The 60,948-nt window shown below is 32.6% G+C and overlaps 1 protein-coding gene across 1 annotated transcript; it reads left to right on the forward strand.

Annotated features, from left to right (window-relative positions):
- Positions 1 to 31,055: 31,055 nt before the first annotated feature.
- Positions 31,056 to 55,966, forward strand: LOC114342722 (uncharacterized). The gene is made up of 3 exons (XM_050645095.1): positions 31,056 to 31,202; positions 48,518 to 49,187; positions 52,527 to 55,966. The coding sequence occupies exons 1-3, from the start codon at positions 31,124 to 31,126 to the stop codon at positions 52,987 to 52,989; spliced, it is 1,212 nt and encodes a 403-aa protein (XP_050501052.1). The 5' UTR covers positions 31,056 to 31,123; the 3' UTR covers positions 52,990 to 55,966.
- The last annotated feature ends 4,982 nt before the right edge of the window (positions 55,967 to 60,948 follow it).

Consider the following 60,948-nt stretch of genomic DNA (forward strand, 5'->3'; position numbering starts at 1 on the left):
ATTTCTCAATATTGTGTCATTTAGGCAACCTGCGGCTCTGTTTGCTCTATTCACTTGATCTTCCACTTATGTTTCGAGGCTTCCGTAGCTAGATAGTGTGATGGCTAGGTATTGAAACTCCATCACTTGTACTATTATTCCGGTGGGTGAGTTGCCGAAATTTAATTAAAAATGAATATAATAAAACGAACGGTAATTTTATTGTTGTAACAAAAATGTGTTTCGCTTAAGACACTCGGAAGGAGGGTCGATTGTTAGCGACGGCCAAGGGGTGTGACCCGATACGTATGCCTGCCGAGCTGTTACTGAAATAGAAAAACCACAACGATTACTGTTATCTTTCTTCCCGTTGATCAGATGACTGAACGATAAATAATTTATTAGGTCTGGTGTATACTTTCGCAGTTACAACGAAAAACACTCGGATGCATAGTGAGTTGTTGACACAAGCGTCTGATATGGTAACTAATTTATGTGGGTGAGAAAACAGATGGTGACAGAGTAAAGCCATGTTTTGTATTTGAATGTGCATTTCGAATGACCAACGTTGTTTCGTTTTGAGAAAAAATAATAAAAGAAATAAGATAATAAAATTAGCAGAAATAGTAAGTATAGCGTAATGCTATACTATTATCTGACCTTCCATCTCCAATTTACATCTCATTGGATCTGCTGTTATAACCATGCATTTTTTCTTTTTTGAGGAAATTTAATGTTCAATTTTCTGGCGATTATATTGAATTGGTGCAGCATACGTTGTAAATCATCTTCACTTTGAGAGATTAGTATTGCATCGTCCGCATAGCAGATTATTTTAAGTTGTTTTTCTCCCATTTGGTATCCTTTTTTAGTTCTTCCTTTTTAATTATTTCGTCCATGATGAGGTTGAACAATAAAGGACTCAAGGAGTCCCCCTGTCTTATCCCATTGCCGGCTTCAATTGGGTCAGTTAGTTCATCTTCTACTTTTACTTTTATTGTGTTGTTCTGGTAGATGTTTTCTATCGTTTTAATTATTCCCAGAGGTACCTCTCTCGAGTATAACAAGTGGATAACGTCCTTTAATGTGACCCTGTCAAATGCTTTCTTAAGGTCCACGAAACATAAATATGCCGGTTTGTTGTATTCCAACGATTTCTCTTGAACTTGCCTCATTATAAATATAGCGTCAGTGCATGACCTTCCCGACCTAAAATCTTGTTGTTCTTCAATATGACAATAACTAAATTATATGACATTATTCCGCAATGAAGGCAACGCTTATAGCAACGCGTTAAGCTAAAAACCAAATTTTCCATTTTTTTAGATTTATGGCACTATTAAAATCGGGATGTGACATAATAAATAATATGTAGGATATTGCGATATATTTCACCAAACTTAGTGAAAACCTATATCTTCGACGCAGTGTTGCACGAAAAGTTCAAATATCCGGTTCTTCTACCGGTCACGTTGGGTGAAAACCTAGGACTTACTAATTCAATTCAATTCAATTCAATTTATTTCCAAAGAAGAATTTTGTACATTGTAATTAACAATAATATTATATTTAATATAATGCACCCACTTCAGGGAAAAAGCACACTAGGCAACTTAATACCTGTATTGTAACCTTAATCCCTGAAGATGTACAATCTAATTGTACAATTTTAAACAGTAAGTACTTGTGGCTGGTATAATTTACATACTCTATGATTGACAAAATACAATTGAAAGTGAGAGGAGAGAAGACCTAATCGGCATGGCGCAACTATATTTACTAGAAGACAGTTTGGCTAGAAAATTAATTTTTAGAAAATGTTGAATTCAATTGTTTTAGTTAATATCATATTTTTTATGGTTCTTTTGAACTGTTTATAATTTATTATTGTTTTTATATTTTTTGGCAATAAATTAAATAGAGTTGGACCATAATAAAATAGTGATCGTTTTGTAATTGTCTTGCTGAAAAATGGTACTTTAACCAAAAGTTGTTGAGTTGCCCTTGTATACTTTTGATGTTGATTTATTTTTAACTTACTTGAATTGGAAAATACCCAAATTAATGATTGCTGTATATAAATAGATCGGACACTCATTTGTTTTAGCTCTTTATATAAAAGTGATGTGGAAAAAAGTTTACTTTTTTTAAATATTATTTTAAGAAGTGTATTTTGAGCTATCTGTAAAATATATAAGGTATTACTAAATGTACCACCCCAAACAACAATACAATATCGTATTATAGATTCAATCCAAGAGTTATATAGGATACTCAAGGTTTTTTTTGAGAGAATGTCTCTTAATAAGTAAAATTTAGGCATTAAGGATCTAATTCTTTTTGCAACGTGTGCCACATGCTCACGCCATCTCAGATGCTGATCAATTATAACTCCTAAATATTTAATAGATTTAGTTTTTTCTAAAGAGGGACATGGACATGCCTGCACACTGTTGCAATCTGAACTATGAATTTTTAAACTAATATTAGTTGGCTGATCAGACATAGTGGGAGAAAAAGTAATAAATTTAGTTTTTTTTTATATTCAGACTGAGCAGATTGTGGTTAAGCCATAACTGTATATTACTTATGCCAGATTCAGCTGTTTTACATACGCGGTCCCATGTTGAATCTTTAAATACTAAGACTGTGTCATCAGCATAGCATAAAATTCGCCCTGAAAACCCATGAATTTCGGTTATACTATTAATGTACAGTATAAATAGAATCGGACCTAGTACTGTTCCTTGGGGTATCCCAACAGTAATTTCTTTAGTTGAGCTAATACAATTACCTATTTTAACTTTTTGTGTTCTTTGAGATAAATAATTACTAATAAGATTTAAAGCTATACCTCTTACCCCATTTTTATATAATTTGTTTAGAAGAATCTCATGTGATATAGTATCAAAAGCTTTAGCGAGATCCAGAAAAATTGCTAGACATTTATTTGATTCTTCTAGACATTGTACTGTTTGATCAACAAGATCGATTATAGCTTTCTCTGTGTTAGCTTTTTTCACAAATCCGAATTGCCTTTCGGTTATAATTTTATATTTATCAAAGAATGTAATTAGTCTCTTTTTGAGAGATTGTTCAAAAATTTTCGAAAAACTATTAATGACTGATATAGCACGGTAATTGTCGACTTGTTTTTGATTACCGGCTTTGAAAACAGGTGTTACAAGTGATTCTTTCCATTGTGTTGGGATTTTTCCTGTTGTATAACAGAGATTAATGATATGAACTAATGGAGAAGCAATGTGCACATGAATATTTTTAACTAATTTCGAAGTAATTCCGTCTGGTCCTGGCGCACTATTATTTTTTAAATTAGATATTAGTAAAATAATTTCGTTTATATTTACAGGTTCCAAAAAAATTGATGATTGTAATTCTAAGTCTCTTTCAAAACCCGGTGGTAATGTAGTTTTTGTAATACTATCAGCCATTTTTTGCCCAATACTTGTAAAATAATTGTTAAACATATTTGATTTCTCAATATTATTAGTTATTTGAGTTCCTTGTGTATTAATCAACGGAATATTTTCAAGTTGATTGTTTTGTTTACTTTTGCAACCTGAAATTTCATTTATAATAGACCACATTTTTTTATAGTCACCGTTTGTTCCATTAATTTTAGCTTTATAAAAATCATTTTTTGTCTTTTTAATTAGATTACTTAAGTGATTTCGATAAGTTTTATATTCTTTGTCTAGTTCAATAGAGTAGTTTTTTAATAGTTTTCGCTTTAGATTGTCTCTAGTTTTAATAGACACTATTAAACCAGAACTAATCCAGGGTTTAATTTTTTTACATTGTTCTTTATTTTTTCTTTTTATAGTTTTTGTTGAGTTTATGATGAAATTATTTAACTTATTTATAAACTTATCATAAACAATTTGCGTTGTATTACTTGAATATAAGTCATTCCATGATTCACCGGACAATTTTACGTTTAATTGTTTATAATCTATTATCTGGGCGGTATCGTTTAAATTGAACAGCGGTTTATCATTTTCAGTATTAAAATATACAAACGGTGTATAATGATCTGTCATATCAGTAGTAAAAATTACAGGATCAATTCTAAACGAATTTTGTATTGCGCTATTCTGTCTAATAAATATATGGTCTAACGTAGTACTTGATTTTTTAGTTACTCTTGTAGGTTTATTAATATAAGAAGTATAGCCAAACATATTTAGCATATTTAAATATATAACTGTTTCAGGAGAGTTTTGATTTTGTAAGTCAATATTGATATCACCTAGATGTATTTCAATATCCATCATTTGAATTTGCGAGAAATATGATTCTAAATCATTAATATAAGTATCAATTTTACTAGAAGGTGATCGGTATGAAGCTGTTACACCAAATGAATACTTAGAATAAGTAGAATTTAATAAATATGTAACTCTAAGAAATTTGTTATCATTTATTGATATTACTTTAACGTCTGCATTAATTGAATTTTTTATGTAGATGGCAACACCATCACATATATTTTTTTAGAATCATTATAAAACAGATTATATCCAGGAATATTGTAATTGCTTACCTCAAAAAGATTTCTCGTTTCAGAGAGAACAATTAAATCAAAATATTTTTCCATAGTAGCTACATAATATATGGTTAATTCATCAAGATGTTTTCTGAGCCCACGAATATTAAAATGAACAATACCCATACCTGCTAGATTGTCCGTGTCTCTCTCACCAACAAACTGTTCCATATTACTAATAATATTTGTATCAATTGTTAAATTGTTATCTAGTAGATTAAGGAATTCAATCATAGAATTTGTTTTGATGGCATGCTTAATTACCTCCAGCTCGGCCAACCTATAATGAATTTAGACATGAAGCCTTAATTATTCATAATATATTATATTGTAACTGAAAACCTAAAACAAATATTACTCTTTAACATAAATTAAATAACTTCTAGTGAAACATCATAACAAACTCAACAACAATTACTACGTAAATAACTACTAAGTTCAATTGCTTGTTTTAAATAATCTTAAAATAATTTAGTAAGTATTCGCTCCGTGCTTGACCATGGTGGGGAGCTCTTGTAAGTCGTTTTTTTTACCACAAGGAAAAACAGACAGAAGAAGCTTAGTTTTTGATCCAGATATTACATTATTAAATATTCCAAGTGTTAGTCAGAAAACTGGTTTTAAATTGGATAAGTTAGAAGTATTCAATTCTCCTAATTTTGACACAGTTGGTAAAAATGCTTCAACTTTCAATCAAAAATGTTTTGGCTTACTTCATCAAAATATACAATGTATATCAACAAACATTGAAAAACTAGAGTTCTTCCTGCAGTGCGAAGGTCTACATAATATATGTGTCTGTTTAACTGAGCACTGGAAATCTAATGAACAACTAGAACTACACCATATAAATGGATTTTCTCTGGCTTAATCTATCTGCCGTGACCAAGAGGAACATGGAGGGTCTTCAATCTATGTGAAAGAGGGTGTGATGTGAAAGGAACGTTCTAATATAATATGTTCTCAATCTGAGAAATATAATTTTGAATTGAGTGCTGTTGAAATAGACTATGACATTTTTAATTGTGTTGTGTTGTGTATTTATCTGCCTGGACGTGGCTCTATTGATGTTTTTATGTCAAAACTGGATCTAATACTTGATGTGCTAGTCTCCGAAGGTAAGGTTATAATATTAACAGGTGATTTTAACATAGATTTCAAATCAAATGCACTAAGTAAGCAAAACTTGGTAAATGTTTTAGATTCTTATGGCTTAACCGTAACTGTGAATGATTATACAAGAGTCACTGCAACGAGTAAAACTGAAATTGATTATATTGCTACAATCATAAATCACCAGCAAAAAACAATGGTTGCAGAAGGTTTTATCTCTGATCATCGTGCGCAATTGTTCCAATGTAGCATTAACACAGACAATGATGCCTATATATTCATCCGTTCATCTAGTGAAAGGAACATGCATCGTTTTGTTCAAACCCTTGAGTCAACAAATTGGTCACAGGTATGTAATACAATTTCTGCTAAGGATAAATCATTAGCTTTTTTAAATACTATCCAAAATTACTTTTGGTCCTATTTTCGACTACTTAAATGCAAACCTGGAACTGTACAATTTAAGGGATCAGCTAAAACTTTTAGAAACGATCTGTCAGCAAAATAGTAATCTTAGGCCAGTCCTTCATTTGGCAAAGACAGAATATTCCATTAAATTAAAAGCAGCTAAAAGTAGTCACTTCATGAGACAGTTAAACCAATAATCAAATAATATGAAATGTATTTGGCATTTAGTAAACTTAACAGTCGGGAAACAAAATAACTCAAAAGTACCTAGTGATGATAATAATAATTCAGCAGACAAAGTTAACCACCATTTTGTTGAAATGGCTCCAAAGTTACTTGCCGCTTTTAATCCTACTTAAATAGGTGAGTTTACATCAGCATCAAAAAACCGTAATAGTTGTTCTATGTTTTTATATCCAACTAACCCACAGAAAATAACTAGTATAGTCGGAAATTTTAAATCCAAACACAGTTGTGGTTTTGATCAGATTTTCCCTGAGTTATTAAAACAATGCATTCACGCTCTCGCAGTTCCACTGACGGATATTTGTAATGCCTCTTTTCAACAAGGAATATTTCCTAGTATGTTTAAACTATCTATTGTAATCTCTTTATTCAAAAGTGGTGATAAAGATGACCTTAACAACTACCGTCCCATAAGTTTGTTTTCAAAGAAGATAATTGAAACTCTGGTTTATACTAGAATGAACGCATTCCTAAAAAAGCATAGTGTCTTACATAATTTTCAACATGGTTTTACATCTAAGTCTACAGCTACAGCTCTTGCAAATTTCCTCAGCTTATTGTTGGATGCTTTGGACAGACGAGAGAAGGCATGTGGTTTATTTCTCGATTTGTCCAAGGCTTTTGACACTTTGAATCATAATTTGTTGCTAATAAAACTTGAGGGGATTGGTATTCGTGGTGTAGTTCTAAAATGGTTTACTTCCTACCTAGAGAATAGAAGACAAAAAGTAAAAATAACATCTAGTGGACTTGTAAACGAATCAAACACATTTGATATCCATTATGGTATCCCTCAGGGTAGTGTATTGGGTCCTCTACTTTTTATAGTATTTATTAATGATATAGCTTTGGTAACTAATTCACTGACTGGGGTTAACATCATCAGTTATGCGGATGATACCAACATTCTAGTCACAGGAACATCTGATCGAATTTTGCAAAATAAAACTACACAGATACTATCCACCATCAACAGTTATTTCTTATCCAACAAACTAGTTTTGAATGAAGAGAAATCAAAATATATGATTTTCACGTCAAATAATTTATTAAACTATCAAGCCACTATACAAGCAGCAATAGATAAAACAGACTGCACGAAGCTGCTGGGGGTCCTTTTAGATAGTAATTGTAAATGGTCAAAACACATTTCTAATTTGAAATCCAGATTAAGTAGCGCATGTTATGCATTGAGAATTTTTTCACGTCGCTTTAATACATCAATATTAAAAACAGTATATTTTGCCCACTTTTACTCAATAGCCAAATATGGCATTGAAGTCTGGGGTTGTACCTCTGAATTAGAGCAGATATTCGTTCTTCAGAAAAGAGCTATTAGGATAATGTATAAAATGAAATTTAGAGATACTTGTAGAGGCATCTTTAGACAAAATAATATTCTTACATTTCCTGGTCAGTATATATTTTCGGGTATAATGTATTTACATTGCAAATTTTATGAATTTATTAATTTCAATTTAACCATGTTTATTCAACAAAATTCAGAGACAAACACTTTATGCTTCCACAGTATCGGTCTGTTTTGTTGGAAGGTAGCACACATTATGCAGCCATAAGTTTCAATTTACATCAGCCAAACTTTCTGAGGTGTGTACATCAATATATTTGTGAGCTAGAGCCATATTCTAAAAATAACTTTTAAGTATGTTTTATCGTATTTATTAATTTATATACTTTTAAGATGTTTGTCTGTAACTTTGACTTGTCTCATACATGTACTTTGTATAATGTCGCATGTGATCAATAAATTTGACTTGACTTGATTTGACTTAATACACGAAACTATGCCAGCGCCCATAATGGCGAAATATGACAATTTTGTGGAATTTTTGTAATGTCGGTATCATTATGTTCGTTCGCGTAAATATTATATTTATTTAATGTACCTATTATCGTTTATTGATAAATCCCTTCTTCTTCTTCAGGTGCCATCTTCGCTACGGAGGTTGGAAATCATCACAGCTATTTTAATTTTTGAGGCAGTAGCTCTAAGTAATTATTTTGAGCTGCATCTAAACCATTCTCTTAGGTTCTTCAGCCATGAAATTCGTCTTCTAACGATGCTTCTTCTGCCATCTATATTTCCTTGCATTATGAGTCGCAGGATGCCATACTTCTCGCCCCGCATCACAGGTCCGAGATACTGTAGCTTTCTTTCTTTAATTGTAAAGTCAACTTCCTTCTCTTTACCTATTCTTCTCAGTACTTCATTGTTTGTAACTCTACCTGCCCAGGAAATCCTCATAAGTCTTCTATAGGTCCACATTTCAAAGGCGTTAAGTCATCTCATTGGCTCATTGATAAATATACCAGTATGTTAATAATTAATTAATAATATTAATTAATAGTAACTAAACATTGTATATTTGTCTATCAACGGTATTATTTATATTATTTTAAATTGCGCATGCTCCACTTGTCACGGAGTAGTCCCTGACTCTCTCCGCGAACACACTTATTGTTTGTAAACAAATTTTATCAAAAATGGTCAATAAATATTACATATTAACCTCAAATATGTTATACGTGTATCATATGTTTAACGTCAAATTGTGGTCGCCAAAAATGTCAGGCGACTACGCTAGGTGTCTACGCTTTTTATAGTTTTTCGATTTCTATAATATATAACACAATAAATTCCGAGTCTTTTACGATTTCAGGCGGCGCGGGCATTTAAAGGGGCTACATCATAAATGTACACCACAAACTACAAATAAAACGAATTGTAAATGATTCAACCATAAACGATGTGAATCACGATTTTCACTCTATAAATTCCAATGGAATACATAAACATTTCACGTTTTGTCATTATGCACGAGTTCGGTTCAACAAGAAAATAAAAAGGTTCCGTTCAAGTCGTTTAGAACTATATTAGCGACATTATTGTGGTCTAGTTTATTTTGACATAATACAGCCCTAAGATTATAAATCAGTTATAATTATTATTACCTAAGATCCGAATATAGGTCGATCTGTATCCATCTGCTTGCCGGATGAAACATTGTTTTCATTAAATTTCATACATAGATAAATATTTCTAGCATGGGTTGCCTATCGAAATCGTGTCATAGCTATCCTTAAGGGGGACTGTAGGGGTTGAAATCAATATTTTAAGCACATTTTTTAAAGTATGGTAGAATTATTTTATTTTTAAATTAAATAGGCATATTCAGTATAATCCATAGATTATTCAAGAAAAAATTCAAGGAAAAATATTAAAAAATAAGCCAACGCAACGGTGGCAAATTTTTGAAGACATCAGAACTCATCATTAGCTCATGGTAAACAAAATATGCAACAATATTTTATTAGCTTGATTTTTTCAAGGTAACGCTGAGTATTTTTAGTTTAATCGACTTTTGACTTTTTGATATCTCTCGGAAATCAAAACAACGAATTTTTTTACCAAAAAGGGTAAAAATCAACATATTTATTATTATTACACAAAAAATAAGCATAAAACAAAAATATCTTGAAAGAGTTACCTCAAGGAATGTCTAAAGAAAGTATATACAAAATTCCAGGTGGGTCAGTCAAGTAGTTTTTGAGTTCCAATGTCTACACTACAGCCTTTGAAAAAATCAATTTTGAGAAAAACGCGTTTAAGGTATTGTCAACTTTTATTTTCAATTTCATTTTTGTATGTTAAATCGTAAAATGATGAACACCGAAATATCTTTTTGAATCGCGGAGTAATTTAAGTTAGGGATACTCAACACTATCTCCGTACCTCCCTACCTTCGATTCGCTTTGCAGCAAGTTCGCGCCAGCGCGCTTGAGCGTAGTGAGAAACCGTCAACATCTGTTCTCATTTTCGTTTTTAAATTACTCCGCGATTCAATAAAATATTCCGGTGTGCATCACTTTATGATTTGACAGACAAAAAAAATTGAAAATAAAAGTTGACAATACTTTAAACGGGTTTTTCTCAAAACTGCTTTTTCAAAGGCTGTAGACATTGTAACTCAAATCTACTTGATTAACCTACCTGGAACTTTATATATATGTTCATTCCTTGAGGTAATTTGGTCGAGATATTTCTTGTTTTATGCTTATTTTTTGTTTAATAATACTAAATATTTTAATTTTTACCCTTTTTGCAAAAAAAATTGTTGTCTTGACTTCTGAGTGATATCAAAAATTCAAAATTTGATAAAACTGAAAAAACTTGACAGCGTTACCTCGAAAAACTCATAAGCTAATAAAATATTTTTGAATTTTTTGTTTACCATGATCCAACGATGAGTTCTGATGTCCACCGCAAAATTCATTGGTTTTTGGGGTGTCCTTAAAAATTTGCCACATTGGCTTATTTTTCAATATTATTTCTCCTTGAATTTTTTATTGAATAGTCTATGAATTGTACTGAACAGTCCTATTTAAGTTAAAAATAAAATAATTTTACCGTAGTTTAAAAAATGTGCTTGAAATATTGATTTCAACCCCTACGGCCCCCTTAAGGATAGCTATGACACGATTTTGATAGGCAAGCCATGCTAGAAATATGTGTCTATGTATAAAATTTAATAAAAACAATGTTTCATCCGGCAAGCAGATGGATACAGATCGACTATATTCGGATCCCGTACTATTACTGGTAAATTAAAAAATATTTACAAATGCATATAATTGTTGTAGATATTTTTTTGGTGCAATTATAGTATGCGGTCTAGTGTGCAGAATTAGTCAATTTTATGGCTTATTCCCAATTAAAATAGTGAGCTGATATGACAAAGTATTAGTTTGTAAAATTAAAACATTAATTCCTATGATTTATGCTTTTTATGTATTTTGTAAAGATTTTTTTATGGCACTGTATACCTGTGCCGCCAAAAAAACACGCCAGTCTTTTCTCAGAAAGGTTTGCTCACAATAATGAAAATATTTACCACTTGAATAAAACGAATACATCAGAAGAATTATTATTTTAATTTTACAAATTAATATTTTGTTATATCAATTTATTATTTTAGTTGACAATAAACCACAAACTTGGCTTATTCCCAACTCAAATAGTAAATTGATATGAGAGAGTAATAATTTGTAAAATTAAAATAAGAATTCTTCCAATTTATCCCTTTTGTTCGCTACATAAAGATTTTTTTAGCGGCACTGTAATATAATACAGGTTATAAACAGTATCCTCGGTAGTCCGCAAGCTATACCAGAATCGCGAACGCGAGGGTAGACCGCATACTATAGTAGTACCTATTTTTTTATCTAAGCTAGTGAGTCTAACCTACTAATTGCTTTGACTATTTATTTTCTACTTCTTCTCTTCGTCCTAGTCCTCTTGTACTCTCAGTTTCCATTTGTCCCCATCTTATCACATTGCCGAAGAATTTGGCCATATTTTTAGCTACTATAATCAGTGGTCCTAAAGTTGGAGATTGGGGAACTTCAACTTGGAATTATTGTGCCAGGGTCATAAAATTATAGTGAATTTGAAAAAAATATAGTAAATGTTGAACTTTACGGTTATGGTTATTAACTGTGCATCCATTTCACATGGATGCACATGGCTCAGGATAGAGAAATGTGGAGGAGCGAAGTGGAGGCCTATGTCCAATATTGGATGTCGCAAGGCTGATAAATAGATGGTTATAAAATATTATAAAATTATTAAAAGTATTGAAAATATGATCACTGACTTGTGTTTGGTTTATATCAGGATGCGTGTAAAATTCGCATTTAAAATTTCTGTACTATAAAAACGTGTCAGTTTAGACGTATAAAAGGTTATGTCTGTTTTTGCGTAGACGCAAAATTTTGGGCCAATGCTTTTTAAATGCATTCATTTTATCAAAGAAGGCTGAAATTTTAATAAGTTACAGATGTGAAAAGAGAGAAAATTTAGTGTGATTTTTAATTTCAAATATTATCTCATTCAAAAGAAACTTTTTGTTTATCCTAAGGGACTTTCGACTGTCGGTGATAATGTAATTTTTCATTCCGAGTTCAATTTTCTTAAAAATACTTATTAGTTTTCTCGGAATTTGAAGAAAATGAATGCATTTAAAAAGCATTGGTCCAAAATTTTGCGCCTACGCTTCTAAAGAATAATTATTTTATTATAATTAATTTTTTTTAAAAATATTTCAAATGTTTTTCAAAATAAAAAATTATTAACGTTACAATATTTAATAATATTATTAGGTAGGTACTTAGTTTTCGTTATAGTTCAGTCGTCCAGAGACCGAAAACAAGTTGAATTTGGCTGAGAATGTTAATTTTTGGAATCCCAGACAAAGTGCAAAAAAAAACTATGCCACTCCAGCCCTCGTACTTCCGCTAATACCGCCTTTCGTGTGGGGTTGGGAAGACGGAAACCATCGATTTACCGTAGAAAAAAAATGATGAGTTTTCCTCGATAAGGGCTCTTTTTTTTGGTTATTTCACGTTGAAATATTCGATTTGGAATTTAACGAACAATGACGTACTTTTAGTCTAAGAGCTAGAGCCGAAAAATCATCATCATAAATAATATGGGGTTTGGCATGTGAAATGTGTCCATTGTATATTGATAATTATTACCTCTTTCAGGCTGACACCTCAGTGGGTACAGGAAGTAGCAATAAGGGATGAAAGGGGAAAGTTAGTGTAGTCATTAAAGGATTTCACCTCCTATTTTGTTAAACCTCCATCGATTTGCATGAAAATTGGTAACTAGCTAGAGCATACCTCAAGAAATAAAACTGATTTGCTGCCAACTTGCACTTTTACCCTGGGGGTGGATACCATCCCTTCTCGGGGGTGAAAACTATTTTATTAAAAATAACCCCACAAATCGATTGAGGGACAAATTTTAAGTAAAATTTGTTATATCATGATATTAAAATAAATCAATACTTTTTGAGTTATTAAAGATCAAAAATTTCTCTATTTAAGAGCACATGCGTGAAGTTACGGATGATAAAAAGAACATATGAATTAATTGTATGTTAGTAAAATATTATTTTTATAATATTTCGATATTGTAAATTTAGGAAAAAATGTATTCAAATATATCAAATGTACCTCCATTGGACACCCCCAGTTTCTGGACATATTCAGTTTATATTGATAGAGAAAATTTAATTAAATATCGAAATAATATAAAAATAATATTTTACTAACATACAATTAATTAATATGTTCTTTTTATCATCCGTATCTTCACGCATGTGCTCTTAAGTAGAAAAATCTTTGATCTTTAATAACTCAAAAAGTATTGATTTTTTTTTTAATAACATGATATAACAAATTTTGCTTAAAATTTGTCCCTCTATCGATTTGTGGGGTTATTTTTAATAAAATAGTTTTCACCCCCGAGAAGGGATGGTATCCACCCCCAGGGTAAAAGTGCAAGTTGGCAGAAAATCAGTTTTATTTCTTGAGGTATGCTCTAGCTAGTTAGCAATTTTCATGCAAATCGATGGAGGTTTAACAAAATAGGAGGTGAAATTCTTTAATGACTACACTAACTTTCCCCTTTCATCCCTTATTGCTACTTCCTGTATCCACTGAGGTGTCAGCCTGAAAGGAGTCATAATTGTCAATATACAATGGACACATTTCACAGGAAAATCTCCATATTACTTATGAGATGACGATGATTTTTCGGCTCTAGCTCTTCGTCTATTTTCATTAGTTACAACTCTGCTTCTACTGGATCTACAAGACTTCAGAAATACTCCATTTTTTCATTCCCTTTAGATGATATATTTTTGCTCAGAACACTTTTTAGATAAAATACTTTATGAGATATGTGCTAAAAGCCGTCCTGAATCATGTTTTTTTGTTGAAAAATGAACATATTAACTCGCAAATAATTTGAACAGTATTAACTTAGTGAAGAAACTCTACAGAACAAAAAGTTGCTTAGAATTAGTCAGTTTACCCACTTCCGGATTTATTATGAACGATCGTTTTTTCACCCCTTAGAAGGGGTGGTACTTAACCATAGGGAAAAAGGAACACATCGGCACAAAATCACTTTTTTTCTTTTACATGTTAGCTACGTGTATGCCAAATCTTATGTCAATCCAAGCGGTTCTTCAACATCCGGAGCAAAAACCGTGAGTAAATGGACTCTAACTACAATTAAAGTAACAGTCACTACACCTATGTTGTACATTTTTTCAACTATGCTAGTTCTAATGTACGAAAAGAACCAGAATGAGTCGTGTATTGATACACTCAAGAGCTTGTAGAGATTAATTGATAAATTTGCTTTTAAACGTTTTAGTCGGCCGGTTAAGTGATTTAATTATATGTAAATATATTGATGATAAATTATAGCGATAGTGTTAGACAGTCACGAAGTTGTTTCCTCGTGGGCAAATTTGATTACAATATATTCCATCAATGGACATGCGTGAGACGTAGTATAAGACGAACGATGATAGAAAGCTGATATAGTACGTTCCACACAATTTGGTGGCAAATCTTCCTGTAGTACTGATGGACTATCCATAAAAATGTTCTCAAATCGCCCAGAAAATGTGTTAGAAGTCCTTATCTCACTATATGATTCTTTTGAGAAAGGTAAATTTCCAGAGTGCCTAAAGATAGATCGCAGTAGGTATTCCTCTTCATAAGGGTGGGGGAAAATCTAATGTCTATAATTATAGACCTATTTCATTACTACCGGTACCCTCCAAAATTATTGGGAGACTTATAAAAGCCCGACTTATGTATGTCCTTTCTAGGTCCCAAGACGCTACGTTGAGGAAGGCCAGAATATATTGGATGAAATGCCGTAAGTTCACTTCCTTTTTTCAAGAAGAAATGTCTGTCTGATAGGTAGGAATTTAGTAGTAGATAGTGGGGACATGATAAAAGTTCTTTCAATTTAAATTGTAGGCCGCTATGCCACACTTTGTCAAATGTCTGTGATATATCCAAGAAGGCTGCTGAGCAATATCTTTTACCATTCAGATCCCTGTAGATTTGGTTGGCTAATCTGTGCACCTGTTCAATTGCTCCGTGCTTTTTTCGAAATCTAAATTGATAATCTTGAATCAGTTTTTTTAACTTTATTATTATTTTAGTACATTCTTTGACGGTTTTGGTATAAATTTTAAAGAACCGTTTGGATCGAGATGAAATTTTGCACAAGCAGAGCTAACGTGTCAAAGAAAAATAGTGATATTGTGCCGATGTGTGCTTTTGCCTTGAGGGTGAATTTCACCCCTTCTCGGGGATAAAAATATACGTCCAAAATAAGTCCGGAAATCGATATATTGACTAATTTCAATCAACTTTTGTTCTATAAAGTTTTTTCACCAAGTTAATTTCTAGTTATTTCCGAGTGAATTTGTTCATTTTTCAAACAAAATAACCACGTTTTTAGACGGTTTCTCGCAAATAACTCAAAAAGTAAATATTTCATTGAAAAAAAAAAGTTCTTAGAAAAACTATAGCCTGTAAAAGAGTGAAAAAAAATGGTGTATGCATCAAATCTCTAGATCTAATAGAAGCAGAGTTATATTTAAAGAAAAATATGTTCATATTCGCCAAATTCCAAATAGGATACTTCAACGAGAAATTTCCAAAAAATGAAGCACTTTTTGGAAAAAACTCATTACAACTAAAGTGTTTAAAAAAGCTTTATTTCTGTTTTTATAAAAAAGATTCTAGCATCAAAATTAAGCAAGTTACGCTCAAAATACAATTGGTCCCTTTTGTTTTGCCAAAAAAAATCGGGAAAATCACCCCCTAATTAGCAACTTAAATGAAATTAATCGTTACCGCCTCACAAGTTGCTTCACTTATGTTGTGTTTATATGATCTGTAAGTTTCATCTATTCAACGTGCTTATTTTTGAAAAAAATTGGTTTTAAATTAAAAAATTTTAAATTTTTAACTTAAAAGTTATTAGGAGTTATTTAACTTAAAAGTTATTAGGAGTACCAAAAATCTCAAACAATAAAATAATTAGCTTTGCTTTTCTGCTTATCCTTTATTTTATTGTTTTTCTGTAAGACAAAGATTGGTTAAGATTTGGTGTTTCTAAATTTGCATACGCTCGTGATTGGTGACACCTTCAAGGCATTTCAACTACAGCCCTTTCAAAAATAAGGACTTTGAACCGATGAAACTTACAGATCATATAAAAAATACATACACCACTAAAGTAATTTGTGAACTGGTAACAATTAAGTTCATTTAAGATGCTAATTAGTGGGTGACTTTCCCGAGTTTTTACCAAAAAAAAGGGTACAACTTTATTTTGAGCGTAACTTGTTTACTTTTGATGCTGGAATTTTTTTTATATAACAAAAATAAAGCTAGTTTTAAATATTTTAAAAAATTGTCATGAGTTTTCCCCAAAAAGTGCTTAATTTTTTGGTCATTTCATGTTAAAATATTCGACTTGGAATTTAACGAATATGAACCTATATTTCATTAGCTATAACTCTGCTTCCACTAGGTGTAGAAATCTAACCCGTACACCGTTTTTTCATTTTTTACAGGCTATATTTTTGGTATAAATATTTTTTCGACAAAATATTTACTTTTTGAGTTATTTGCGAAAAACCCCATAAAAACGTGGTTATTTTGTTGAAAAATGAACATATTCGCTCGCAAATAACTCGAAAAGTATTGACTTGGTGAAAAATCTCTATAGAACAAAAGCTGCTTAAAATTAGTCAGTTTATCCATTTACAGAATTATTTTGGACGTATATTTTTCACCCCCAGGGCAAAAGCACACATCGGCACAATATCACTTTTTTTCTGTGAATTGTTAGCTATGTGTATGCCAAATTTCATGTCAATATAAGCGGTTTTTTAAAATATAGAGGTTTTGCAATATTTTACCGTTAAAAAACGTACTATTTAGAGCAGCGATACTCAACCTTTTTCTTTCCTGGGCCACATAGTAGCTATTGCCACAGTTTGCGGGCCGCAATCAAGATGAAGTAGTACACAGGGTGTGTCATTCGGAAACGGAAATACTTGAATGGTGAATAGAGGTAAATGAGGCGGTTCTAGACATACTAAATTTATTGCTCCACCGACTTTATAACCGGGTTACAGGGTGTTTTATCGATTTTGCCCATTTATTTCTGGACACCCATAACTTTAGAACCACGTTGTATATTTTTTTGACATTTGGTACACATATGTCACATTTAGAACCCAAACCACCCAACTACTAATCACAAAAAAATCCAGGTCCGGATTAAACAAAATTATAAATCCATTATGACCTTGACACCATCCTGTCCATTCATATCATCCTGTATATTGAAATTTTCAAAACCCGTTTGCACATTTGAAAAAGCTTTAATGGACCTTCCATTTTTTGCGCAGTGACTTTAATTTTGAAATTATGTCGAAATTTTTAAGAACTCGAACTTTCAAAACAAAAATTTCGATATAATTTCAAAATTAATGTAGCAATTAATGACCAATTAAACTTAGTTTTTTGTGCTCTTTTCAAATGTGCAGACGAATTTTGAAAATTTTAATATACAGGGTGTTGTTTCAAGGTCACAATTATTTTTAATTTTTTTTTTTTGTTAATCCGGACCTGAATTTTCCTTGTGATTACTAAATGGGTCGTTGCAATGTAGTAAATAAAAATTGTTTTTTAATGAGTATTTATTCATTAACTTTAATAATTTATTATTAAAGGTTAATAATACCCTGCTTTTTAATGGGGTTTCTTAAAAATTTCAATATAATTTAAAATTAAAGTCATTAAATTGTCTGCCTCACGCCCAAACACGCCTCAAACACATCGGCACACTATCAAATAATTTGAAAAACACCTGAAATTTGACAAATAATTTGATCACAGGCCCTTTAGTTAGCCTTCGGGCCGCATAAATAACGCTAGAGGGCCGCATGCAGCCCGTGGGCCGCAGGTTGAGTATCACTGATTTAGAGCCTATTAGCGCAGAGCGTTTCGAAAACTTTGGATAACATTGGGAGCAGGCTTATTGGCTTATATGAGGAGACGACCTCCAGTTTTTTCCGGGCTTAGGGATCATGACGATTTGTGCAACCTTTCAGGTGCAGGGGAAGTAACTTGTACGTAGCATTACGTTAAATATGAAGGTTATGAGTTTGTATCATTTTTCAGGTAACTCTTGTAGGATTTTTCCAGAAATTAGATCGAATCCAGGTGGGTTTTTTACGTTGATTTTATACAATGTGTTTGACTTTTTTTACAGTAAATTTATGTAGAGGCAAGTTCATTTGAAATGGGGCATCTACGTAGATAGTCCATTATTCCTTTTTTTTACTGTGTCGGATATCTCAGAAGGAAATGGTTTAGATACATTTTTTAGATGTTCCGCGAAGACTTCAGCTTTTTCTTAATTACTTCTGGCCCATGTATTATTGAAGTTTTTAATAGGTGGATTTGGAAGTTGTTGCGTTTTGAGTTTTCTTGTTGCTTTCCATAATGAGTATTCCGTTGCTTCTGTAGGTGTAAGACTTTCCAGGTAATCTTGAGTGCCTTGGTTTAGCTCTTCTTGAATTAGTTGTTTTAATTCTTTGGTTACTTTATTAAGTTTCTACTTGTTTTCGCCAGTCCTTGCCTGTTGCCATTGTATCTGTAATTGTCTTTTGACAGCTGTAACAATTTTTTCTTTAATTGTGGGAGATATTTCACTTTTGCCTAGAGGTGTTTCATAGTTTGTAGTTGCTAACTAAGCTGCTTCTTAAATATACTTTGTTAGGTTTTAGCAAATTCAAATAAAATGTTTTTCGACGTCATATGTATAAATATGACTGAAACAACTTAGCCACGTATAATAACTTGTTTTATCTCATACTATTTCACAACTTCTATCTCATATTATATTTTCCATTTTTGCGTTATTTTGCCGGTTTTTAGCACACAATTATCACTGTATAATAGGATGGTGCGAAAAAAGTCAAGTAGATAATTCCGTGTCGCTATAGTGCGGAAAAGTTGCGATTGGTAATTACAAGAAAAACAAAAAAGAATTATTCAAATCGGGCTTTATCTTCCGATCCCGCAACGGGCCTAAAAATTATGAAAAAAAAGAAATTTTAGCTTTTTTCAAAAATTTCTATTTAGCCTCCATGTGCATTTTATTTATCGCTATAGTAAAATTTATTTACAGTTTGTATGGTTGAGTAATTAAAAAAATATTTTTACGCATTTAACGAATATCTCCCGATACCGCAAGGTCAATTATAATCTGTAAAAAAATGAAATTTTTGATGATTTTGGTAAATTAAAAAATATATAGTTATCTCATTTTTCTTTTAGATTGTGCAGCTCTTCGCTTGTTTAGATATTGTATGACAATATCTAAACAACCCAGAAATCACAACGAGGAGGTGGTTGCACTTCTAGGTCCACTCACACCCTTCTCTCCAACTAACCAATGAGTGTGTGTTTTTAACATTATTTACAAATGTACATTTCTTTTTGATCTGTTTATTTCCAGCTTTCAAACGCCAACTTTGTATTGTGATTTGGTGGTAAAATCTGGCAGCATGTACTTTGATCTAAGTGTTGCCCTGATGAATCTATCTCTTGATTGGGACCCACGACCTACATGCATTAGACGATGCAACCAACGTGACCAACTTTCGCAAAGCTCGACAGCTTGCGGGTGGCATGGATAGTTTTGTACATTTCAGTCTGGCATGCCGAAACTTATATCTTCATTTGAAACTCTGCGAAGAACTGGTGGGTAAGATAGTTTTGCAACATTCCAGTCTATTATTTCAGTGTAGTCCTGTGCTTCAAAATTTAAAGTAGGACGAATGAAATTTCTAATACTTTAGCCCTTGGCATAAGTCTGTCCGGCTTTTAACACTCTCCTTAGCTCTCTAATGTGTTTCCTTTCTCCCTAGTACTTGAAATTTTGAAGCACAGGACTAAACTAAAATAAAAGACTGGAATGTTGCAAAACTATCTTATCCACCACTTCTTCGAAGAGTTTCAAATGAAGATATAAGTTATTGCATTACAACGGGCGACATGCCAGACTGGAATGTACAAAACTATCCCTGCCACACGCAAGCTGACGAGCGGTGCGTAGAGTTGGTCACGGAAGCATCGTCTAATGTCTAATGTATGTGGGCCCCAATCAAGAGATAAATTAATCAAAGCACCACTTAAATCAAGGTTGATGCTGCCAGATTTTACCACCAAATCACAATACAAAGTTGGCGTTTAAAAGCTGGACACAAACAGATTAAAAAGATATAATATAACATTTATTTATTTATTTACCATAACAGTATATTACACTGTTATGCTCTATTTTTATCTATTTATTTAGATTGATTAGCAAATTCTTAATTTAATTGATTATTCAATTATTTTATTTACTGCCTAGGTAAAAACACAACTAAATTTAAATTAAATTTTAGTTAGATGCATAGTTTTTAAGGTATTCGCAAAAAACCGTTCGAAAAGGTATTATGTTTCAATGAAAATGGCCAATTTTCAACCACGAATATCTCAAAAAGTATTGAGTTTGCACTAGTAATACCACTAGAGGTCAAATTATTTCCGGAAATTTTTTTGAGATCATGAATATTTTGAAAATTTCCCGAGTCGCAGACGAGGGAAATTTTCTAAAAATATTCATGATCAAAAAAAAATTTCCGGATATTAATTTGACTTCGCGTGGTATTCGGTAAGAAAATTCCACACCAAATTTGCATTTGAAAATCCAAAGCTGCATGAACAGATTAATAGCGCGCCATAGCTTTGTCAGCAATTATTTAGGCTTTCAAATTCGTAATTTCTACTCATTGTAGTTGCATGGGAATACCATTTCAAGATAGAAAATAGTATATTCTTCAATTTTACATAAGTTTTGAGTAACTACAAGTGATAGAAAATTATTTTTTGGCGTTTTATTTTAAATTATGTAAACAAATAAAAACCAGTCTGTCAAAAATGTTCTGTTATTGTAAACGTCAAAAAATTTCCACTATAATTCGCTGTTGGGTACCCCACGAGCAAAAAATTTCCGATAAAATACCTCCGTTGCCATGGTGATCTGTCAAAATAACGTATTTTGATTGGTTCAAAATTACAGGTGTGGAATTTTCCAATAAATTTTATTTTCAGGGCTAATTTTGTATTTGATACAATACCTGTGATTTGTGGCTTCTAATATTTCTAGTTGCTTACTTCTTCCAGGGTAGAAACAGGGAAATTGAAAACACTCAAAATCATATAAATGTAATCTATTGTTCTTATCAAATAAGCCGTGTACATGTGATTCAAAAAATACTAAAATTAACTTTGCTGCAACAATCTCTAACTTAATAAACTAAACTCTAACTCTGATATCTCCTTGTTTTGACAAAAATATTTATTTAATTAATTTCTTATTTACTCATACTAAATTGAATGAATTTTACTTTTCTTCTTTTGAATTGATTTCTCAAATTTGAAATGACTAACTGCGTTAAAAAAAATTGTTCAATAAACATATAAACAACTATGGTTTTGATATAAATACATTTTCTCCATTCCGACAAATGATTTGACCAACCTTTTGATTCTTCACTCCCTCGTTTTATAGCCTCATTCGTTCTCATGCCACATTTTAACGATTTTTTATATTTATTTAAATGGGCCCTGTAGTATCCCATAAGTGTGCCTTTTTTTTTCAAATCTTCTACCGTCGCCGTCGCTGGAAAATATAATGATTGCACAATTTTACGCCAAGCGTCACCATGAACAGCACGATTTTTATGTGTTTTTTGTCGGGGATCCCATAAGCAAATTTCTGTTTAAAACACTGTTAAAAATTCAAGTATTTTCTTGTTACTCCACTCCACTTTCGTAGAATACATAGTGTCTATGTAACCTATTTCACAAAACAAATTACTCTGCTGCGCTGCAAGCTAGAACTTGTTGAAACAGTGCAAGTGTAGCCACAACAACGCGATAAGTAACGGAGTAACTCCTTTGTAGTCTCGAAAGAAGCCGACACCCGGTCTATCGCCTAAATTAGCGCGCTAAGTCATGGCTACATCTAACGCGTTAGTCAAATAACGCGTTAATTAACGGCATTAGACGTTACTGTGACCCCAGCGGAGACAGCTTAACGTCTGGAATATCTTCGAAATTAGGAAATTTTTCTTTGCATTCTCTTATGTGATTTCTTGAAAAATGTGTGTTTATTGTTCCGTATTTCATACCAACTCTATATAAACCGTCAATTGTTTTATCTTGTATGCTACTCAAAATATTTCGAGCATCCTCTTTGGCTCTATCAAAACTGGGGATAAGTATTGTAACAGTTTTCCAATCGAAATTGGAGGGCATTTTTTTCACTTAATTATTGTTTCATAGCATTAGCCTGGGCATGAAGACCTTCAATCGCATTTCTTTATTTATTTTAATCTTTTCTGTCTGTATACAACGCTTGCTCGAATGCGTGCCAAGGAGATGTTCGAAATATTTTGGGTATCATACAAGATAAAACAATAAATTGACGGTTTATATAGAGTTGGTACGAAATACGGAACAATCAACACACTTATTTCAAGAAATCAAATAAAAGAATGCAAAGAGAATTTTCCTAATTTCGAAGACATTCCAGACGTTAAGCTGTCTCTAAGAGAAATTAGTACAAAAGATTCGAAATTTGGAGAACAAGGATTTATAAAATACCACTGCAATAAGAAGTGCTCTTCAAAACCATGTAAATGTAAAAGGTCTAACGTATTGTGCAACTCTAAATGCCATAATGCCTCAACCTACGAGAATAAATACTATTTGTTTTATTTTAATTACGACAATATAAAAATAATAAACATTACAATTAAAAAATGACGTTCTATTAAACCTAATCTAACAAATTACGAGATTTTAATAGCTGATCTGGGTTTGACTAGTCAAACCCAGATTTCATAAAATTAAATTTCGACCTTTGCCTGACCAACGTAGCCTCTCCTAGGTTTGACTAGTCAAAGGCCGAAACTGTAATTTATTGCGGGCTTTGACTAAGGCCGTCAGTCAGACCTGAGGATTGCCTAGTCAAACCTAGGAGTGCCTGAAATTCGGGCTTTGACTATAACTATATACCAATCGCAACTTTTCCGCGCTATAGCAACACGGAATTATCAACTTGACTTTTTTCGCACCACCCTACTGTATAAAACTACTACTGTACTTTTAGTATTACCACTACACATTATGATGACGATAAAAATAAACGACGAAAATTTGATTTTCTTCATTTATTTCAATATTACTAAATTCTACTAATATTTAGATAAAAATTAAAGCAACACAATTCAATAAACTTGTATAATTAGTGTTAGTATGTATAATTAATATTTAATGGTTGGTGAATATTATTTGAATTTAATACTGGGATTTTCTTTAAACCAATCAGTATTAAAAGTAAAGGTGTAGTGACCACACAAGGTACGTAATGCGGGTTTTCCGATATTCTGTAGGTTATTTTATACAGTGTGGAAGGCACTTATGGAATAAAATTATTTCTGTTCTTGTTTCAAAAGATTATGAAAAACGCCGGGCCCGTCGATTTTTAAACAAAAATGAGCACTTTTTAAACATAAACATAAATGTACAGGGTGATTCATGCAAGTCTAGCAGAGTCTATAAGCTTTAGTTTTAATGGAACACCATGTATATTTTTATATTTTTAAAAGCTGCTTAAGAACCTGATTTCAACGAACTATATCATGTTGCATGTATTATGAATAATACAGGGTGAAATCTTACAGTTTTAGAGTCCTTATTTTCGAAAATTATATAAAATACTGGGACATGTCAACTTTTAAATTCAAATGGGCGCTTTACAAACATCAATTTAAATATACAGGGTGATTCACGCAAGTACAGCATAGTCCATGATCACTAGTTTTAATTACGTATTTTTTATGGGAAATAAGCCACAATTTTACTAAAAAATGAATTTATTAACGTTTCGAACCCCAAATCGGGTTTCGTTGTCAGAATACAAAATACTATTATATTATATTATATTATATACAATAGTATTTTGTATTTTGACAACGAAACCCGATTTGGGCTTCGAAACGTTAATAAATTCATTTTTTAGTAAAATTGTGGCTTATTTCCCATAAAAAATACGTAATTATAAAAATGCCACAAGGAAATAGCTTCAGAACAAAACTAGTTTTAATGGATCACACTGTAAAGTTTTATGTTCTTAGAAGCTACTTTACAAACTTATCTCAAAAAAGTGTATTGTGTATGGTCCATTATGAATAATACAAGGTGAAATTTTGAAATTATTGATAAGGACCTCGCAGAAACCTTATGGGAAATGGCTCTGTGTCAAATGCTCTGAAACTTTGGGTACTTGTAGTCCTTCATGTATAGAACAAAAGACTCAATGGGCGCGTAGCTCCAAAAAATCATGGTTTTAAGATATAAGCCTCTAACGTTATTACAGTGAAGACGTTTGAGTTGAAATAAATTCATTTTCTCGAGAATGGGCGACTCTGGAGATAAATTACGAATCAGTACGTAACTGTAAGTTGTATCCATATGGAAAACTTTTTTATTATTAATTTTACGAAAAAAAGTTATTCTTTATAAAAAGCTCTGCATGGTCCAAAACCTAAGATTTAATCATAAAATATCACATTTTTTGAATATTATACGAGGTATGTCAAAAAGTTTGAATTTCACTCAAGAGTAAAGTAGCTTTATGTTTCGTAATATTGGAAATTGCTATTATGAAAAGTTGTTTGGAATTAAAAACTATATTCTAATAGGCAATTACATCCTTCTAATTGAAAAATTTTTTTTGAGAAATTATGGATAACTATCACTATTTTTTCAGTTGTTTCAATTCTGATAACTCTTTTAATTTTAATTTTACGAAAAAAAGTGATTCTTAATAAAAAGTTCTGGATAGTCTAAAACTTAAAATACAACCATCTTATATTAAATTTTATCAATTTTAAACGAGGTATGTCAAAAAAGATAAATTTAGTTCAAAAGTAAAGTACCTTTATAGTTCAGAATATTTCAATTAGAAGGATGTAATTACATACTGAAACATAGTTTTTAGTTCTAAATAACTTTTCATAATAACAATTTTCGATATTGTGAAAAATAAACGTATTTTACTCTTGAGCGAAATTCATATTTTTTGACATACCTCGTATAAAATTGATAAAATTTGACAAAAGATGGTTGTATTTGAGGTTTTAGACCATGCAGAACTTTTTATTAAGAATTACTTTTTTTCGTAAAATTAATAATAAAAGAGTTATCTGAATTAAAATAACTGAAAATAATGATAGTTATCCATATTTTTCAAAAAAAAAATTCAATTAGAAGGATGTAATTGTATACTAGAATACAGTTTTTAATTCCAAACAACTTTCCATAATAGCAATTTTCAATATTGTGAAAAATAAAGCTACTTTACTCTTGAGTGAAATTCAAACTTTTTGACATACCTCGTATAATATTCAAAAAATTTGATATTTGATGGTTAAATCTTAGGTTTTCGACCATGCAGAGCTTTTTATAAGGAATAACTTTTTTCCGTAAAATTAATAATAAAAAAGTTTTCCATATGGATACAACTTACAGGGACATACTGTATATCATACTAGTGACGTCATCCATCTGGTCGTGTGATAGCTCATTTGAAAGATTATTCAAATTCACTATTCATTAATATAAACATTAACATAATTATTTATACAGGGTACCCAAAATTTTTTTGAATTAAATTAATTGAGACAAAAAGAACGTATATAATTTATTTAATTCGAAATACATTTAACTGCTGTCAGAAAACAGAAAAAATAATAATTTAAAAAATAAACATTGCTTTTCGCTTAAATTAAATGTCCAAACTGCTAAGAGGCAGGTGGGTGGCAGCTTTAATATTGTATATAAGCGAAAAATAATAATTATTTATCAAATAAACATTTTTTCCTGTTTTAGGACAACAGTAGAATGTCTTTCGAATTAAATAATTTACATACATTTTTCTTTTTGTCTCAATTAATTTAATTCAAAAAAAATTTTTGGGCACCCTGTATAAATAATTATGTTAATGTTTATATTATTGAATAGAGAATTGAATAAGCTTTCAAATGAGCTATCACGCGACCCCTATTCTTATTTAAAAAATTTACTGATTACGTCATTACGCCCAGTTGGATGACGTCATTAGTATGGTGTATATGCCAAAAAATTATCATTTAAAAATAAAAATCAACCTGATTCGTAATTTATCTCCAGAGTGGCCCATTCTCAAGAAAATGAATTTATTCCAACTCAAACGTCCTCACTGTACCTATAACTTCAGAGTCTTATATCTTAAAACCATGATTTTTTGGAGCTACGCGCCCCTTGAGTCTTTTGTCCTACACATCAAGGACTACGAGAACCCAAAGTTTCAGAGCATTTGACAGAGAGCCATTTCCCATAAGCCATAATTTACAAAATATAAGCATTATTAAAAGTATGATAAATTACCAATTTCAAAATTTTAAGTAGGTATTTAATATCTTGACGAAAATTGTACATAATTTTAAAATTTCACCTTGTATTATTTATAATAGGCCCTACAGAATACACTTTTTTGATTTGAGGTTGTTTAGCGGAGCCTAAAACCTAAAAATACACAGGGTGTTTCAATTAAATTAAAAATTATGGGCTATACTAGACTTATGTAAATCAACCTGTATATTTAAATTTATGTTTACACAATGACTATTTGAATTTAAAGGTTGACATATCCTAGCGTCTTTTATAATTTCCTGAAATAAGGACACAAACAATTTTATTCCATAAGTGGTTTCCACACACTGTAATTTCAAAATTTCACCTTGTATTATTCCTAATACACCATACATGATATTGTTCATTGAAATCAGGTTGTTAAGCAGCTTATAAAAATCTAAAAATATATAGGGTGTTCCAATAAAAATAAAGCTTATGGACTATACTAGTCTTGCCTGAATCACCCTGTACATTCAAATTTAGGATTAAAAAGCTTATATTTATATTTAAAAATGGACGGGTCTTAGCGTTTTTTAAAATTTGTTAAAACAAGGACAGAAATAATTATATTCCTTAAGTGCCTTCCACCCTATATATTTATTTTGTGGTTTAGGATTGGTAAAAATAATATATTCAATTTACACAATTAGAACATTTTCAACAATTGATTCTTCTTTTTCTCCTTCTTCTTCTTCCTCTTTATAAGTAATTCTGCTTGTTCATTGGCGGATTGATACCTCTACGGAAGGTTGTCACTCCATCTTTTTGCGCGCTCGGCCATTACTTTTTGTATCGATTGGTGATATATCTTTTTGCTATTGTGATCACACTTGTCTCTCCCATTCTGTTTATGTGGTTATTTATTTTTTTTTCTACTTAGTGTCCATTCGTATATAAACTGTGCGTTACATTGTTTTCTAATCTCTTCACTCCTCTATTATCTCAGCGTATTTCGTGTAATTTTTCTCAGTACTCTCATCGCAGCAGTTTCCTGTACCTAGTCTTTGTATTGTGGCTATATTGGGTCTTGCATCTGATGCATAATATGTCATTAGTGGTCTTACACTGGCTTTATAAATTCTTGACTTCATCTCAGTGTTAATATGTTGGTTTCGCCATATAGCCTTAAGTCATCCTGTCGGTCTAGTTTCTTTTTGTACTTAATTTCTCATTTCTTTGTCCAGTTCTCCGTAGCTTGGCAATGTAATTCCAAGGTATTTTATTTCCATTCACTTGTTCAATACTAATACCATCAATTTCTATTTTACATCTGATTGGTTCCTTACTGGTTACTATTGTTTTATAATTAATGGATTCGACCGATACTTGATGGAAGTTCATTTTATCTAACAATAAAACACTGAAAACGTTTGTTTTCTATACTTCCACAAAATTTATTACAACTATTTCACTACAGATGTTTCGGGAGAGTATTTTTCTCAAGTGATTTAGTTTACTATGTGTTTGCCTTTTTAAAGTCTTTAACTGAAGAGGTTGAGGAGTGCGGAGCTGTTTGTCTCGAGTTGGTCATTCATAATTATATCTTTATTTTTCAATTTATTAATTTTCATAGATTCTAATAAAGATAGCTTAAGGCCTTTATTTTGAATATGCAGAATTTGAAACTGTTCATTAAAAGAATGATTATGATCTAGAAGGTGAAGTGCGTATGTAGAAGTGTCTGTTTTTCTATTGTTGAAAGCCCTTTTGTGTTCTGCTATCCGTTTGTCAAAGGTTCTGCCAGTTTGACCGATGTAAGTTTTCGGACAGTCACCACAAGTTAGTTTGTAAACACCCCTCTGTAGTTGTTTTCTCTTTCGGCTCTTATTGTTCTTAATATATTTGCCTAAGTTGTTGTTAGTTCTGAAAGCTGGTGTTATTCTTTTCTTTTTTATGCATTTGGCTATTTTTGTTGTTATCTTGCCAGTATATGTGACAGAGCAGAAGGTACTGGGTTCTTTCTGTGGTGGTGGATACCATAGCATAATACATAGACTGACAGAAATTCTCATGTCAAAAAATAACTTCGAGATAGAACTGAACATCATTAAACAAATAGCAGTAAACAATGGCTATAACTAACAAACAATTAACAAAATTTTAAACCAAAAACTCCATAAGAAACCCTGAAATTAGCCTATCCACCACCACAGACAGAGCCCATAACCTTCTGCTCTATCACATATACTGGCAAGATAACAACAAAAATAGCCAGATACATAAAAAAAGAAAGAAATAACACCAGCTTTCAGAACTAACAACGACTTAAGCAAATATATTAAGAACAATAAGAGCCGAAAGAGACAACAACTACAGAGTGGTGTTTACAAACTAACTTGTGGTGACTGTCTGAAAACTTACATCGGTCAAACTGACAGAACCTTTGACAAACGGATAGCAGAACACAAAAGGGCTTTCAAAAAAAAAGAAAAACAGACACTTCTACATACGCACTTCACCTTCTAGATCATAATCATTCTTTTAATGAACAGTTGCAAATTATGCATATTCAAAATAAAGGCCTTAAGCTATCTTTATTAGAATCTATGGAAATTAATAAATTGAAAAATAAAGATATAATTCTGAATGAACAACTTGAAACACCCCACTCCTCAACCTCTTCAGTTAAAGACTTTAAAAAGATAAACACATAGTAAACTAAATCACTTGAAAAAGGCACTCTGCCGAAACAGCTGTAGTCAGATAGTTGTTATAAATTTTGTGGAAGTATAGAAAACAAACGTTTTCAGTGTTTTATTGTTAGACTGTTGTTTTAGTTTTCTGAAGTGACATTGTCATATTGAACTCGTTTGTTATTATGTTAAATATGTGAACTAATCTCCATCTGGGGCTACCATAACAGATTATTTTTACTTCTTTGTTTCCCATTTGTATCCTTTTCCTTTGTTGACGCTTTTGATGATTTTATCCATGATTAGCATGATAATGAGCATAATAATATATGAGCATAATAATAATTGATGAGTCTACCTGTCTTATTCCGCTGCCTATGTCAGCGTAGCACTGGTCCTGTTACCTTCCTTGTATACCGTAGGCACTAGATATAGCAGACTACCCTGCTATAATCCCAAAGCCGCGTCAGCGGTATAAAACGAGAGACTATTAGACCTGGATCCCGCGTACCAAAAAAAAGTTGACTAATAGCAAGCTGAAAATTTGTTAATAGCTTAACGGTGTCTAGTCGGACAAACTTTGATGTATGGGAACACTTTAACAGGGGAAGCTTTAATTGTGGAACAGGTTAAAAATTTGGAAAGTCAGACTACGAAAACGTCCCATGTATTTTGTCGGACAGAACTTCCAATTGATTTGTTACCATTTCGTTAAACTCTCATGCAAAAATCAGACTGGTGTTTATCACCAACTGGGAATTTTAATGAGTGGAACACGAAGAACATATCAAATGACAGGAATCATGTTGGTTAGTAATAGCAGTCTGATTTTTGCATGAGAGTTTAATGAAAGGGTAACAAATCAATTGGATGTTCTGTCCGACAAAATACATGGGACGTTTTCGTAATCTGAACAAATTTTTAAACTGTTTCACAATTAAATCTTCCTCTATTCCAGTGTTCCCATACATCAAAGTTTGTCCGACTAGACACCGTTAAGTTATTATCAAATTTTCAGCTTGCTATTAATAAGCTTCTTTTTGGTACGCGGGATCCAGGCCTATATTATATTATTAGGTTTTAGATTGTTAAATTTGTGGTTATTTGATTTGGGTTGTCAGATTTCAGGTTGTTCAAACAAGGTGTTATGGGTTTGGGAGTTCTTAATTTAGATTTTCCTTTATACTGTATTATATAATCATAATGGTGTGTTGGTTTTTAAAAACTGAGAAATTCTAAAATGCTATATTTCAGCTAAGAAATTGGTATACTAGATTTCTTGGTTTACTACTCGTTTCTCCTTTTCTAGTCACTATGCACTTCTCTTTAGTTACTTTATGCCATTTTCCATTAATTCAAATTAATTATATCTTACAGTGCCCGGTAGAGTACAGATATAGAGCTGCGATATATTTTTAAATATATGTAATATAGCATTCAAGCTAAGTATCCAGTCTAATGTTATTTAATATTCATATGGATTTGCAATAATGCATTAAACAAAAAAATTACCACAAATGAATTGTTCAAATAATAATATTTTTATTTATTTTAATAATTTTATCTTGTTTGGTTGAAAATTAAAACTGTACATTTTACTTTCTTGCAGATTTACATACATTAACATGGACTGAATGTGTATAAAGATATAGGTCTTTACCAAAACCATTTTAAATACCATATGGTAGTCATGTGTAACTGTGTAGTTCTTGTCGGTGTCACCTCAATATTGTTGTATCTGGTAGCTCTTATACATGCAGGTAAATACGTACAAATTATTTTTTGTAGCTTAAGTGTGTTAGGTTTTATTTATTTCAAATATTTATTTTAAGTCTTAATTGGTTTGATTTATTGTTGATGTGGCAAAATATTTTAACATTATTATTTTTATATTTATTATCTCCTCCAAGGAGTACTAATACCATAACATTGGTTAAGTGGTTTAATCAATGTCAACCGCCCTAATGGGGGGCAAAGCATATCGAAAGAGTTTAAGGACTGCTTGCTGAGGAGTTGGCAAGAGTTTTTTACACCGGATCACCTTAGCTACCAATTTAAACATCATCATCATCATGATTACCTAGCCTTTTACTTTCACTACTGAATATTGGCCTCTCGCATACTTTTCTACTTATTTCGGTGCCATCTGAATCAAATTTTTAGTCACTCTTTTTATGTGATCTGTCCATCTCGTCAGGGGTGAAACTCTATTTGTATTAACTTTTATTGGGGGCATCGATTCCAAATTTTTTTAATCTACAGATCATACCAACGGCTCTTACAACCTGCCCTTTCTTCTTAAGGTTCTGTCTGCTACTGGAGGTTGGGCATCATAATGTCTGTAGTCACTTTGTTGGCTGCTGCTCTGACTAGTTGTAATAACTACAGTTGTTAAACCATTCTCCAAGGTTCCTCAGCCAGGAGATGCGTCTTCTTCCTATGTTTCTTCTTCCTTGGATTCTTCCACAATAATTCTCAGCAACTCATATTTTTCTCCTCTGGTTATGTGACCCAAATATTTCAGTTTTCTTATTTTTATCCTTCTACTCCTCTATATTTTCCTACTTCGTAAGGATGTAATAACGTTATGTAAGTCGACTATTTCTCTCAAATTCTCTCTCTCTCTGTCTCTCTCTCTCTCTCTCTCCTGTGCATGTTTTTCCGCTTCGGAGAATGAGTACTCAGTCATATCCTTTATTTGGTCCGACCATCGTAATGGAGATCTTCCTCTGGATCTTCTGCCCTCTACGTTGCCTTCAACTATCATTCGGTCCATGCCCTCTCTTCTTCTAGTTATATGTCCAAAATATCTCAGTATATTTTGGTTGATATTTGTGGTGAGTCTAGTTTTTATGTTAAGTTCGGCTAATATTGAACTATTTGTGTGATGTGCGGTCCATGATATGTAGACCAGGACTAATCTGTAAAAAAACGTCTATTTTTGGATGTGAGAGATGGTATTCGGATTTTTGCGGATAAAGTTAGGTGACACCTTCAGTAATAATAATTGACTGATGCTCCTTCTCAAATATGCGGAACATTAATTAAATAATTAAAATTTCGAAAAACATCGATTTTTTTCTGCTTTCTTTGCATAAACCTTTAAAACGGTTCGTTTTGGAACCAAGTCGTAGAGAAATAAAATAAATATAATTGAATTTTGTTTGATATACGACTGGTCAAAAATGTCTTAAGGTGTTACGTTTTGTGCAATATAGCAATAAATACAAAATAAGGGGGCAAAATACGCCTGTTGTTATTCAATGTTTCTTAGCCACTTTGGTGGCACTTAAAACCTTAGTAATTCGCTTGGAAAATTCTTATAACTTACTTACATCGTCTACCAAATTTCACTAAAATCGACCTAATAGATTTTGCATAATAAATTTGCAATATAAATGTTTTTAAAAAAGTTCAAATTTTTTAAAACCTTTGGAGTAGAGTGCTTCTTTATGTATGTAAAAAAATTGACAAATCTTTGTATTTTCTAGTTTTTGTTGTGCAAGATTTTAAAAAATTTTAATTTTTAAAAAAAGTTTAGATTGCAAAATTATTATGCAAAATCTAGTAAGTCAATTTTAATGAAATTTGGTGGACGGTTTTAGCACATTACAGAAATTTTTTAAGCGAATTAGGAAGGTTTCAAGTGTAACCTAAATGATGGAAAAACATTGAATAAGGACAGGCTTGTTTTGCATCCTTATTTTATATTTATTGCTATTTTGCAGCAAGGGTGTTAAATTAAGACAGTTTTAACCAATCGTATCTGATAGAAAATTTAATTATCTTTGTTTTATTCATATACGACTTTCGTCGCCTCAAAGCAACAGTAGGATATGTCAAATATTGTAGTTTCGAGAAAAGCGCAATTGAAATTTTTCCGAATTTTTCATTACTTAATAACTTTTTATATTTGAATGGATTTACATGGAATTTTGTTTGAGTATATAATTTTACAGGCCTTACATAAATATTTATATTAATTCATAAAAAAGTGAAAAATAATTGGAAAAAAAGTAACTTGTCCTACTGTTGCTCTAAAAGTTAATCTGTTTTTTAACGATATCCGTAAATATGTGTTATAAAATGAGGACGTTTGAGTTGGAATAAATTCATTTTCTCAAGAATGGGAGCATTTGGAGAGAAATCCTGAGACAGGTCGATTTTTGTTTTTAAATTATGACTTTTTACCATATATATCATACTAATGACGTCATCCATATGGTCGTGATGACGTAATCGATGATTTTTTTAAATGAGAGTATGGGTGGTGCGATGGCTCATTTGAAAGGTTATTTAATTCTCTATTCATTAATGTAAACGTTAACATAATTATTTATACAGGGTGCCCAAAAAATTTTTGTTTATTAAATTAATTGAGACAAAAAGAAAAGTGTATGTAATTCATTTACTTTAAAATACATTTGAGTGCTGTCAGAAAACAAAAAGAAATGTTTATTTCATAAATAAACATTGATTTTCGCTTAAATTCAATGTTAAATCTACCACCCACCTGTCTCTTAGCAGGTTGAACAATGAATTTAAGCGAAAAGTAATGTTTATTTTTGAGATAAACATTATCACCTATTTTTCTGACAACAGTAAAATGTATTTTTAATTAAATAAATTGCTTACATTCTTCTTTTTGTGTCAAATTATTTATTAAAAAAAATATTTTTTGAACACACTGTATAAATAATTATGTTAATATTTACAATACTGAATAGAGAATTAAATAACCTTTCAAATGAGCTATAACACAACCCCTAATCTCATTTAAAAAAATCATTGAATACGTCATCACAACCAGATGGATGACGTCAGCAGTATGATGTATATGGCAAAAAGTCATAATTTAAAAATAAAAATCGAACTGTCTCAGGATTTCTCTTCAAATTCACCCGTTCTCGAGATAATGAATTTATTCCAACTCAAACGTCCTCACTGTATAAACTTATATTGTACTTTGTACTGAAGTTTTGTTTAAAATTTTACACATTTTATTGTAAAAAACAAAACAATTTTGTTGTTCAAACATTTTATTAGATAAATCAAAAACTCAATATACATGTTTTCCGACAATTTTAAAACTTGACAACGAAAATGACAAACAAACAAGAATGAAAAATTAATCAGAATTAGTTGTGGTCACATCGGATGCAGGTAACGATGTGAAAAAATTATAGTGTCTTTTGGTATTAAGTTATCGTTGCACAAACTCATTAAATCATTCTTTTTTTTAATCGATATCGGTGGTGCTTGCTCATAGGCAAGGATTATAGTTGGCTTTTCTCTCTGGCTTCTTAACTTTTTGGTAATATTGATAACATCAAATTCTTCCTGTTTCAATGAAGTCTTATAGAAAATTTTTCCAGGTTCGCCTTTCTTGACTTTAATCCATTTGATGTCGTTGATTAAAACTTTTTGGCCTTTTTCATTGACATTAAAGTTCGCTCCCATGTCTTTGGCTATTTTTTTCCAATCTAAAAATTCTTCAGTTGACATCTCAGTAACTTCATATGGCTTACCTATCTTTTTAGCTGACTTAGCAATGGTGGCCAATTCAGATGGAACATAAATTGGACCATTTTTAAGTATGCTCTTTCCTTTTCAATACAATATAGTAAATATTGACTTCTACTAGATATTTTAGATTTTTTATAACTTAAATTAGCTGATGCTGAATTATTCATTTTTATTCTCACAATACAACTTTTAATATGAATGTAATAGTAGAACTGTGATAAGATTTCTGAAGATAATAAATATTGTGGGTGCAAGCCGTTTAATATAAACAAAGAAAATATTCGCAATTCGGCAATAACTACATTAACAGTAGGATGTGCGTAAGATAACTTAGTATTGCATTAATATTTTGTGACGAAAATTAGTAAACGACAAAATACAACAGTAGGATATGTATGTTGTCTTAGTGTTACATTATAGCATTTGAGTTAAAGAGAATTAAGCTACACAAGGATATGTAATATTGTGTAAAAAGTATTCCACTTTTTATTGATCTTAGTGTTACACTTAACAGAAAGGTTTATTTCCAATCATTTGAAATGGTTATCCCAAAAGTCATTTTTTTTACATGTCCTACTGTTGCTTTGAGGCGACGCTTTGTACCAAAATGAATCGTTTTAAAGTTATAAGCAAAGAAAGTAGAAGAAAAAAATAAGAAATTTTTTGAAATCTTTAAATATTTTATTTTTTTATTAATGTTCCGGGCATATATGACAAGGAGCATTAGTCAATTATTATTAACGAAGTTATCACCTAACAGTGGCGGCCGGTCAGGGTCGGCAGGGTCGGCAGTGCCGACCTACACATTTATTGATGTTATAGATTTTTTAATATTCAATTTAATCAGAGTTTATATAATTTTTTGTATCTGTGAAATAAAAAAAATCTGTCAGATAATACAGACTAAATTTTATTCGTGGTTTTTAAAAGGATTCGACCAATCCGAGCGTTAAGTGATCCATGCGCATAAGAGACTTTTTAAAAAATGAATGATCCGAGCCATGCCATCCATCTGACTGTGCCGGCTAGCCGACCCTAGTTCATCCCTAGCGTGACGATTTACACGTAAAACTCAACGAAATAACAAGTCGATGAGCAAGCGAACATACATTTCTGTCTGTAGGCAGATACGGCAGGTAACGGCAGGTACGGCACATAAAGATCTGCCGAGGTTTCATTTCGAGGCATCGGCAGAAACTGTAAAAAATAATCACGCCGTTTTACGTCGTTGAATTGATATTGTAATTTTTTTAAGTTGTCAGGAATTATCATTTATTTATAGATATATAATATCGTATAATTAAATGATCAATTGACTTACCTTAAGGAAAATTGATCCATATTATATGAGTATTGCCGTTCGAAGAATTACAATAATTACTTGTAGTCACAATTTTTTATAAGCTCGGTTATCACGATTTTAAAGCAAATTCCCTGAGTACGGCTCCTACTTGTTCCTCCAGCGCTGTCCATCGTGCTCCAGAATACGATATCAACTTCTCATTACTACAATTTTTCTGAAAATTCTAGATCACCCTGTACGGGTGGGGTTATAGGGTGGGTTTGTAATTCTTCGAACGGCAATACTCATATAATATGGATCAATTTTCCTTAAGGTAAGTCAATTGATCATTTAATTATATCTCGTATTGCCGTTCTCGAATTACAATAATTACTTGTAGATGTTCAAAGACAAAGATCTAGTATTTTCTACAACTTATATTTTTGCAACACCAAAAAACATATAATATAATTAATAAGTAGGAATATACTTAATTTTAAAATTAGTTACGACTAGAATCCACCGACCCTAAGATCCCCTTAGCGAATGCTGCAGGATCAGCTGACAGGAGTCGATTATAAAATTTCGCAAACATATTAGATTTTTGCGTCCAGCCAGCTCTAGACCTAATAACCTCAATGGAAACTTCTGCCCTATAAGCTGCCGAAGTGGCTGAGTGTCGAGTGCTGTACCCCGAAAATTGAGTAGTATCAATGCCACTAGCCGCCAGAGTAACCTTAATCCATTTGCTTAGTCTCTGTGTACACACGAGACGATAGGGTTTATTAATAGTTAAGATTAAGAAGTCCGTATCTGTGGGACGAAGATCTCTGCTAACTTGAATATATTGATCAATGACAGAGGCCAAGCAGAGAGAAGCATTTTTTCTAAAGTATGGAATAACTAATAATGGTTGAATTTTTTTTTTTTTTTTTTGAAGATGTGGTTTTTATTCTATCCGGAATTCTGATTTCTAATCGGTCTGCAAAACTAATAATATTTTTCAACCTGATACGTGTAAAAGTTTGGAGTCTATGACCCGTAATTAACGCTAATAATGTGCATAGCTTCATCGTTAGTTGAGAACTAGAAATATCCGACAATGGATATAAACTAGCTAGATGTAAGAGAACGGGATGTGGGTCCCAACTAGTTTGGTACCCTGGTCTCGATGGCTTTTGATTATAAATACCTTTTAAAAAAACGTTTTATAATATTTTTTCCAAATTGTCTACTGAAAAAATCAGGACTATAGCCGCATGTTGCGAATTAATAGTTGAATAAGATGCACCCTCTTGGAATTGAATGCTTAAAAAGTCTTAAAACTAAATTTAATGAATATTGAAAAGGGTTGTGATTTCTTGTGCCGCAAAATCCCACCATTTTTTTTTTGTTTTTAAGTATGATGTATACTGTTTTAAAGTAGATGTACTAATTACTAATTGAATGCTCAATAGCTTGAAGTGCTAATGTTGGAACACCTCGTCTGTGAAAAGCTTCCCGGATAAAATTCCAGCCTCCAGAGAAAGGTCCTGCCAAAGCGGATGGCAATCTCTGAAAGGATTTGAAAGTAAATCTTGATCCGGTGTAAAAACTAAAGGTTCTGTTACAAGAAGTTTACGGAAAGTTGGGTACCATTGCTGGGTATTCCAGCAAGGAAGCACTACTATTCCCTGGGATTTTTCAGCAATTATCTTTTGTAAGCATTTTAATACAAGATTAAATGGTGGGAAGGCATAGAAAAATTCACCCTTCCAAGAGATGGTAAAAGCATCTACAGTGACAGAAGCTGGGTCAGGTTTCCAAGAGACATATCTAATACATTTTGTTTTTAACTGAATAGGTCAATAGTGGGTTTTACCGAAATAGTGACATATCTTCTGGAAAGCGTGACTAGATAATTCATATTTTGTATTAATAAAAGTTTAACGAGATTCTCTATTTGCGTGGACATTATCTTTAGTATTAATATATGAAGCAACTAAGAAAATATCTCTGCTTTCGCACCACAGCCAAATTTCTCTTGTGATCTTATTAAGATTTTTAAACCTTACACTACCCATACGATTAATACAGGCTATGGCTGTCACATTATCAATTCTAAGTAAAATATAACAATTTGATAATTCTGAAGCAAATGATCGAAGTGCGTTAAATGCTGCTAGTAATTCCAAATAATTAATATGTTTTACTTTCTCATGTCTGTGCCAAAAACCATGCGTGACTCCGTTTATACAATCGGCACCCCAACCTGTTAGATAGGTATCGGTAAAAATTTCAAGAGAAAACACTGAACTTGTCACTATAGGCATACCATTATTTTGTGTTAAAGTGCCACCAGTTAAAGTTGGTGCCACCAGTACAACTCAGATTTAATAAAGTCTGAAAGTAATAGGTTTGACTGATAATTATGATTGCTATAACATAATGCTAAATGCTTTTTCCTTTCTAAAATTTTTAAATGAACCCAACCGTATTTAACTGTGGGACAAGCAGCTACGAATTTTCCTATTAGTTGAGCTAGGATTAGAATTGAGCATCTATCTTTTGATAATATTTTTTCAATTTTGGACAGAATAAGAGTCATCTTTTCTGCTGGTAAGAATACTTTCTTTAAATTAAGTAAGAAACCTAAGGATTCCAGAAGATCTTTTGTAACCTGGCAATCTTTCCTGGCAGTCTCGATAGATTTTGCTAATTAGTATGTCATTTAAGTAAAGAACACAGACTATGCCGATAGACCGTAAACATTTTACTACTGGCTTCATTACCTTTGTAAACACAAATGGCGCTGTACAAAGGCCGAAAGATAGACAGTTAAATACAAAATATGAGCCCTTAAAAACAAAGGACAAATATTTTCTAAATCTTTTGTTAACTGGAATCCTAAAATATGCATCTTTAATATCAAGAGATGCAAAAAAAGCAATTTGGAAATAATAATTTGAAAACCATTCTATGCTCCTCTAGTTTGAAATGGGGTGGTCGTAAGTAAAAAGCGGTTCAAAGATTTGAGATGTAATACAGATCTGTAGGAACCGTCAGGTTTTGGATCAGATTTAGACACTGCTCCTATCTTTAATAATTGAGCAATAGCCTCCTCTAATCTAGATAACTCTTTTAATGCATAACATGGTTTTGATAAAAAAGTTTGTACTGGATTTTTTTTTTAAATGGAATCTTATATCCAGAAACCCAAGAAAAAATAGTATGATCATTAGTAATTAAAGCCCATTTATCTAAATAATTAGAAAGGCGGCCAGCGTAATTTGTAGTTATCTGTCTTGTTGACTGATTTGGTTCTTATGTTAACGTCGTACATGTGTACCTTTGTAACGATACCTCCTTTCCTCGTTTTTCATACGGGACCGGGGCTGCAAGAGCCGGTAGTTTAAAGACGTTGACACACCTGAAGGACCAGATTTAGGTTGATTAGATTTATGTGCAACCAGAGCTTTCGAAGCAAGGTACTGTGGGATCTTATTCTTCTTCTTAATGGTGGACCCCAAACGTTGTGCTTCATTCAAACTGTTTAGCTGGTCCGGAAAAGACCTTCCAAACAAAAACTCGTCTATTGGACAAGCATCTAAAATTTTCTTTACCCCGCTGTCTAAAAAAAAAGGAAGAATACTGTGACGCCGATGTAAGGATAGGGCGTGGAAGACATCTGAAAATATTTTATATTGTTCATTAAGCGGAATCGCTATCGCACTTATGCCAGCCGCTAACTAGGATTGTAATTTCTTTAGAAAAGTATCCTGTTTTAAGGCATTTGCATCCAAACAAGACTTGATTTTTGGATTAACATCCAGTGGCAGAAGTGCTGGGCAATTAGCAATGACAGAATAAGAATCTATTGCGGTGTTTCGAGATTCTTTATCAGTTCCTTTAAGAAGGAAACCAGAGAGAACAGCTGCTATATCAGCGTATATTTCAGGACCTTTAGTAGCTAATGATTGGGTACTTAGCAATGCTAAAATGTTTTGTGCACCATCACTAGCCAAATCATCCATCTTGCACACCAGAAATCGATGCAACTAAATTTTAGATGCATCTGAATCCGAGTCTGTAAAAAACCGATAATAAAAATAATACTTACTTTTAAACCGGCGGCGTCTTCTAACAGAAATATTATTAAACCATAAATAGGTCAACCACTCATCAACGTTTCATGTGAAGCGTGACAAGCGAACGAAAATACAAATTCTTTATACGGTTATTCATTTGAATAGCGTACTTAAGAATCTTCTATTATTAGATTTCATTTGAAAATACTAAAATAATAGAATATTATAGATATTTTAGTACAATTGTACTGAACAAAAAATACGTTTTTAATACATTATTCATGTGAATATCGCACTAAAAACAAAAAAATATAAGACATCCTTTTTAGATTTCATGTGAAAGTACTAAAAGGATTTTTAGAGATTCATATGAATCCTGTTTTGTGTATTACAATGTGTAAACACTATTACTTAATAAGAAAAACAAAATATGTATTCTGTTTTCTGCAGGAACCTAAAAAAAAATATTAATTTACTTACTGAAGTCATCTAATAATTTCAATAATTTCTTTAGTTTTCTGTTTTTTGAAATTTTTTTTTTTCATTTTCACAATAAACACTGTCGAATATCACCACACATAAAAATACGTCTAACACGAGCGCACTAAAAAATTGTAGTATAGTTCAAGCAATCTATATAGTGGAATAGGTAAGATTTGTAGCTTTCTTTGGGTTGTTCTTCTTTAATATTAGGCCGGCAGCTGGTGTTTTCTGGTAATTAAATATGTAGTTAAAAATATTTATTTATACTTAGGTAAATACCGTTAAAGCAGGACATAATATTGTATGTGTTAAAATTAATTTTATCAATTTTTTAATAACATTTAACCTCACAGGGACCTCCCTCTTACCGCATGCTTGCATTAATAACTGATGTAGAATAGCTTTTATAATTAATCTTGTTATTGTTAGAATTACTGATACTAAAAGAACTTTATAAAAACACAGTTAGATCTAAAATTACTTTAGGTATACAGTTCAAAACTTTAAAATTCAGCACAAAATGCAAGCATGTCCCCGCTCTTTTTTTTATTAAAAATACAAAATCTAAAAATATTTTTTTAACCGAGTCTTTTCATTAGTACAGTTATGCTTGGAAAATGAATTGCACAACACAACAATTAAAATACTGATACACTTAACTCATTTTCTCCTTCTTCCGTATTTTCTTCGTCACTATCATCGCCCAATTCAATAATAAATTTATTTCCACCATTAATGTGGAAGTGCCCAATCTTCTTATAATATTCTTCCACTTTGATCACTTTGGCGATTCTTTTCTGCCAGTCTACTTTGGTAATATTGGCTACTTCTTTTTTAATGATCTCAATTACCTTTTTGTCAAATTTAGGAAATTTATTTGAACGCCTTATACTTGGTTTTAATTGTCCCCAAATTAACTCAATAGGATTGAAAACACAAAAGTAGGGGGGAAGTCTCAATATAGTGTGTCCATGCTTTTCGGCAATACTCTCTAGAGCGTATAATTTTCTAAATTGCTTTGTGTGTAGAACTTCAATAAGTTGTTTTTTTGTGTAAAAATCTTCGAAATACAAATTATTTTCCATTAAAAAATTTTGTAGGTCAGCTTTCTTTGAAGATGTATTTGGTATTTTAGTGAGTTGTCGGGAATGATAGGAAGCGTTGTCAAGCACTATTACGCTGTTTTTCTCCAAGTTTGGGATCAGCGAGTTTTCAAACCAATCTTCAAAAATGTCAGCTTCCATATTCTTGTGGTAGTCAACGTTACAATCTTCCATTTTCTTCCCACATAATTTTAAAGCATTCGGAACCCATCCCTCACTTCCTCCGCAATGTACAATAATTAGTCGCGAGCCTTTATTTGCAGGCATTTCTGGTATGCACATGCTTGAACCATCTGTCCATCCTTTCTTTACTGTATCGTGGGTATCATACCAAGTTTCATCTAAATAATAAATTCTCCTATTTTCTTGCCTATATTTAGTAATTTCTTCTAGGTACATATTACGTCTGTTGACTATTCTTTGGCTTTCCATAATTGCTTGACGTTTATTTATTTTTTTGAACTTAAAGCCCATTTTTTTTATCCAATTTTGAAGAGTTTTCTCACAGCAGTTCATATTTCGACCGGTTGTTTCCAATTTCTTTCTTATTATTTCTATTGTAGGTATTTCATTGCTTTTGTAGCAGTCGTATATTGTGGTTTTCAATAGTTTTACAAGTGAAGGATTTAAAGGTCTTGAAAATTTGTAGTCACATCGTTTCTTGCGATGATAGGGTTCATTTTTAACTATTTTATATACAGTAGAAAGTGGAATTTCTGTTAAATCAGAGGTGGCTTGTGCCAATAGTGTTTCATCGAAGCCGAATTTCGTACGTAGATTTTTGTATACATTCAAACATACTTGCTGTGTTTCTGCATTTAAATGCATTCGAATCTTCTTTACGATCTCTTTTTTTTTAGTAATTACATTCACACTAGCACTGGCAATTTCTACAATATCAGCGTTATCGTACGCGATATTTACATTATCCCACGGGCGCCACATCACTATTCACATTAATTAAATTACAATAATCAACACTTGACACTCTCCAAACGAAATACTAAACCAATATTCAAAATAATTACAGCAAACAAAACACTCGTATCACTTAACACACGTACACTCCAGTACTAATACACTGCTAGGCTACCGAACTAAAACTAATCTTTTGCACGAAACTTGTGAATAGATATGCGGGAGGTCTGGCCGTAAAAACACAGATGCTTTCACAAAGGGCCGCTTCTTAAACGTTTGACCTAACATCTATATTTGAAGAATATCATATTTCACCGGCTTAAAGCTATTCTACAGTATTTTTTACTTGGACAATAATGAGAAGTTGATATCGTATTCTGGAGCACGATGGACAGCGCTGGAGGAACAAGTAGGAGCCGTACTCAGGGAATTTGCTTTAAAATCGTGATAACCGAGCTTATAAAAAATTGTGACTACAAGTAATTATTGTAATTCGAGAACGGCAATACGAGATATAATCGTTATTATATGATATAATTATAGACAACTACTAAAATTGTTTAAGAAATACGATTTGGAATTTTCTAATTTACTACTTTCTGATTCTAAGATATTTACGGCACGTCTAAAACAGTACAGAATGAACTAATAAAAAATATAATCAATTAGTTACATTTTGAATAACGTTATTGGATCTGAGATTCAGAAAACAATTTGCTTTTCGTTAGAAGTAGATGAAACTTCTGATTATCATGTCATTCACAATAATTATCAATTGTTGTCCGATACGCGTTACGTGATAATGAGAGGTTTTTAGGTTTTACAGACGTGAGTAAAAGCAATAAGGCCGAATATTCTTTTGGTGTTTTAAGTAACAGATTAAAATTTTTTGATATCAAAAATAAATTGATAGGGCAAACTGGGGCAAACTTATGACGGCGCTGCCGTGATGTCTGGTGAATTGAACGGCCTCCAGGCAAAAGTTAAAACTATTGCACCACAAGCTCTATTTACTCACTGTCATGGGAATAGAATGACTTTAGTTTTGCAGGATGCGTGTAAAAAAATGAAGAATATCGTCTTTTCTTGCCAGTTTAGCTCGCCCGGACTACTGTTTTAGGAAAATTTGTTTCGAAAAAAAAATGCAAACAGTTTGTCAGACGCGATCAAATTTTAAACCTCGGTTAGTTTTCACTGTAGTAGATTTTCGTGAGCAGCTTTTGGAAGTTTTTTTAATTTATTAGCGAAGGCGACGATTTTGAAAGTTGTGGTGTAATATCTCGATCCGTGAAGCAATCGGTTTGAGAACTTTGTTAAATGATTACTCTGTTAATATTCCTTTAAATATTTTTAAGAAAGTGTTTGCCCAAACCGATTTGATATTCATTATTGTTCGAAATCAGTCAACTGACATTATTTATTCCAAAGATAGAATAAGAAAACTGGTGCAAAATCTCAGAGATTTTCATAATGATAGTAGTTTTCAATATATACGCAGTGACGTTTTGGGTTCGCCTGATATTTCCGAACCACCCAAAAAAGACACAGGCATGATACATATCTCGAAAAACGAGTATATTTTGAAATTTTGGATGCCTACTATTTATTATGCAAATAGATACTCGTTTTTTGAATTTTTGCAAATTGTTTACCTCTTTGACGATTCAAAATTTAAAAGTTAAATTCGCCAAAGAATTGTTAGATATTTATTATTACAATTTTTTTAAAAATAACGCTGATCCAAATAGTTTCAGAAAGTTGGATAAGTTACAAAATATGTGTTATTTTATATAGTAAGTACTGCAATTCATTACAACAAACTGATCATCTTATTACCACCAACTTCTGCTTTAAATGAACGGGATTTCTATTGTCTCAAAAGAATCAAAACATATTGTCGAAACACCATGAAACAAGAGAGAATGTCAAGTAAACCAAACAAAAAAATCTCCTATGACGATTTAAGCCTTTTAATTAGATGGTATACCTATATGAGGAGACAAAAAGACCTTGCCGACCCTGTCTCTAAGGCCACGAGCCGCCACTGTCACCTAACTTTATCCGCAAAAATGCAAATGTCACCTCTCACATCCTCCTAAAAACAGATCCTTCCTGGTCTAATGCGCAACATTCTCCGGTAGACCCACATTGTAAATGCCATTATACGTTTTAAATCTGCTTTTTTGATGATCCAAGACTCTAAAGCGTAGGTGGCGATAGAAAATATTAACGCTCGAACAAGGCGTAATTTTGTGTTTTTTGTAATGTCAGTATTTTTCCATATTTTTGTGAGTTTAGCTGTCGCCGATCTGGCATTATGATGAGTCTCCGGATCTCGCCTTCGCATCTTGTTTTTATTCTTTTCATAATTTATAATTCCTTATTTAAACGTCGTAGGATTTAAACGTCGTAGGTAATCTTTTGAACCCACTGAATTTTCAATATTCTTATGTAACACCATATTTCAAACCCTTCTATTTTTCTTATGTGTTGTTTCTTCAATGTCCAAGGTTCCATTTCATATAGTAATATAGAAAATATGTAGCATTTTGGAGCCCTCAATCTGAGAGACAACTGAAGGTCTTTGTTTGTAAGCATTGTCTTCATTTTTATAAATGCTTGCCTTGCAGTTTAAACCCGTACTTTAATTTTTTACTTTGGTCATTTTTGTCATCAACCCTGGTTCCCAAATATTTGCATGTCTCTACTTTTTCTCCTGCCCGGTTCCATTTTAATGTGATTACTCTTTCAATAACATTTGCTAATCCTGATTTTTTGCGATTAGTAGCATTATATCACGAGTATCACGTAGAGAAAGCCGTCCTAGTATTATTCATTCCAATGCTCTTTCGGCAACTGGCAGTTTACTCAGTGTTGTTTTTGTTAGTGTTGGGGTTTCTGCACTACGGATCATCACTGTCAGAACGCACTCTAATAAATAAACTGAAATTTTTGACCTATAATTATACTTGATCTCTTCAAATACAATCCAAGCTAGGCTTGTTCTTCTCTTCTGCTGAACTGTGTGGTTGTCTGAACTTATTTAAATCTCATGGCCTACATGTTCTAGGAATCAACTGGTTAATCAAAGTTGCAAAGACATATTTTTTTTCATTAATTAATCATTTCATGGTTTGCAAATGATAAGTTTTTCCCTATAAATACTGACTGCTCGTAAGGTTGATAAAGGTTGCCAAATACTTCTTTCAAGATGAAATATCTTAGTGTCCTCATTAGGTCTTATACAAGGTGTAGCGTGCTGATAGGTATACTCGATGAGTAATATGACATGTAACGATGATCTATTCTACCTTCTGTAGAGCATGGAGCATTCCGCTTTGCTTGACCATGTCGACGGCTTTGTATAGTCGGCAAAGACAAGTATCCGCGGGATATAACTTTCAATTGATTTTTCAAGAAATGACTGATGGTTTGCAAATGATCATTTGTTCGATATCTAGATCAAAAGGTGGATAAGTGTTCAGTTATCTCTTTAGATTTGGTGTCAACTTATGAGTCATTAACTTCGTAACCAACCTATAAATGTGAGATAAGAAGTTAATATGTCTAAATTTCCTCCGGGGTATAATATGACTTAGGGGTTAAAGTGGTTTACATATCATACCCATTCTCATTAACACTCTCAGGCTCCTCTTTTTAATCCACCATAATTTTATTTTAAATTAGTATTTGTTTTCTTTTCAGTGATTGTGTTTTTATCTCTACTTACTCATTTCTTGGGTCTCTTCCTAGGATAGGAAGAGACCCAGAAATTTTATTAACGATAAAACGAAGAAAACTCGAGTATTTGGGTCACCTGATGAGAGGTCATAAATACGCATTACTTCAAAATATAATGCAAGGAAAAATAGAAGGAAAACGGAATACAGGCCGTAGAAGAATGTCGTGGATGCGGAATTTGAGAGAGTGGTTTGGCTGCACCACTAATGAACTTTTTAGGTCAGCTGTAAACAAAGTCAGGGTAGCCTTGATGATTTCCAATATCCGATAGGAGTGGCACAAGAAGAAGAAGACATTTCTTTTCTAAATTTCTTGTTATCTTTTCAATGCTTGTTGTTTCTTCTTCCAGCTTCATCCTTGATATCTTGTCTATAAAGACTGGATTCTAGTACTTGTAGACTGTGTTACCTTTATTTCTGTATTTCTTTATTGAGTATTGTATTTCTTTATACCCTTCTGAATTTGAATTTTTGAATCTGATTCTTCTGAATCAGCTACAGAGGTAGCGAGCTGACATCGGTCGTTTCAGTGCATTAAATTTTTTAGTTCTAAAGTGAATTTTATCTAATTTTTATAATGTTTTAGCTGCAATGCTTATAGCTTTTTCTTCTTAAGAACATTATTTATAACTTTTATCTAATAGGTGTCTTGTCCGTAAAAGAATTATTTACAAGCTATGAGAAAGTCAAATTCCCTCCAACCAGTTCGGGTTCATGAATGGTATTGGTACGAGAGAGGCTTTATTCTCATTACAGGTCTTATTCCAGGGATGCAGAGACGTCAATTGCGACGTATACAGTTGATTCCGGTATCTGATCTAATAAAGGATACCAAGACGATGCAGATACTAAAAGAAGCAGGAATTAACAAATAAGATTTGAAAATAATTAGAAATGTTTTCTAGAATCAGACTGCAAACATCACAGTTGAAGGTGAACGTACCAATTCTGTGAAAGTCATGCGTGGAGCGAGGCAAGGCTGTATTTTGTCTCCTCCAATCTTCAGTTTCTACTCTGCAAAAATATTCATTAAAACTTTGCATGAAACTGAAAAATGTACCTATTATACTAAACGGGTACCGGTTAATTAACATCAGGTACGTAGATGTAGATGACTTCACATTGTTTGCGGACAACATATGTAGAGGACATACATGTCCTTATGGACAAACAAACCTAATACAGTTAACAATAGGGACTCAATATAAACATAAAGGAGACAACCCTTATGATCATTACCAATAAAACAGAAGGTCAAATCTACATCAACCAAACACATGTAGAAAAAGTCACCCACTACAACTACGGCACTAGAATAAATGAAGAATAGACCAACAACCAAGAGACAAGATGGCGCATCGGAAAACCTGGATCCATCTTCAACCGGATGGGGGTCTTCTTCAAAAGTCACAACCTCTCTCTTGGCATAAAAGTAAGAATGCTACGTCTGCTCTGTCCTTTTTTTATCGTGTTGAATCGTGGATATTAAACAACGATGTGCAAAAAGTTGTAAGTATTTTAGATATGACTATATCGGAGAATTCCTAAAATTCTATGGACTGACTGGGTCACAAATGGGGAAGTCCACAAAAGAATGAATAAGAACCAAGAGGTAATGAATAAATCTAGATAAACCCTCCAATAAGCCATCCTGCAAGTAAACATTTTTGGAAAGCGAGGTCCAGAAAAAAGAAGAACATCCTGGTTAACGAACCTCAGAAACTGGTTAAACACAACATATGTGCAGCTTTTCCACGCTGCTGCATATAAGATAAAGATTGCCATGATCATCGCCAACATTCGTCACGGATAGGCACATCAAGAAGAAGAAGAATCCTTTTTTCGGTGCTATTAGTAACTTTCATTCCATATTATTTTGATCTGTTTTATATTTTTCGGTACGCATTTATAATATGTTAAATATCGTGTACTGTCAGTTTACATATTTCATTTTAGATTGCCAGATAGATCCTTTTGACGGTAAAGCACCATTAGTTCTCACAGCAAAAGATTCATCAATAGTATACCCAAACTCCGGAGAAACAACATTAGACTTCCGTAACGGAGAGATTGTTACCTTTGCTTGCTCTGGAAACAATATTTTCCTCAGCGGATTAATGCACCAAACAACAGTGGAGGGGAGGTGTTTGGCAAATTCACAGTTTGATGTTTTTGGAAAACGATATTCCTGGACCGATATAGCCTGTAGCTCCAATCCTAGAGCTACGATAAGGAAGACAAATTCTCACTGCGCTAGAGATGCAACAATGGTGGTAGTAGGTTATGATTTAGGAAATGGCAACTTTGCATCTATTATCGACATTTGCTTTAACACATCATCTCAAATAGCACTTTATTCTCGTTACGATATAACATCATCCATACAATCAAACGATGAAACCTTTAGCAGACCAGCATTTTTTGAAGATAGCAACCTGTACAATATAAAAGGTCGCGTTGATACATACTATAAACAAAATCGTCAAAGGACTACTATAAACAATTTGCTAGGATTATCACCTACATCATCAAAGTACATAAGTAGTGGGGATTTATTTTTATCTAGAGGACATCTAGCTGCCAAAACTGATTTTCTTTATGGATTTCAACAGGATGCTACTTTTAGGTGAGTAAAATATAGCAAATATATTTATTTTATGTCATGATCATCAGAATACTACAGCCCATAAAGGGTCTCTACCTCTCAAGCTTTGTGCACCATTCTGAACCCGTTTTTGCTCTTCAGTTAGTGAATCGACATATACTGCATATTAACTTTTTTTTTATATCTCCAAACGCAATGGCAGATACAGAAAACCAATCATCAGCTGCTTCGACTACGTCGGTATCTGGAACGCCACAAACATCTTCACCATCCAAAAAGGAAAAGAAGGCAAAAATCCACGGACAAAACCTTCCCACGCGCCTACATCTGAAATGGAGAACAATGCTATAAAAGGTCTCAAGGAAAAAGATGGTTCTTCCGTTCAAGCTAATAAGAAATATATTACTGCAAATTACAAAGTAGATGCGGAAAAAGTTGCACCGTTCATCAAAAAATATATAAAAACTTCAGTTGCTACTGGGTCGTTGGTGCAGGTAAAGGGAAAAGGAGCGTCAGGATCTTTCAAGTTAGCGTCGACCTCCTGGTCGTCTTCCGGATCTGCCAAGCTTAGTTCAGGAGATAAAAAAAAGCTGAAGGAGTAGCTAAACCGAAGAAAACTGCCGCCGCTAACAAACGTGCTGCTACCGGTGAAAAGGCAAAATCTGTAAAGAAACTGACTAAGGCTAAAAAAGCTGCATTAAAGACAGAGAAAAAGCCAGCTAAGGCGAAGAAAGTTGAAAAGAAGTCAGCACCTAAAACTGCGTCGACAGCTCCGACTTCCGCAGAGGCTAAAGTGAAGACACCAACCAAGACACCAACGCTCCTGTGGAGTGCTAAAAATTGCATTTTTAACAAGGTTGTAGAAAAAAATTTTAGTTTTATAGAAAAAATGATTAGGAACAAAATTATTGTGTTATTATTGATAAAAAATATAATTATTGTTAATAAAAAAACAAATAGATCCGCGTCGAAAAGACCTATGCAAACTCAATAACCACTGAGTTATTGCAATTTAAAGGGTGGTTATTTTCGAAGAACCTCGAAATGGAGAAATTTCAATCTCAAATAACTCGATGTGGTGAAATTTTTTGGGAAAACTTAAAAAACATTTTTTAAAGTTCATTAAAAACATTTCAAATGAGCTTTGATAAAAGTTTTTTGCCTAAGAACTTACTAATTTATGACGAAAATAAAGTCGCTTCAAAATAATGTTGTTTCCGGCTTAATGAACTATTTTTTCTAAACTAAGCATTCCAAACCGGTCATATTAGCCAGGGAGGTAGTGTCAAATTTGACCGGAGCATTTTAGCATGGGTGCTTTCTTTTTATTTAGCTAGGTATTCCAAAGTTTATTAACAAATGATGTGTCAGCTGGCCCAAAACCGGGGATTTTAGACAAGAAAAGGTAAAATATGAAACTTGATGGAAAAACGCTACAACTTATGTCAAGTATTTATCAACGTGACTTACAACTCTTAATTGCCTTGCTGACTTCTCTCCTAGCTTTCACTCAGGCAATCCGGTTTCAAATCCTGGCGTTGAATTTTTTTTTGTTTTTGAAATTGACATTTTTTTTGAAAAATAATCATTTTTATAATACCACGTTTGTATTATTTATACGAGACAATATAAAAAAATCTGTATGTCTTTTATAGAATAATGCATAGAACTTATGAAATAGAACTATGCATTTGATCGTAAATATTATGATTGACCTTAATAAGCAAAGTTGTTGTAAATGAACCCCTGAAGCTTCCTGAGTTAGTACGACCAATCTAAGTGAAAAAAGGGGTTGCCCTCTCCACCCGCTCCCGACTTTTTTTTTGGCAAACTGTTTTTTCTTAATGTAATATTATGTAGAACCAAAAGATACATACAACCCTAATTTTTCACTTTTCTATCACCAACCCCCATTTTTAATGGCAATCTAAATATTTCCCTGTTCTCTAATAGGTACATAAAAATGGATGTTTGTCTGTATGAGGAGCGATCAACCAAACGCAATAAATCCTGTTTTTTCGAACTGGAGTTAAATTAATACTAAATAGCTTTGTCATGAAATATATCCAGTATTTACAGCCAATTCCTTCCAAACGCAATATATCCAATAGAAAATAGCTACCGAAAGTGTGCAAATTAATCAAAACACAATAAATCCAGTATTCCGCTGAATAACGCCCTTATTATAAAAATAATTATTTTTCAAAATAAAATGTCAATTTAAAAAAAAAATTTCAACGCCAGGATTTGAACCCGGATTGCCTGAGTGAAAGCTAGGAGAGAAGTTAGCAAGGCTATTAAGAGTTGTAAGTCACGTAGATAAATATTTGACATAAGTTGTAGTGTTTTTCCATCAAGTTTCATATTCTACCTTGTCTTGTCTAAAATCGCCGGTTTTGGGCCAGCTAACACATGATTTGTTAATAAGCTTTGGAATACCTAACTAAATAAAAAGAAAGCAGCCATGCTAAAATGCTCTGGTCAAATTTGACACTACCTCCCTGGCTATATCACATGGATCGTATCAATTTTACCCAAATAAAGTTAATGTTAAGTGGAAAGCTATTCATTTCTATCAGGAGTGTAATGACGAAGGTTTAATTATTGTTACGTTTCAAAAAAAAGAGAGAAAGATTTTATTTTCGTCATGTCAGCCAGTTCTTAAGCACAAAACTTTTTTAGAGCTTATTTGAAAGGCTTTTTATTGAGCTTTAAAAAAAGTCTGTTAAGCTTTCACAAAAAATTGCACTACATTCGAGTTATTTGAGATTGAAAGTTCTCTATTTCGGGGTTCTTCAAAAATAACATACCTCATTGGTTATTATGAGCAATAACTCAGTGGATATTGTGTGAACATAGGTCTTTACAACGCGAATCTCTTTGTTTTTTTATTAGCTACAATTTTTGTTTCCAATAATTTTTTATACAATTAAATTTTTTTAAGTTATTCATGAAAAACGGTTATACAACGTGAGTTTTTTCAATGAAAAATGCATAGTTTCAATCGCTAATAACTGGAAAAGTATCAACTTTGCAAAAAAAAATTATAGAACATAATTTACTCAGAATTGGTCAGTCTATCGACTTCCATAGTTATTTTGATTGAAAAAAAATTCATCCCCCAGATGGGGCTGTTTCCACTCCCAGCACAAAAGCCTGTTTCGACATAGGGTAGATTTTGAAGAAGAGCGTATACCGAGCTTAAATCCAAATTTTTATTAAAATCGGCGATGATTCTCAAAATTCCACGGTTTTACAGTTTCTACCGCTGATGATTGTTCTATAAAGCGGCATGTAGTAGTAGTGAATCATTGTTTTGTTCATATTCCAAACCTACCTTCTAATTTTTTTATGTTTTAGGTATATAAATGTAGCACCACAATGGCAAAGTTTCAATGGTGGAAACTGGAATCGAGTTGAAAGGAGTTGCAGAAACTATGCAGATAGAAGAAAAGCCAACTTACAAATCTGGACTGGCACTTACGGTATAGCCACATTGCCGCATGAGTTCACCCAAAAACCAACAGAATTATATTTGTATGTTAATGGAAGGACAAAGGCACTACCCGTTCCAGCACTTTACTGGAAAATCGTTTATAACCCATCCAACTTCAGATGTGTGGTACTTATTGGATTAAACAATCCATTTGAAGATAATGTTTCAAGATATATAATTTGTAGGGACATATCTAATAGCTTAAATTGGATAAGTTGGCAAAAGAATGACCATAAAAAGGGATACTCGTATGCCTGTACATGCAATGATTTTAAAAGTAGAGTTGACTATGCACCTTCTCTAAAAGTGTCTGGAATATTAAACTGATAGGGGTTACTCTAGAACGAGTTACTCTAGAAAGAAGGTATTAGCTTAAATATTACAAAGATTTTTTAGCTATGTAGGGTTAAATTAAAATATACATTGCTATGCAAAATCCCCTTGTATTTTTTGAACGGTTATACTCATAATATTAAAATTTTGAGGGAGAAATAAACGGACGAAGTCTTCTCAACCATAGCGACAGATGACGTTGACTTTGACCGATATTTTTAAATGGTACCTTATGGCAAGTGATACCTGTTATTCAATATTCTGGTACTGTTATTCAATGGAATCTAATATTCAACTATAATTATTATTTTTGTTAGGGTTGCTGAAATGAATATACGCTGTCTTCAAGGGACGCCGACTTCCCAAATTCATAAAAGTTAATTATCGATACAAAGAACTCTTGCGTAAGTATGGGTATCATATTCCATATGACTGTGGGAATTGTGGTTTAATATTTTTGGTATTCAGGCTGTTTAAGATGTTCAATATTTTGTAGATAAAACATCTCTTAATTTCTTTGTATGTATTATTGTAATAATTCGGTTCGATTAAAATAAAAATAGTTTATATCCTTATTATTTGCACCTTTCATTATCTTTTATTATATTTCTAATGGGACCAGTATCGTATTAGCTCACCTGAAAGATAACTAAAAGTGTACAGTCGCGAAAACTATTCGTGTTAACCGAAATAATGGTGGAAAGTGCGAAGTATAACGATAACGTCGAAAAGTTAACGGTCAGAACTATGAGTCATGGAGTTATTTAGTGAAAATCTTGCTCATCAATGCTGATATATAGGAAATAGTTTCGAAGGAGTTACCATCAGAAGCAGACCGAAGCAGTTCCTGGAAAAAAACAAAATGATAAGGCTTTGTCAACTATAGCCTTACTTGTCGACGTTAACGTTAGTAACCAGTTAGTACATATCCGGAATTAAATAGGGAATTCGTGCGCGATGCATGGGAATTGCCGAGGGAGTATCATCAAAAATTAAGTTTATCTAGCATGTGGTTTTTATTAAAGAAAATCTATCGCTGGAGGAGAATGGCGATATGGAAGCGCACATCAGATTATTCTTGGAATCATTGAATAAATTGGCCGCCTTAGGGGTAGAAATTAAGGACAGATTCGCAGCAGGGATTTTGGTAGGAAGTCTTCCAGACTCATACAGTTTTTTTGTTACAGCGCTGGAAAGTAGGCCATCGAATGAGTTTTCTCTGGAATTCGTAACGAGTAAGTTAATCGATGAGTACAGGAGACATCAGGGAGCTTTAGGAAGAAATCAGTAGGAGTCAGTGATGAAATCAGTGTAAAAGAGTAACAAAAACAATGGTACTGCAAGTACAGAAGCAAAGCAGTGTTATTTTTGTAACAGGAAAGGTCATTTTAAACGAGATTGTTTGTAGTACACAGCGCTGAAAAAGAAAAAGTCCAATAAAGTCACTAAAGGTAATACTAATGATACACATGTTTTATGGTCAATTATAGCTCAAGGGACGGAAAAAGGGATTCTGCTTTTTGGTTTGTGGATTCGGGAGCTTCGAGTCACATGACTATTTATAAAGGATTATATACCCAATTTGACGGTAGCAGAAAGGAGTTGTAAATTCTCTGAGATTCAGGGTATAGGGACAAGACTCATTGAGTGTGTGACTAGATCGGGGCTGGAAAATTTAAATATCGACAATGTGTTTTATGTGCCGGGATTCGACTCAAATCTGCTTGCGGTGAAAAAGCTAACAAGTGCAGGACATAATGTGCAGTTTAAGGGCTTCACCCGACTCATACAATCTTTTAACTGTGGACCATGGACTGAGTGTTTTCGAGCACTCCAGCACCTGTCAACATAGATGGCATAGACGGCTTGGACACAGGGGCATGGATGCAGTCAAACACTTAATGGAAAAGAACATTGCAGTCGGGATTGATATCAAAGACTGTAGGATTAGGGAAATTTGTGAATTCTGTATGAAAGGCAAAATTTTACGTAAGAGTTTTCCGAAATTTTCTCAAAGGAATACATCTGATATTCTTTACTTAATACATACGGATGTTTGCAGTCCCATGAAGACTGTTACTCCAGAGAGTAAACGTTACATTTTTACTGTAATTGATAATTTTTCTAGATGTACAACTATACAGGGTGTCCCGAAAAGATTGGTCATAAATTATACCACAGATTCAGGGGTCAAAACTAGGTTGATTGAACCTCACTTACCTATATACAATAGTGCACACAAAAAAAGTTACAGAGCTTTGAAGTTACAAAATGAAAATCGATTTTTTTTCATATATCGAAAACTCTTAGAGATTTTTTATTGAAAATAGACATGTGGCACTCTTATGGTAGCAACATCTTAAAAAAAAATTAAAGTGAAATTTGTTCACCCCATAAAAATTTTATGGGGGCTTAATTCCTTTAAACCCCCCCAAACTTTTTTGTACGGTCCAATTAAATTATTATTGTGGCACTATTAGTTAAACACAATATTTTTAAAACTTTTTTGCCTCTTAGTACTTTTTCGATAAGCCAGTGTTTATCGAGATATTTTGAATATTTGTCGATTCCACCACATATTTGTATATGGTTAAGTACGATTGTAGCGACCTGTTAATAATCTGAAAATTTATTATAATTTACATCTTTAGGTATATTTTGAAAAAGAAGCCATATCTCGATAAAAGGTGACTTATTAAAAAAAGACTAAGTGACAAAAAAGTTTTAAAAATACTGTATTTAACTAATGGTAACACAATAATAGTTTATTTAGAACGTACACAACACTTGGGGGGGTTTAAAGGAACAAAACCCCCTTAAAATTTTTATGTAAACATATTAAAAAAGAAGCCGCATCTCGATAAAAACTGGCTTATCGACAAAATACTAAAAGGCAAAAAAGTTTTAAAAATGTTGTGTTTAACTAATGGTACCACAATAATGAATTAATTGGAACGTACACCAAAGTTTGGGGGGGGGGGGGGTTTAAGGGAACAAAACCCCCATAAAATTTTTATGGGGTGGACAAATTTCACTATAATTTTGTTTTTAAGATGTTTCTGCCATAGTAATGATACATGTCCATTTCCAGCAAAGAATCTCTAATAGTTTTCGATATATTGAAAAATATCGATTTTCATTTTGTAACTTCAAAGGGCTGTAACTTTTTTTATGAACACATTTGTACTAAGGTAAGTTAGGTTCAATCGAACTATTTTTGACCCCAGAATGTGTGGTATAATTTATGACCAATCTTTTCGGGACACCCTGTATATTTATTATATCATAAAAACGAAACGGTAAAATGTATAAAAGAGTTTATAGAATTTACGAGTAATCAGTTAGGTAGGGTTCCAAAAGTAATTAGGTCAGATAGGGGTTGCGAGTACGCAAGTAATAATTTAAGGGAATTTTTTAAGGGTAAATGTATAAAAATTCAATAAACAGCAGGGTTCTCTCCAGAACAAAAGGAGTTGCAGAGAGAAAAAATAGGTCTTTGGTTGAAATTACTAAGTGCATGCTAATCGATGCGGGTTCGATACCCTCTAAGTAAAAAAACGCCCTATTAATTGTGGCATAAAGTAACACCAAATGTATCGAATTTGAAAATATTTGGGTTCAAGGTTTATAGTCGCATTCTCAAAGAAAAAATGAAGGATAAATTCAATCCAAAAGCTGAGTCCTAGTATTTGTAGGTTATTCTGAAGAATCTAAAGCATATAATATATTGTTAAATGTCAAATTTTATTAGGACCAATTTTCGGTAACAATTTCGTGGTTTCTAAAATTTGCAAACCAGCGAATTACTGGACTAAAGAAGGCTGAGGGGGATCTAAGAGCATCTCACTTATTGCCTGTCCAGTGCGGTAAAATTCCAACGAAAAATGTTCTCCCATAGTTAGAATAGGAGTAACACTAATACAAATAAATAATCATTCCGTTGTAAAACGAAACAACATGTAATTCTAGTATTTATTTAATTTGTTCATCAAAATCAGCTGAAACGGACTCCGGTCCTTCTTTCCTTCATCAGGTCTCATTTCAAATGATCAGTCAAAGTGGCTTTGTAAAGTCATCTGTCACTATTATGTCACCCTTGCAGTGATGTCTATTTGAGAAGCCTACTTATAACCGTTCACAAGATACCAGGGGGCAGGGACTTTTGGATAGCACTGTATATTTTTTTATAGTTAAAAATGAAAGTGGATAAATTGAGAAATATTGAAATTAATCGGTATATTAATAACAGAAGAGCATACGCAACCTCGCAATTATTAACAGCGTTACAAAAAGAATTGTCAATAAAATTTTTATTGTATAAATACATACCGATAAGTCATTATTGAGAAATTAATTTAAAATTAACAACAATTGGGAGAATGGTGATTATTCACCTTTTTTTTGCAGTCTATTTATGGCACCAAAATATAATAAGTTTTATGTACTGACGTAAATGTATCGACAATGCAAATATATTAATTTATTAATTTTAATTTTACTGTATTTTTTCATAAATCCTACAATCTTCAGTAAAAATAATCAGATTAATCAGGTCTTGAAGGAAAAATTGTCCACATAAACATTATAGATTTAACAAGCAGCACAAAAGCATGTTGGACAATTTCTTCACTTATTGATATACCTACGCTAGTGGCCAAAATTCTGGAAAATTTAAAAAATGATATTTGTTAGCAGCATTCATCTCGATGAAACTTGTTGCATTCGATTCGTAAAAGCCTTAGGAAATTTTGTAAACTAAAGTGATGATGACGAAATGAAAATCGAATTATTGAACAAAGAAAATTAATTTTCCGAAATGCGTTTCGAAGTGTTGAAAAATGATAAATTTGTAATTCGGAAATAATGGATATAAACTCCGCCTGGAATGACTGTTGGGTGGATCGAGTAGCTTGACGATCATTCTTGCCGGTCCCAAGCCCGGAAAAAGGAGGAGGGTTAGGTCGTAGGGTCAGCAACCCTACACCCTTGAAAAAAAAACAAAAGCTAAAACACCCAGAAATTGGCCTCGGAAACGGGACAGTTTTAATCAAAGACGAACACGGCAAAGAAAATGGACATTGAATATTGGTTTTTGTAATATATGTACAAGGAATTAGAAATAAACAAAGAGAAATTCTTATGGATGTAGAAAAGATAAACTTGGACCTGATTATCCTCTCGGAAACAAAGAAGAAGGGAAACGCCTGTGAAGATCTTAAGAATTATATACACTGCTACACGGTAGTATTAAAAAGTGAAAGAGCGAAAGCAGGGATATCAGTAATGATTAACAAACGATGGAAAAACCAAGTACAATCATGGGAAGCTATAAACGAAAGAATAATAAAACTGACCCTCTCAATAAGAGAAAGAACGATTACAATCCTAGGCGTATATGCTCCCAATGACGATGCCCAGATAGCAGTAAAAGACAATTTTGAAGAAATATTAAAAGATCAAATAGAACAGGTTTCGAATACGCGCGAATTGATTATAGCAGGAGATTTAAATGCCAGAGTAGGCAAACAAGACCACAGTAATGTAGTGGGAAAATATGGAGAAGAAAGAATTAACGACAATGGGATAAGGTTGATCAATCTATGCGAGGAGTATGAACTTAAAATATACAACATATTCTTTGAACATAAGGATATCCATAAATTTACTTGGTACCAACATACACGTGGACTTAAGTCAATCATTGACTATCTAATCTCGAGACAAAATTCAAAATTTAGCATCCAGGATGTTAGAACTTTCAGAGGGGCTGATTGCGGATCAGACCACTGCTTAGTAATCGGTAAAATTTATGTTCCATTTATACCAAAACAAAATAACTCCGAAGAAAAAGAACACGAAAGGAATTCATATGATCCAGAAATAGAAAAATATAATATTAACAACTTACAACATGAAAGTTCACAATATCTGTACCGTAACAGACTTGAACAGAAACTAAGTCAAGAAGAAAGAACAACCGAAGAAGAATATAATCACATAAAAACATGCATAAAACAAGCAGCACAAGAAGCGCTAGGAAACTTAGAAAACGGAAAGAAACCAGAAAGGTGGGATAGAGATATCGAGAAGAAAATAGAGAAGAAAAAATAACTTCACCTACAACGTCTACAAAATCAGGAAAACGTTGAGATTCAACAACAATACAGGGACCTAAATAGAGAAGTTAAAGAGAAGTGATTAAAAGAAAAAACGCAACCTGGATCAAAAAAAGTGATTACATAGATCAACAATTAGGAGGAGCTAGGAGTTCAGAAGCATGGAAGATGATAAAGAATGTCAGAACATCACATAAAGGTGGGCACACAATTAAGAGTATATCTGATGCCGAGTGGGAACAGCATTTTAAGGAATTATTGGTAGAAAACGACCACAATACGTAACAAAAATACAAGAAAAAGAGAATGATATACAGAGTGAACACGAAATAGAACTAGATTAAACCAAAGTGGAATAATCTAATAAAACTGTGAAATCCCGGAAAGCACCCAGAGCTAGAGGAATTAATCCTGAATTAATAAAATATGGGCCACCCAAACTATGGGATATGTTTAAAAATATTTTCGAAAGATGTCTGAATGGAGAAAAAGTACCAGATGAATGGCTAACATCACATATTACTCCCATACATAAGGAGGGACCTAAAAATAACCCCAAAAACTATAGGGGATCGCAGTCATCAGCACCATTGGAAGATTATACTACAAGATATTAAAAAATGAAATAGAACAAGAAATTCAGGGAAAGCAAGCTGAAGAACAAGCTGGTTTTCGTGCCGAAGGTTCAACGGTAGACAATCTCTTCACTTTAAAAATAGCACTAGAAAAAATAATACAAAGAAATCAGGAAACCCACATCGCTCTTATCGACCTAGAAAAAGCCTATGATAGTGTCCCCATAATAGAACTATGGAATTCAATGAAAGACATCGGTATCGATGGAAAACTCATACAAGCAACTAGAATGTTGTATGAGACCACTAACACCAGCATCAAAAACGGTAAAAATTTCACTGAGGCATCTAATACTTCAAAAGGCCTCCGACAAAGATGTTGTCTATCTCCTACTCTCTTTAACCTTTAACTACACGCGCTGGCGTACTTTGTACGCCAGATATAAGAATTCTACTGGAAATATATTTAAAAATTTAATTTTTGACCTTGCTTATTTTTCTAACATATCACTGGAATGTGCTTTACAATTTGGTTTTAGTTTCGTTATAATCGGCGTTCTGGAAAGATCGTAATTTACATTTTATTATTTGTTGTTTCCGGTGGTGGACAATATACCCCAGGATTATATTACTATAAGTCATAATATAAGTACATATTTTAATTGTTTTTTAGTCATGGCAAAAAATATATTTTTCTTTGTAAACAATACTTTTTCTCCTGTAAAAAATCACATCTAAAAAATTTTTTATTACTAATTTTATTTATCATGGAATCCAGTTATTCCGTGATTCCAGTTATAAATCCCAATTGGCTTACTGAAAAGGAACTCCAAGTATTCACTGATGCCGATTAAGGTTTATAACAAACAACTAAGTGTATTTTTTCAAAAAAAAAATTAAACAAATCCGCTGTTCTTAAGTGTATTTTCTTGTGGCGTACAAAGTACGCCACGCGTGTAGTTATGTCATAACTTGCTGCGCGGGTAGTTAAAGGTTAAAATATACCTTGACCAATCCTTACAGAGGTGGACAAAAGCAGTAAAACCGATGGAACTGACAGTGGGAGACGACTCCCTATTTACATTATACTTTGCGGACGACCAAGTTGTTATAGTCCAAGATCAAGATGACTTAAGCTATATGATACGGAAGCTAAATGAGCATTACCAACAGGCAGTATTAGTAATAAATATCTCTCTCTTATTTCCTGTTACTCCGTAAAGGAGCATAGGGCATCCACGAAGCTTCTCCATTGGACTCTG

The sequence above is a fragment of the Diabrotica virgifera genome, chromosome 3 (genome assembly GCF_917563875.1).
Source record: "Diabrotica virgifera virgifera chromosome 3, PGI_DIABVI_V3a".
Lineage (NCBI taxonomy): Eukaryota > Metazoa > Arthropoda > Insecta > Coleoptera > Chrysomelidae > Diabrotica > Diabrotica virgifera.

Bases quoted from the DNA above. Each gene is read 5' to 3' on its own strand.
- LOC114342722 (XM_050645095.1), top strand. From the start codon at position 31,124: ATGGTAGTCATGTGTAACTGTGTAGTTCTTGTCGGTGTCACCTCAATA. The intron at 31,203-48,517 runs GTAAATACGTAC...ATTTCATTTTAG, and splicing joins GGTAGCTCTTATACATGCAG to ATTGCCAGATAGATCCTTTT. The intron at 49,188-52,526 runs GTGAGTAAAATA...TTTATGTTTTAG, and splicing joins CAACAGGATGCTACTTTTAG to GTATATAAATGTAGCACCAC.